At 45.4% G+C, this 72089-nt stretch overlaps 1 protein-coding gene and 2 non-coding genes across 4 annotated transcripts; all 3 read left to right on the top strand.

Moving 5' to 3' along the window:
- The first annotated feature begins 12749 nt into the window (after window positions 1-12749).
- Window positions 12750-45047, top strand: LOC148513944 (small ribosomal subunit protein uS2). Of its 2 annotated transcripts, none has more exons than XM_088481218.1 (8): window positions 12750-12852; window positions 14310-14473; window positions 24989-25107; window positions 26024-26269; window positions 27838-27966; window positions 29505-29664; window positions 29737-29772; window positions 44877-45047. In XM_088481218.1, the coding sequence occupies exons 2-8, from the start codon at window positions 14341-14343 to the stop codon at window positions 44975-44977; spliced, it is 924 nt and encodes a 307-aa protein (XP_088337344.1). In that variant the 5' UTR covers window positions 12750-12852; window positions 14310-14340; the 3' UTR covers window positions 44978-45047. The 2 variants fall into 2 exon arrangements, with proteins under 2 accessions (XP_088337344.1, XP_088337343.1); XM_088481217.1 differs by having other exon boundaries at window positions 44874-45047.
- Window positions 25704-25846, top strand: LOC148513946 (small nucleolar RNA SNORA62/SNORA6 family). The gene has a single exon (XR_015880137.1). It is a non-coding gene; the product is annotated as a small nucleolar RNA SNORA62/SNORA6 family (small nucleolar RNA).
- LOC148513945 (small nucleolar RNA SNORA62/SNORA6 family) lies at window positions 26377-26533 on the top strand. The gene has a single exon (XR_015880136.1). It is a non-coding gene; the product is annotated as a small nucleolar RNA SNORA62/SNORA6 family (small nucleolar RNA).
- Window positions 45048-72089: the final 27042 nt, after the last annotated feature.

Raw genomic sequence — 72089 nt, 5'->3', positions numbered from 1 at the left:
TCAGTCCCGTGCCCCACAGTTTTTGATGGCAGCCCTGATGATCAGTTCGGGTATATAGCCTGTATACTGGTCCCAGTTAGGAGCCATTCTTCTTCTTGGATGACCGCAGGCTTCTGGATTGATGACTGTAACTGGGACCGGTGTGCTGCCATATGTATAGTGACTGTACCTATATTGAATGTAACCTTTGCACGTATTGTCTAGATCATGTGCGTTTAAGTACCTTTTTCTTTTATGCTGAATAATAACTTTTTGTGCTTCGGAACCACAACCAAAGTCTGAAAGTGTTTATTGCTGTGTGCAACTATTCATAACGCTAATTAGCGTCATCTAAGGTTTAGAGGTTATAGGCAGGATTCCTTAGAGGTTATAGGCAGGATTGCATAGAGGTTTTAAATAGGATTCCATAGTTGGGGGCTCAGAGTGAAATCACGCTACCACTTACACGGTAACACACGGTTAGCGAACTCTCATCAAAAGGGTGGAAAGGCGCCATAAGCGGGAAAGAACGCTTTGCCTTCGAAAACCTGCTACCACTTGGTTGCTGAGAAAGCGCTACCGTTACCGTTTAAGATCAAGGAGCACTGATTAGAACCAGGGACGAAGAAGGAAAAGCATGTTTTCCTTCGGTGTTAAAATAGTATGTTAGGGGGTAAGTCGCACATTAGCGTCTGCATGTTTTCTGTATGGCTGCCGCATGTTCAAAAAGGTCATTGTGTTTTGTAGTGTGAATACCTGTTCAAACTTCTGAATTGTACTACTGTGTTTTGGGAAAAGGTTTTATTGTTCTGCGCAGAAGTAGGGTAGTGATTGAAGCGTGCATGTGTGTGGGGGCTACTGTCTGGTAAAGCCCGTAAAAGCTAAGGCTACTGTCTAGTTAAGCCTAGCGGAGGTTACTGTCTGGTCAAACCTCAAAGTGTAAACTCAGTAGGTGCCTGACGAGGCCGAGCAAACTACTGGGCCAGTGTACAAAGCAGGTACATTGTGGTTTCGGGAAACAAGGTCTTCCCGGTCCGAACACCCATTAATCGCAAAGTCCATTGATCGGTTAGGTTCCTTGGGCAGAGCGATCGAACTGCATAGTTTGTGTAAACTGTGATTCTGAAGTGGGTGTCGTGGGAGTGAAACTGTTGGCAAGGTTAGGGGTTATTGGAATTTCTAAATGCTACCAATGGGAGTAGACTCGAAATAGGAAGTGGTGTGGTAAAGCTTGAGGTGATTTACCATGAGGAAAAATAAATAACTCACAAAGCAAGTTGTTTTCTTTCCTCACTTTTTGGCTATACAAACGATCCCTAAGGGCGGGAAACCGGTGTATAAGCTTGCAGAAGCGGTTGAGCAGTTGAAGATTGGTAATACAGCCACAAGTAGGGTAAGTACAATAGGTGTTTATTCTGCTCCTTGTTGTGCAAAGCCGACTGTGAACTTTAGAAGGGCTGGCTGTGCATAGCGGGAGGGAGTGCGTGAACGTAGCTCTTTGAAAATTGTTCACAGGTCGACGTTTTCTGGAAATTGCGTAGCATTGTTCTTAATATGGGCGCTAAGCAATCTCTAGTAATGATCGATGAAGCACTGCTGATGGAAGGGCCGCAGGGGTCGGCAAGGTATGTAATGTTTATAAAGTATGGTGCTTATGCTATGGTGTATTGTAACATATGGGTCAAAATGACCAAGAAATGTAGAAAACCTTTTCCCAAGATAGGTAGCTTTGATATGGAAGTCTTGAACAATGTTAGAGACAGTATTTGCTTGATGAGGTCTCTAAACAAAAGGGTAAAGTTCAGTGATTGTTTGAAGTTATGGCAGCGAGAAGGGAATATGTGGCAAAGCGGAGTGCATGCGACGCAAATCAGCGCTGCGTGCACGGCGCAAGGGAGTGTTGGCACAATGCAAAACAGCGTTGTGCAAGTGACACCAGTGAACAAGCACGCACTGCAAAGTAGCGTTGCCAAAGGTACTGTTAACGCACATGCACCACCGCTGCCCTATGCAGATAGTGGTGTAGGTACAGTCGATCACAAAAATCATAAAAATGTAACAAGCAATCTGTACCCTCTTCTGAGTAACTATAAAGAACATGTTTATGATGCAGATAACGAACCTGTTGTAATGTCCACTCTTCCCCATGTTGTAACTCCCGCTGCTATAGAAACTGCTAATCCCATATGTAGTAGTCAGGGGCTGAACCCTACACAAGGTAATAAAATCACAGGTAGTGGTGCATTAGGCATTCACCCCATCCGGACAATAACTGTTCCCAATGTGAATCCGGACGCACAGGGTGTAGTGGTCACAAGGGATGTAGCAATGCATTGTCCATGAACCAGGGTGGAGTTACATTCCATAATGGTATAATTCCCAGACCCTAGGAAGAATTTAACAAATTGACAAATATTTGTAAAGGATTTGGGTAATGCTCATGAGCCAACTAACAAGGATTGGCGAGTGATATTATGGGCATGTCTTCCACACAATACCGACGTGAAAAAGTTTATCACAGCTTGTGTATTGAATGGAGATGTTCCCATAACTGATGAAGGCATTCAAAATAATATAACTCATATTGTAGACAAATTAGCCATATTTTTCCCTGTAGTAGTTAATTGGAGTAACATTTTTACAATTAAACAGAAGGAGAGTGAGTCTGCAGGAGACTATTTTAAGCGAGCCCTGCAGACTATTACCCAATATACAGGCATAAAAGATATTAAAGATAACACCCATTACAGGGAAATGACAGTCACAGTACTTATGGACGGTCTTAAAGACGTCCTTAAGAGCAGGGTTCAGACCTCACTTCCTGGGTGGAGGGGAATTACTGAGGACGCTCTCAGGGAAGCTGCAATTGAGCATGACAAAAACATCCTTAAGAAGAGAGAAATGCAGAGCGAGAAACTAATGGCCGTTAGTATTCAAGCTCTAGAAGTAATACAACAACCCCCGCAACGCTTCTACCACACACGGCCAAAATACACACATCCCAAACAACCTCCAAACTCATATCATCATACTCAACCTCAATCTTTTGAACCTCAATCTTTTCATACTTCTTCCCCCACACAACAACCTTTCAACACACGTCACATACAGAGGTGTTTTAGATGTAACAGGGAGGGTCACATAAGTAGGTTTTGTAAAGTAGGTCAGGGAATCCCTAGGCACCAACAGGAGGGACACCCACAACAGTCACCTGCTAACAACATGACCATGAATGCTGTCTTAGAAGAAGACAGTCAGCCAGTCAGGTTAATTGGGGATACTAGAGAAGAACCGGTAATGGTAATTGATGTAACTGATACCCAATCTCTGTTCTGCTTTCTTCCCTGTTCCCTAACACCCTGACTGTCAGTACCTCTTTGCTTTCACATAGGGGGAGGTGTACACTACACATGGACACGAGTGCCCCACGGTTTCTTAAACAACCCCAGTATCTTCTCTCAGGCCTTATATGACTGTTTACAATCTTTTTAACTTGCCAATGGATCTGTTCTGATACAATATGTGGATGATTTATTGTTGTGCCCTGATTCATTTATGCCATGTTTAAATGATACTAAACTATTGTGCTTCATCTCTCACACACAGGACACAAGGTTGCTAAGGACAAATTGCAGCCATGCCAAACTAAGGTCAAGTACTTGAGATACTGTCCAAACCCAGGGGCTAAGACACTACCTAGAGCAGTAGCTATTAATAACAGGGTTTAATTGTACAGAGGGTTGTATACAGATACGGTATCCCTAGAGTATAGGGATACTCATTTCACAGGTGATGTCTTTTAAAAAAAAACATGTGTAAATTGGTGGGTATTAATAATATCAAGATCACCCCAGACCGTCTTTTTATCTGTCCCCCTTTGAGATACTGTTTGACAGGCAGCCTCATGTGAAAATATGATAATGAGGTTACTCTGCAGTGTCTCATGAAGATGAGTAAGAACAGAAATTGAAAGTGTTATTATCTAACATGTCTGATGCAAACTGTCATGATGTCAAACCTGGAGAATTTGTTATGATCAGAAATTTCTTGCGTTCAGGTTGTCTGATTGATTGGTGGGAAGGTCCGTACCCGGTGTTGTTGACGAGTACCACATCCTTGAAGGTGGCCGAGAGAGATACCAGGGTCCATTCCACTCACTGCAGGAAGGTCAACCAACCGGTGGAGATACAAGGCGGAGACGAGGCCGATAACGTGGACCTGTCGATCTCAAGCTTGTTGCAGTGAAATATCTGAGCTAAAGAAATTTGTAGATCCCTGTTACAGCAATGGACTGGTCTGCTGTGTTCATTCTTGTATTCTCTTTCCATCATCCAGGTTTGTTCGGGGATTTCTGGGTTCTGTGATGGATAACAGATAAAGGAGATGGGAGCTGATGGCAATATTGATGGAGTGGAATCGAGAGGAGTGCTATGCCAATCAGGGGAGTGTCTGACCAATCTTAGTACAGTAATTGTTAAGAGATCTGTGATATCTGAAACTCGGGGATAGTGTGAAGGTTTATCATCTGAAGATTTCTGTATTTGTGAACTTTGTGGGTCCCTAGTTGATAAAAAATGTATCCAACGGTGCCAGCCTAAATATAACCCGTATTGGGGTGGGTATTCTTTAGAGGATTATCATAACATGGTAGGCAAAGTTTTAAATCAATCTGATTGTTGGGTGTGCTCACACGTGCCTCAGGGACAGCATAATGTAGGGTTGGTGCCATTTCCATTGAATGTTTCAGAAGTTTTAGAATTGCAAAAATAGAAAACGCTGGATGGAAAAATCCTCTCATCCAAGTCGCCTCATTTTAAACTCCATCAATTGCATGTAGATAGATCACTTATATGTTTGAACATAACCAACCCCAATAAACCAGGGAGTTTGGAAGTGATGGGGAATAACCAGACGATGACCTTCTCACTAAGAGCTGATAATGAGCCAATGGATTATGAACTGTTACACACAATTAGATCCAATGGGAGACTCTTTAGGTATCGGTATACACTTAGTGATACTAAAGAAATGGTTGGTAGGGTACCAGAAGGGTATTGTGCCAAGATTATACAACCAGAGACATGTCTTGACCAGATGGGAGAACCTGAAGTAGGGTTATATGCAAGAGAAATGTGTTTAATGACTATGATGTTTTCAACTCCCTGTGTACTCCCAGACGATGTATATTTTATATGTGGTAGAAAAACGTATAAGTGGCTCTCCCCGAGTTCAGAAGGTTTATGTTATTTGGGAAGAATACTTCCAGAAATTATGACCCTTACACATGGTGAAATGCTTGGTATCCATAAAAACAACCCATCTCAATATCTTCATACACATTATGAACATCGTGACAAAAGAAACATGATACCTGGTGATATACATGCAGCTACTCAGTTGATTAGTGAGACAACTGGCTTCCAAGTGTTGGTAGCACTAGATCCCACCAGGATCGCTCGGGGTGCTTTAAATTTTCAATATATCCAAGATCTTGCAAAATTAATAGATAATATATCACCGAGATGTATGATGACACATTTAGATATACAGGTAAAGAGTTACAAGCCTATAAGAAAGAACTTGTGTAACATAGGCTAGTGTTTAATTACTTAACAGCTGTCAAAGGAGGGGACTGTGTGACATTGGCAACCCAGTTTGGTGTAAAGTGTTGCACATACATTACAAATAACACCAGTGATCCCAAGGAGGTGATAGACCGGAAGATGGACAAAATTCTGCAGTTAAAATGGGAATTCCGAAAGAACCATAGTACTTCATTGACTGAAGTTGAGGAACAGGTAGAGGAGTGGTTCACGTGATTGAACCTTGTGAAATGGTTCTCCGGTCTAGGAGAGTGGATCCAGAAATTGTTTTTTACAGTGGGTAAACTTCTGATCCTCATAATCAGTGTCATCTTAGTAATTGTCTTGTGTGTCAGATGTGTTCCTAATGTGTTGAAGTGCAGGAAAAGTACTAGGGCGAACCGAGAAATTGAGATGGTGGTGGTAAGTGATGGAGATATGGATACCAAGGTTAAGGAAGAGCTGTGTTACAACCCTAAATTAGAATGTACCCTATGATAATGTGATCCAGATTTTGTATGGTTGTGCATGAATATATATATCGATAATGTTATTTTAAAACATTCTAGGTAATACTGTCCCAATTCCCCCTAAAAACTTCCTTTATAGGTTAGATGAATTCCCACATCTTGCCAATGATCCCTTAAGGATCCGCAGATGGTGTATAAGGGTTGTTTTAACCTCCTTGAGACACATTATCTAATGGTTCAAATGACTAACCTGTGTCATACCAAAATAACATTAAACGGTATATTCTCATGCATGGCTAAACAGATTCAAAATAGGTTGTGATAGCGTTTGATTGGCTATCAAAGGGTGGACTGTCAAAGCCGGATAATTGGCTGAGACAGAATCTGTTTAAAATCAAGATCTGCAAGACGCCATTTTGCGACTGGTCGCAAAACACCATTTTAGCTACAACTAAAATAATCCTTACATTAAATATTCAATGATGACAAGACAGGTTTTGTTGATTTGTCTAGGACAGAGAGTGGAGGAGGTGGGAGGGATCAGGGTTGAGTGTACAGATTGTGGGAGAAAAGGATGAAATGAATGAGAGGACCTCTGAAATCCTGGCAGGAGGGAAGACTGATGAAATGGCAGTGGTAATGGAGATGACATTGAGAGAGGGAAAAAAGAGCCATATGGAGGTGAGAAATTCGGAATCATAACATGATTTCCTCCATAAGCAATTAAGTTTCCACCCCAACCTCTATTGCTTTAAACATTCCCTCAAAACTCACCTATTCACTGTAGCCTACTAGATCATGATCCTTTATTCAAATAAGAAACATGTATTTACGTACACATCAGTGTGCATTTTTCTACCACCTCAGTAGACCAATATCCAATTTTGTATATAAAAAATAAACAACAACATATAGGGTAGTATTGTTTTGAATGTATGTAGAAAACCCTGTTGAAGCCGGATAATTGGCTGAGACAGAATCTGTTTAAATTCAAGATCTGCAAGACGCCATTTTGCGACTGGTCGCAAAACTCCATTTTAGCTACAACTAAAATAATCCTTACATTAAATATTCAATGATGACAAGACAGGTTTTGTTGATTTGTCTGTGATGAATAATTAGAGAATACACAAAGATATGGTGAGCAATTGCTCTGCATACAGAACAATATGCCTATGAAAATTGAAGTATAATACAGACACTAATATACTCAGAAGGAATGGATTGGGAAACAATTGTTAGGCATCTAAGCTACTGTTAGCCATTGTAGGCCTTGTATCTAATGTGATGTGGTTAAGGAGAAATGAATTGTATTTTGGGTAAGCCATTGTCTTTGAGTCTGATGCTTAAACAGATTAGCCTTGCCTTTGTGATCTCATCAGGCATCTTTTGATCACCTGTGTAAATCCCCATTGCCTGTCATTTTTGTAGTCCAGACAAGTAATATCAAAACCAAGTAAAGCATAGAGAGAAATATATATATATAAATATATATATATATATATATATTAATTCATGATAAATACATGCATGCACATAGACAATCGCATGTGTATTCACAGTGCGTGCAAATATACACACAATTACATTACAAGGTTCCGCAGTATTTTAAGTTAATATTTAGGGTTTTATTTATATCAGCAATGTTGTGAAATGTATGTATGTGATATTAATGGTATAGAACATCGTAGACATTTCATGTTTGGTACTGTACTGATACCCTGTCTATTTCCAGATACCCGGTTATATCGGAAAGGGAATCGGATCATGCGTTCGGGAGTTATGGACCATAGCGAATTATTGGTTGAAATATAAAACTCTGTATGCTGAGCCTGTGGTTATTTTAAATCAATTAAAGACAATACAATCTGAAGAAGTGGGACATACCCTTAGTGAACTGCCCTATGAACTACAGTGTATTACAAAGACCAAGAGCAAGAACCAATGGCTTTATGTTTGTCTGTCTACATTGCTGTTATCATGATCAGTTCGGGTATATAGCCTGTGTACTGGTCCCAGTTAGGAGCCATTCTTCTTCTTGGATGACCGCAGGCTTCTGGATTGATGACTGTAACTGGGACCGGTGCGCTGGCGTATGTATATCGACTGTACCTATATTGAATGTAACCTTTGCACGTATTGTCTAGATCATGTGCGTTTAAGTACCTTTTTCTTTTATGCTGAATAATAACTTTTTGTGCTTCGGAACCACAACCAAAGTCTGAAAGTGTTTATTACAGTGTGCAACTATTCATAATGCTAATTTGCGTCATCTAAGGTTTAGAGGTTATAGGCAGGATTCCATAGAGGTTATAGGCAGGATTGCATAGAGGTATTAAATAGGATTCCATAACCCCTTTATGTGCAAATAGGAATTGGTGCTTATTATAGGTTCCAACAATTCTTTCCTACAAATAGATTCCAAAAGTAGATCTATATATGATTGTGTTAGGATCTGTGTTTGTTGTGGACTCGGGGTGGAAACAGGAGCAGATTTAAACTGAAAGGTGGGTTGTTTAATGTAAATACTAGTAGACAAGCACACGAATAACATCTCTGACCAAAGGAACAATAGTGATGCAATGAATGAGTGTCCAGATCAGTGACAGAACTAAAATAAAGTTTAGTTTACTGAGGTAACTGTGAAGCTGAAGGAAAAGTCCAGAAAGTCAGTGGTAATAGCAGGGTAGGGAATCCGGGAATACTGTGATAATAGCTGAAAGGGAAATCAGGTAATGCTGAGACGATGGCTGAACAAGGTTATCCAGAAATGCTGTAATAGTTGCTGAAAGGGAAAGCAGGTAATGCTGAGATGGCTAAACAGGGTAATCCGGAAATGCTGATAATGGCTGAAGGAAAATCCAAAAATGCTGAGAGTTGACTACGCAGGTTAATCCGGAAATGCTGTAATAGTTGCTGAAAACTCAGATGCAGACTGGAGTAGGTAATTAGGAACAACAGGTTCAGGAAGGAATGGGTAGGTTTGGGAACTTCAGGTTCAGGGAGGAGTGGGTAGGTAGAAGGAGCAGGACTTGATCCACAACAGGAAGCAAGGCAGGGTAGCATGCTGCAGGTTTGCAGGGAGCCAGGGACCAACCAGGATTTAGGGCAAACACCGAAGCACAAGACTAAGATCAGGAGCGCAGGAACTCTCTCAGAGCAGATGCTGAAACACTCGGTTGCACTGGTCCCTACAGGGAGCTCCAAACCCCCTTAAGTACCCAGCAGCAGAGCGTGAGTGGCTGGAGAGATCACCTGACGCATCAGGATAGGCCCACTATGTCACATGACCTGAGGCAAGATGGCCGCTCCCATGTACCTGTGATGCTGAGATGCTGCTAGACTTACCCTTGCCAGGATGGCCCAACGTTGGCAGACCCCCGCACAGACACAATGCCAGTCTCCACGTGTCAGCTCCCTCACTGGAAGGACCGCAACTTCCACGCCGCGAAACCCTGGTCGTGACAGATTGCACTTACTGGACCCCAATGTAAGGAAGGTGTATGTCATAAACGTTTCTTCTCTTCTTGATGATGTTTATTGAACTTTAAGCAAGAAAGTGTGTGTCTGTCTGTTTGTCCTTTATGCATGGCCAGAGTTTTGTACCTAGCTCCACCAAATTTGGCATGTTAGTTTAGTTTGACCAGGATTACAGTTTTCCCTAGTTTTGAACTTTGTCCGGGCCGCATACTGTCATCATCCCATAAAACTGGGACACTCTTAACTACACAGGTTCTGGGGCTGAGGGGCTGGCTTCATACACACACAGTAAAAGGGGGTATCCACTAGACGATTAAGTTGAACGATAACGATCGTTTGATTGTTCAATCGTTTGCAAAAGTGTCTAAAACGACCAGCGATGCGCATGCCCGCTCATCGTTTAGACATCTATCATCTTTCCAACATGCTAGTCACCCTGATATCGTCAGGTTCAGCATGTTTCCAGATGATTGATGACCCTGCACTGAACGACTGCACATGACACGACTGACAAACGACTGAACGATTACAATGTCGTAATCGTGCAGTCGTTTTCAGATCTTGTAGTGGATACCTGCCTTAACACTCTCAACTCTTCCAAAGTGCTGTGTTATATCACTTTTCCAACAGCCGCATATATGAAATACGGAGTTAGTCAGCCCATTGTGTTTGCATGATAAACTTTGACATTAAACAGTGTGCATGATTAGCATTTCACTTACTGTCTCATCTTACAGCAGCCGCCCGGGAGTCTTATGCCGGCCATACACTAGCGTGATTTTTGTGCCGATTGCACGATTTTAGACACCTCGTACAATGCATTGTGTGGAAATTGTGTAGTATTTAGGTAGGAATATGAAGTGATGCGCGCTCCCGCCGCTCTTATATCGTATCTTATGATCAGACGTGCAGCCCATATTATTCGTCATAATAGTATGCAGATCGTGCCGTGTATTTGCGCATGCGATGCATAGTGCATCCGACTGGCGTCATTTAAATCTGTTATGATCGCATGTTTTTAGTGAGGCACACAATCGATCGTATCATGACCAGTCTTATAGGGGCGAGTGATCGTACATGAGATCGTATGTACATCGTGTGTCAAAAAAGCACCAAATCGTGCAGCCGGACTTCCAGGGAGCTGCTGCGGAGTTCAAGGGGAAATTGTATGATGAATCGCATCTTATGCTGGTCGTACTAGTGTATGGCCAGCATTAAACATCAAAAGAGACATCTGTCAGATGTAAAAATTTTATACTAGTTGGGATACCTGGCGTTGCCCAGGTTAAAGACTGGACCCTGAAGTACAACTGCAGCCTTTATTTTTTTTACATTGTCCTCGTCTATAACCTGGATAACTATGCAACATAGGAGTAAATAACAGGGCAGGCAGGCATATTCTCATACTGTTTGGAATGGGGTATATCAGGAGCAGACTGACTTACAAAACAGAAATCAGTATAGTTTCCAAAATCACTTGAGTTTCAGAAATCACTGCAGAACAGAGGGAGTGATTAAGCTGCAGACGGGAGCAGAGAGCATAGTGAAAACGGATCACAAGGAAACAAGGTATAGTCAGAGCAGTACAAGTGTTGAGTAAATTGAAATTGGATAAAGATTAGAGCATTACGTGTTATTGAGTGTGAGTGATAAGAGAAGGACAGGGGTCTTATAGAATGCACTTGAGAAATGCAACCTCAAAGCTGATATTGGTTGCCACGGGCAACTTCTCCCTGGCACACTTATCCACTCTTTTCACTGCTTGCAGCCCCTGGAGCGAAGTCAGGACCCCATTTATTAACGAACATAAATACCAGCTGCATTTTACACACGAAAATGCCACTAGTATCTATCAATACCTCCGGCGAGGTCCAGTGAAGTCGTCCTCATCTGCAATGTCCTCCACTCCGCTGCTGGCAGTCTAACGCTGCCAGCAACGGGCTCCTGTGTAACGTGCATGTGCATGACACGGGGTCCCGGCAATGCTGAAGCCGGAAGAGTAGCGCCGGGTCTCCATTGCCATCAATAAGGACCGCATCGCTATCAATGAAAGAAGAAAGATTGACAAAACCTCTTGAGCGAGCACTGAAGGGGATATGCATCATTAATAAATGGGGCCCTCAGTGAGCAATAGTATGTTCACCTAGTTAACCCTATCTTAAACACATTGACAGGGTATCCCAGGCAACAATAACAGAAGCAATGTCCACCTCTGGAGTGAATCAGTTGACATGCAGAAATTCTATAAAGGGAAACAATAGGCATCTGTGTGGAACAGTCTTGTAAGGAGTGTGCCATATTGCATTCTAATGTAGTGAGGAGCTAGCCACCAGACAAGATGAAAGGGAGTGACAGGTATGAAGAGGTATCTCTCCAGAAAGAAGGCGGATAAGTATAGCTGCAGAACTTCCAACATGACCCGTTGCACTAGGTAGAAAATGCTTTGCTCCTGGACTTCCCACCTAATTTATGACTGTAGACACCTGTGCTGAAACACCTGTCTCATCTAATAACTAGTTCAACACAGGTGGCTGCAATTATAAATTAGGTGGAAAGTCCAGGAGCAATTTGTACCTGGTGGAACGGGTCATGTTGGAGGGTAGGTAGCTGCATCCTAACAACAACGCATGAAACATACAAATTTAAAAAAAAAAAAAAAAAAAAGGGGGGGGGGGCGGTATGAGGTATAATAGCTCAGAGAAATGTTTTCTGATAAAGTTATGTTCATTATATAAATATAGAAAAATAAACAAAACAAGAAGTTTGGGAACGGCAGTGCAAAGACTTTTAGACGGGCTAGTTTTATGTTTACAAGTTGTGGTGACTACACAACGTCACTACATATCAGATGAGGGAATTACTGATCTGACAAATTCTACCATAGGGCATGCCCTATGTCAGAGGAAGACGACATAGATCCCTATGTCAGCTGTCAAGTGTCAGAGCATGCTGGGGCTTGTAGTTTCGGAACTGCAGAGCCACAGGTTGTCCAGGCCTGTATTAGACTATCACACTGAAAACCGATTATCCAACTATTACCACTAAAGGCAAACCGTCCTTTATAAGAACATTCTAAAGACACGGCGACATAACGTTAGAAAACTTACAACCCTCTCACTTGGCTTTTACTCTACAAAGATGGCAACCGCAAGTATTACATATTTGGAGCACCAATATGGCCGAGTAGTAAACCGAGCTCCGATTGGATAATTATTCATTACAGACATTTATACGTGCGTCTGATTGGCCAACCATCTGACTATTTAAGGACCTCACAGGGGCTCACGCGGTCTCTTTTACTTCGGCTCTAACAGGAGTACCTCTATACGGCGTTGTAGCTGGTGAGTGCTGGGTGTTCGTAATCTGGAGAGATGCGCATAAGTATTACTTGGCGCGAATAGCGGATTTACATTGCGAACAGATGAAGCGGCGGATGTTTAGTGAACCTGGGGAGGGCGAGTACGGCACGCAGCGTCTGCTGGGCCACGGGCCTTCATATGTGTGCATAGTCTCTGCTATTGTGCACGTGGGCATAGGCCGAATGTGTGTCACTGTTATGGTTCTATAAATCGTAGAGAGGTAAACTACTATCCAATCGGCTCCTAACTTCTATTTTACAGGTTGATGAAAAATTACAATTAGTAGCTGACTGCTTGGCACTTCCATTTTTCTCTGAAGTGTGATACTTCTCCCCCTTAATCTTGTGTGGTAGTGAAAGGTGACTGGGGGGGGGGGGGGGGCAACATAAAATCGTTCCTCCCTCCCTTACCTGGGCACGCATACCGCGCAGGGACTGTAGTGGCAGCTGCGGATGGTCAGGGCTGTACTTCATAACTGTAGGCGGCACAGCTCCTGCACCGCATGGAGGAGGTGTAATGTGCTGTCATTACACGTCTTCCTCTGTGCAGTGAAATGGACGTGCAGCCTATTGCTATAAAGCACAGCCCATGACTGTCGCACCGTTCAATTGTTTGGAAGGGGATGAGCTGCCCCCTTGACTTACCCTGTCCCGATGCCCAGTGGATATGTGTTTACAGGTTAGCTATAGCTGTAGGAAATGGGTGTTTTTATGTATGGGGCTTATTTACTGTAAGATGAAGTTTCTGTGACCGGATGCTACATTTAAAGTAGGAAAGATTTTAATAGCGAAGCATGCCATGCTTTTAAGATATTGTGATCTTAAATTTAGACCTTTAAGCGTGCGTAGAAATGGCACCAGTTGCAAGCCACCACTTAGTAAATAAACCCCATCTTCATGTTATCTTGCCTTGGCATCTCCAACTCTGGGATAACTTGGTAATTTGCTGCTTTGCTTTCACACTAATGGTGCATATGCACTGTCAGATTATCGAGTTTGTTGAACGATAACTATGAATGATTTCTGACATTTAAAATTATTGAAACCGTCAATCTTACTGCAAACACAGTATGTCAGATAGTTATCTGACTTGTGGGCACGTGCATCGTTTGTCAATGTATGCCCAACATGTCAACTATATGAATGATTTCCCAGTTAGTGCTTTACCCTAACCCTCCCCCTAGTGCCTAATCTGCCCCCCCCCCCACTACTTTCCTTTGGTATCCTGGCGGTCAGGATGCTGGTTTTGGTATTTTGAGAGGTGTAGGCATTCATCTCAACTGCTGGGATATTGACTATAGCTTAAGGGGCCTGCAGAACTTTATTGCTTCTAATTAAGTTCTGGTACATATTAACAATAAGTATCTTTTAAACGCACAGTTCGACGTATTCATTGGTGCATGAGCAATTGTTTTATTAAATTTATATGGTCTCTTGTAGATTACCCCAACGTAGCTTTAAAGGGGTCACAATGTCCGGAGGTATTGATGTCCTGCAAATGAAGGAGGAAGATGTCCTTAAGTTCCTGGCAGCAGGAACCCACTTGGGTGGCACAAACCTTGACTTCCAAATGGAGCAGTATATTTATAAGAGGAAAAGTGATGGCAAGTATTAAGTCAGTGTTGGATGATTTTTGTATAGTACATAATACAATTGGTGGGGTGTCTATCAATGATTACCATTGATGGGTGCATTGGTGTTTACCATCGATGAGACAAAAACAATCAATGCTTTTAACCATCAATGGTTTGCACCCTCTCGATGGCCACTGCTATTGGGGGCAAGCTGGGCTGCGGCCAACTCAAAAATGGAGGCGTTACTTAGTTGCTGCTGAGGTTGGGGCTAAGCTCTGTCCTGTCGAGGGAAAAAAAAACATGGTCTCCCACTCATCCATCGTTGGTGAGCCGTTGGCAAATCTAGTTAACATTGATGTCCGTCCCTACCAGTGCCTGTTGCTAGCTTACAGAATACTGTAGGTGATGACTACTTTTTTGTGTTTTGGCTCTGTGTGAAATAAACATGAGTAGTTTCATTAACACAGCCTGACTTTTTAATTTTATATTTTTTTAAGCTCTGATTACCATTTAGTGTTCCCGCTAGGCTGTTTCAATGCGGCGCCCTGTCCTCCTTCTGGAGGGCAAAAAACTCCATGCCCTCACAGCCTGCGGGCGCTGTTTTCACCCGCGGGTCAGTGTCCCGCGGGTGGGGAAATGTGCGGTGACCCGGTCACTGCCGGAGAATAGACACCGGGCTCATGCGCCCAGCATCTATTCTCCCTGTTGGCAGCGCTTGAGGGGGCTGCACGGCTTGTCCGTAAGTGCCGGGCACGCCCCAAGAGTGACGAAAAGGAGATGCGTCTTATAGACACTCCCCCTTTTCAATGGCCATGCCCTCTTTTCGCAAGCGCACACGGAAGTGCCCTCTCTAGCTCCGGCCCCCTACCTGCCACCGGAGCTAGAGTGAACACTAAACATTCATTAATCTGGTTTTCCTAGTAATTGAAGGTGGTATTCTCTTGTGGTTTTGTTAGTCTAATAAATATTTTGCAGTGCTTCAGTATATTAGTCCAATATTCATGATGTCGACTATGTGGTTTAAGGTAAGTATAGCCTTAAGCCTAACACTGACCCTTAAATTTTTGCCATTTTAACAATGTTGATGGCAAGTAGCTGCTGTACCAGTAACTCTATCTGCCACCTCATATCCATGAGGGCTGAATGTAGGCAGAGCTGCCCAGTGGCAGCGCACAGCTCGTCCACTACCCTGGAGCTTTGAGGGAACTGGTGATGTACTGACTGCTTTTGGGGGGGCTTGGGGGCTGGCTGTCTTTAATAATAAAGATCAAAGAGGAGAAAAAACACAAGGCGCTTCAGTGTTAATCTGTTGCAAGAACAAAGAAAATAAATATTGGGAGCGCTGTGGTATCAGTATGAATGTATTTAATGTCTAAAATATAAAATATCAATGTAAGCACAGATAAAAAATCAAATCCTATAGTTACAATATAATAGTAAATGTCTGACCTAATGGACCTAGGTGAACATGAGTATCTGCTGGCACTGGAATAACTAAATAAGTAAGCAACAATGTGGCCACATAAAAATCATAAAAAAAAAATATTAAATAAAATATATATGAAAAATAGTCCGTACAGAACTGATGAGGATCGAGAATATAGCTCCTTTAGTACAACAGCAAGTCTCGTAATAAAGAGCACAGGTAAAATCCAATTGGAGTAATGATCCAGCATTGCAGGGATAGATAGTTTGTAGTACTTCTAACTTAATTAGAATACATTTAGTATGACAGATTAATGCATAGTAAATATCCTGCAAGCGGGTAACAACTTGTAGGTAACACAATTAATTATCCACATTGCTGGATGTGTACCTGTGATCTCCAAGTGTGTCCGTGTCTCAGGAGTCTCTCGTGAGAAAAATGCAAAACAGTCCTGCCGTGATTATGCTAAACAATCACTGAAAGTGGAAAGGCCTCTTGCGTATACCTCCGATGGGATCCGTGATGTCTGACAAATGCTGATGGTTGAGCACATGAGTGGCAGGATCACTGCTCCGCTCTTTAGTAAAACAGCAAAAGTCACGTAATAAAGGAGCTATATTCTCGATCCTCATCGGTTCTGTATGGACTATTTTTCATATATTAATTTTTATTTAATTTTTTATGGTTATTTTTATGTGGCCACATTGTTGCTTACTTTAGTTATTCCAGTGCTATCAGCTACTCATGTTCACATAGGTCCATTAGGTCAGACATTTAATATTGTCAGTGTTTGCAAATACGTGCTATAGCGTGCATTTTACCTGGCACTGGGGACTCACTTATTTAAAGTACCCGGGGACGCGCTGTGCTGTGGCCAATCCCTGACTGCAGGGGGACGCGCTGTGCTGCAGCCAGCTGAGACAGACATAACGCTGTCTGTTAGAGCAGCTAATGAGTCACTCTCATTGGCTGCTGCTGTGGAAAGCCGTGCTGGAATCAAGTGTCTGATCCCAGCATCGGCACAGGTCCGTGCCCGGCGCTGGGACACTGTTGGAACCCAGCTCCGGGTAAGCCACCGCGGCAGGTACCTGGTAAAGGGACCGCATTGTCCCTTCCACCAGTGTTGGCGGGAGAAGCTTGGCTCCGGGTGCGAGCTGAGCGGAGCTCATTGCCTGCAAGCCAAGTAGCGGCGGCAGTGGTTTGGCACTGGCCGTGTGCTTTTGGCTTGTGGTCCAGCAGCTAATAGGAGGCAGACGCGATGAGCTAATCGCGACTCGTCGCTTCATAGCCCTGCCCACTCGCGGCGTCTTGAATAGACGCTGCTCAGTGGGAACGTTCAGTCTGTCGGCAGAGGGGAGGAGTGAAGACCTCCCGAAGAAAAGTGAAGAGCGGTGCGGCAACAGTTCCGGCGGCCACGCAAAAAGAGGCCAGAAGATGGCGTGATCAAGAAGGAAGAGGCGGTGACGCTGGCCAGTACGGGCCAGCGGCAGAAGACTGAAGCTGAGGACCGGAGAGGACTGCGGGGGTGGAAAGTAAAAGCGATCAAAGCTTCCCCCCCCCCACCGTGCGGGTAGGCGGCCTTGGGCCACCGTTATTTACCCCTCCCTAGACCACCAGGGTTGTCAGGTACTAGGCCCGTGGCATAAGTTCAGGCAATAAAAAAATAGGCCTGTGGGTATATAGGCGGGCACAAGACCTGGGCTACATAGGGGGCATTAGGCCCAATTGAAGGTATCTGTGCGTGCCCAGGTCACTCCTATTTGGGGGCAGCTACCTCCACTGCATAGGGTGTCTGAGAAGCATATGGGGGACTACTACTGGGGGCACTGCATATGGGGGACTACTACCTGGGCACACTGCATATGGGGCACTAAAGGGCATTTATCCTTTGATAAATATGCCTATTACCTAAAGCGTTATTCATAGGCTAACCATACTTTCGCTTTAAAACGGGACACATGAATTAATTGCACAGGTCCTGTGGCTGGCTGACTTCATGCCTGGATTTCACCTGGTTTTAATGAGCCACAGAACCTGTGTAATCCATGAGTGTCCCAGTTTAAAGTGATGATATGGTAAACCTACTTATTCACTATGGGTTTTGTGAACAGACAAGTCATATTTCCTGAAAGGTCGTGGAGGCATTAAAACATGCATTTAAGGGGCTTGTGGGGATATCTGATGCTGTTGGGGGTATCAGATGGGCATTTTAGGGGCATATGGGGAGCTCTAAAGCATAAATTATGATGGGACCCAGAAATGGTCAGGTAGGACCCCATATTTTTTTTTTTTTTTTTTTTTTTTTCTTTTTAAGGGTCTGTGTGTTCCAGAGAGGCAGGATAATAAGTGTGGTGATGTGGGATCTTTGTAAAGGAAAGAGGGAGAGGTCTGGGTATGAGGATAGAGGGGGGCATGGTAAACAGTGATATTAAATGCAAAGGAGAATGTCAGGTTAGAACGGCACTATTGTACTGTGGGAGATTTTTATGTTGTAGAGTGTTTTTAGCTGAACCGTGTCAAGACTCCTAATAACACAGGGCTCCATTCAATTGAACGCAAATTAAAGAGCGCCGGGAATTAGCTCCCGGAGCAATTTAATTCTGTGCGCTGTTAGGTTGGAGAATGCCCATTCGTGCTTTAAACATGGTGTTAAGTTGCAAGAATGGGCATTTTCCAACTAAACTGCCCAGCGTGATGGGCAGAAAACAGCATTGCGCCTGTACTTCTGTCAGATTTCTGCTTGCACCCCTGGAGGGATGCGAGAAGAAATCCTTAACAGGGCGCTGAATTGAATAGCTCTGGGAGCTGCTTCCTAATTCTCATTCAGTTGAATAGAACCCATATAATCTGGTCTGGTACAGCCCATGAAGATCATGCTCCATCAGACAAGATGGACACAGTAGTGATCTGTCGTGTACATGTGTTGCCTGTAGTGTTCACTCTAGGTCCAGCGGCAGGCAGAGCGCTGGACCTAGAGAGAGCATTTCTGCACGTGTGCATCTGAAAAGGGTGAGGTCAATGAAAAGGGTGTTTTTATGATGCATCACCTTTTCGTCACTCTTGGGGATGTGCCTGGCACTTACGGACATGCTGGGCAGCCCCCCAAGCACTGTGGCCACTGTGTATGATTGCCTGGTGCATGCGCTGGCATTCATTAACCGGCGGTGACCGCTGCTCTGCCGTTTTCCCCACCTGCGGGTGGAGGACAGACCCCGCAGGCTGTTTCAGCAGGGCGCTGTGCTTCCTGCCCTTCAGAAATGGGGCAGGATGCCATGCTAAAACAAAAAAAGCAAACACTGGGAGACTGTACTTACATTGTACTTGTGTCCATATCACTGTGGCTCCTTATATAAATAGCAGCACCGTTAAAAATCTATCCTATTTTTTTTTTTTTTTTTTTTTTTTTTTTTTTAATTGTATCAACTTTCCTATGCTTGGTTTATTTTTTTTGTACATGCACCAGAGGTCTGACATGGTAGTACATTTTAAGGTTTTGTGGCCATGTTATGAAAATAATTATGTATTTTTTCTACTTCAGGGTCCATAGGGGGTCCACAGGGTTGACCTTGGGGTATAGCTTGGATCTGGATCCATGGGCACATACAGTTAAAGCTTTAGCTCCCAGGATGCACTTGGGTCCATCCTCCTCTATACCCCGTCCCCGAGCCACAGGCACCTCAGTTTAGTTTGGTGCCCGGCCAAAGTCTGTCACCTGTTGCAGGGGGGCTGCAGGAGCAGCCCCTAAAAGCTTTCTTTTGAAGAATTTATTATTTTCTTACTTTTGACACTTTTTTTTTTTTTAACTAAGCGGCAGCATCAGACTGTCTGTCAGACGTCCGCGCTGCCGCATGTTCTTCCCGCTGGCGCCGCGACGCCAGTACAGATCTGGGGATCGCGGCGGGACCCCTGAGTCTGTACTAGCCGGGCTCTGGGGACTCCCTTAACTACTGCCGGACATGCGGGATTCAGGTAAGACGCGAGTCGCCATTTTTTTTTGGCGGCCCGCGAATACTTTAAAAATGCAGTCAGATGCCTCCTGGTCTCTGGGGACAAACCGGAGGCTCTAGCGGTGGCGGCGGGCTCCCCCTCCATTGAGACATACCCCGTGTGAACCCTGGGGTTAATAGCTAGCTGGGGGAGACAGCTTTCCCTGTGTTATGGCTCCTCCCCTCAGCTCAGCGCGCCTTTCTGCTCGGTGTCTGGTGTCGCTGAGCTGCTCCTATCTTCGGCCACTCCTCCGAGGTCTCCAGCGGCCATTTTCTCCAGTGGCACAACGCAGATCTCTCAGGCTGTACATGTGGACCGGTCCCCCTGTGTAGAGGTAGAGCACTCTGGGACCCCTGTGTTAGTTTCCTGCAGATGCTGTTCTGCAGGATTTAATAGGGAGGATCTATCTTAGGATGGTCTGTGTGGTCGGTGCTGGCTGGTACCTGGCCCTACTAAAAAACCCCATGTCACAGGACCCTCCATGGGCGATGTCACAAGTGCTGGTGTCGATTGCTGACCGTTTATCAGTCCCTCCTAGGGCGTTGCCCCAGCACACCATTCCGCAAATACTGCAGTCTCCTCCCGGGTCCCAGACTGTAGATCCCTATACGGGGATGCCTGTGTATGTACAGCCCCCCCCTGGTGACTCAAGTCTGTTGTGCCTTTTCAGAGTTTCCCTCAGACTAATCCTCCCTGGGTGGAGGTACACTCAGCTCGGTACAGAGCCTGGCGGCCACATCTTCGGCTTTTCAGTCGATGTTACAAAGTGATATGCCGCAGAAGGCGTCCAAGCGTCATGTCGTTGGTACATTGACGGCGCAAGGATTCCCATGTCACCCGCTTAATTAAAAGTGCTACGCTGCCTTTACCGTCTATTTCTTCATTGAAAGATCCCACAGACAGGAAAGTGGAGACTGCATTGAAATCCATTTACTCTCTCAGGGGCAGTGGCTCGCCCATCCATGGCCAACTCATGGGTGCTAAGGCCATCGACAGCTGGGCCCAACGCTTTGGAAGATACTTTTCCCAAAGATGCTCTGGAGATGCAGAGCGCTGGTAGGACAGATGAGAGATGCTGCTTCCTATATTGGGGAGGCATCGTTAGATACCAGTCTGCTGACCTCTAGGGTTTCTGCTACAGCGGTGTCTGCTCGCAGGTCCTTGTGGCTGAGGCCTTGGAGGGCTGATGACTCTAAAAAGGGCCTGGAGGCTTTGCCTTTTAATGGAGAATTGCTATTTGGTCCTGACTTGGACAAGATAGTAGATACTCTGGCTAAATCCAAGTCAGCCTTCCTCCCTTCGGCTTCTACGCCGGCTAAAGTTAGGAGCTCTGCCTTTCGGGTTCAAGGTAAGGCTAAGGGTCAGTCCTTTCTGAGGCAAGGTCGCTCCTAAGGCTAAAAAGCGAGCGTGGAGTGCCAGGTGCCCTTCCAAGCAGGAAGATAAACCTGATGGGACGGGCCTCCCTTTGGGGGAGGGGGACGGGGTACTACTCTACTCTGTTCCTGGAACAGAAACCCAACGGTTCTCATTGCCCTATCCTCAATTTGAAGTCTCTGAACAAATCTTAGTTCCCAAGTTCAGGATGGAAACTCTGCGTTCCATCATTCTGGCGATGGAAGCCGGGGATTACATGGTCCCCCTGGATAACCAGGACGCCTAACTCCATGTGCCTATAGCACCTGTATACCAGCGGTATCTCAGGTTTGCTATACTGCAACGTCACTACCAGTTTCGGGCGTTGCCCTTTGGCCGGTCTATGGCTCCGAGGGTATTCACCAAGGTGATGGCAATCATGGCCGCCCACCTTCAGAACCAGGGTATACGACTGTTGCCGTATCTGGACGGTTTTCTTCTGCTAGCAGGCTCCCTGGAGGTACTTCTTCTCCATCTGACCATTGCTTGTCTACAAGCACACGGGTGGTTAATAAATTGGAAGAAGTCCTCTCTGATCCCATCAAAGGATGGTCCATTTGGGAGCTCTCCTGGATTCTTGTCAACAGCGGATCTTCTTGGCTCCAGAAAAGGTTACCTCCCTACAACTGCGTATACACAGTTGCCTGGACAGTTGCAGAGTGTCGGTACACTCGGCCATGAGAGTTCTAGGGTCCATGGTGTCGGCATTCGACATGGTGGAATTTGCTCAATTTCATTCGAGGCCCCTGCAGGGGCAGATTCTTTCCGAATGGAACAGATTACCTCACCGGATCCGGACTCAGTGGCTGGTGTCTCCCGTGGTGCGCCTGTCCCTGAATTGGACAGATCATCTTATCGAGGGTCGCCCCTTTTGGATCCCGGACTGGGTTCTGTTCACGACAGATGCCAGTCTCCTGGGTTGGGGAGCAGTGACCGGCTCGTTGTCTCTTCAGGGCTGGTGGTCTGCGGAAGAAGCAGCTCTTCCCATAAACGTGTTGGAGCTGTGGGTAGTGTACCGGGCTCTACTGTAGTCAGGCACTGCTCTTCACGGAAGAGCAGTTCAGGTGCAATCAGACAGCCCCACCACGGTGGCGTACATAAATTGCCAGGGAGGAACTCTGTCAGGCTGCGATGTTAGAGGTGTCTCAGATCTTGGCTTGGGCGGAGTGCCACCTTCCAGCAGTCTCCATCCCGGGAGTCCTCAATTGGTTGGCAGACTTCCTCAGCTGTCACAACGTGCATCCCGGGGAATGGTCGCTTCACTCAGGTGTTTCAACTTCTCGTGGACAAATGGGGACTGCCGGTGTTGGACCTGATGGCCTCCCGTCACAATTACAAGTTACCCGTGTACGGCTCAAGGACAAGGGACGCAGGTGTATGTCTGGTGGACGCGCTGTCGGTGAAATGGACATTTCACCTAGCATATCTGTTCCCTCCGATCTCCCTGCTACCTCGGGTACTCAGAAAAATCAAACCGGATGGGGGCACGTTTCTGCTGGTGGCTCCAGCGTGGCCCAGACGTCCTTGGTACTCCGATCTCAGGAGCTTGTCTATCGACGCTCCGTACCTTCTACCTCAGCGCCAGGACTTGCTGTCTCGGGCCCTGGCTTTACCAGATCTGGGTCGGCTGTCTTTGACGGCGGGGCTCTTGAGACAGCAGTCTTAAGGTCCCGCGGCTTTTCAAGCTCTGTCATCTGTACCATGCTGAGGGCGCGTAAGCCTGCCTCTGCACGGATTTACCAGAGTGTGGCACACTTTCAGTGGTGTGAGTCCAGAAACTTTGATCCTAAGGTGTTCAGTGTTTCTAGGATTTTGGCATATTTGCAGTCAGGTCTTGATCTGGGCTTACGTCTTGCTTCCCTGAAGGTTCATGTATCGGCTCTGTCTGTGTGGTTTCAACGCAGAATCGCTACTGTCTGACGTTCACACCTTTTTCCAAGGTGTTCTTAGAATCCAGCCTCCCTTTGTGGCTCCGTGGGACTTGGCAGTGGTTCTTCGGGTCCTGCAGGGACCTCCCTTTGAGCCTCTTAACACTTAAGACTGTTTCTCCTGGCATTGCTTCGGCCAGGAGGGTGTCTGAGTTGGGGGCACTTTCCTGTAGTCCCCCCTTAATTTTTCAACAGGACAGAGCTGTACTTCGCACTCGTCCTGAGCTTTTGCCTAAAGTAGTCTCTAAGTTCCACATCAATCAGTAACTTGTGGTACCAGCTTTTCAATCTCCTGATCTTACAGCTGGTGAGGCTTCGTTGGACGTTGTACGTGCTCTGAGAGTTTGTGGATCGGACTGCTTCTGTAAGAAAGTCCAATTCTTTGGTTTTCATAAGAGGGGTTGGCCTGCCAACAAACAACCGTTAGCCCGTTGGCTTTGTTCTGTTATTAGGGAGGCTTATATACAGGAACGTTTACCTGTTCCAGCCTCTGTTAAGGCTCATTCCACTCAGTCTGTGGGTCCTTCTTGGGCTGCTAGACGTGGTGCCTCCGCTGTTCAGCTGGGCAAGGCAGCCACTTGGTCTTCCATTCAGATGTTTTTGAGGTTTTATGCGTTTGACACCTTTGCGTCTCAGGATGTATCCTTCGGGCGCAGGATTCTCCTTTCTGCACAGGAGCGTCCCCGCCCTTAGTTGAACTGCTTTGGGACATCCCCAAGGTCAACCCTGTGGACCCCCTATGGACCCTGAAGTAGAAAACAAGAGATCTGGTAAGAACTTACCTTTGTTATCTGTTTCTACGAAGTCCATAGGGTCCACAGGGCACCTGCCCTGACACACCTGGCTTCATATGGGCTGTGTGGCTGGTCACCGGTTTTCCGTCTCCCATTTCTGTGAGTATGGTTTCTTGTGTTCCAGTCTTCCTGCGCTGTTTAGTCTCCTCCTTCGGCCTGGGCTGCTTACCAACTGAGGTGCCTGTGGCTCGGGGGCGGGGTATAGAGGAGGATGGACCCAAGTGCATCCTGGGAGCTAAAGCTTTAACTGTATGGTGCCCATGGATCCAGATCCAAGCTATACCCCAAGGTCAACCCTGTGGACCCTATGGGCTTCGTAGAAACAGATAACAAAGGTAAGTTCTTACCATAGCTCTTGTTGTTTTATTATATTCACTGGAGGGACAGAACTTCAGTGATTACCGTTGTCCTCATGGTCTGACAATATTGTTTCCATCCTAGATGCCATTCACAATGGGTAGCACATGCCAGTGTACTTTCTTTCCTTAGTAGTGCTCGGGTACAAAACTGCTCAGTGTACATTTAGTTTGCTATGTATTGTACCTTTTAATTAATCTACAACATGTGTACATATAGGGCATATGGGCAGTTCGGAAGCATAAACTGTAATGGGATCCAGAAACTGGAGTAGGAACCTTTAAAGTGAGGGGTCCCTGGGGCCCACTTTTTTTTTTTTTTTTTTTTGCTCTGCATGATCACTGAAGTTTTGTCAGGAACACTGGACAACAGAATGTCTCAAGGTACTCTACTTGATATTAGTGCAAGTAGGTAAAGTAACATGTCTATCCCTAGTTCACGCTGTCATTGTAGATTTGAAATTGTTTAAAAGATTGGAGATTGATGTTTTTTTAAATGACTTCATGAAAGCTACATTATGGTTTTTGTGTTGTGTTTTTTACTATATTCTGGAGACATGATGTATTGATAAAATAGATATAAACATTTATAATTGACTGAATTCAAATGTTAGGACACTAATAGAAACATTTGTTTCTAGGCATTTATATTGTAAACCTGAAGCGCACATGGGAGAAACTACTGCTAGCTGCACGTGCCATTGTAGCCATTGAAAACCCAGCTGATGTGTGTGTGATTTCCTCAAGAAATACTGGCCAGGTAAAACTATTTAACTACAGATTGACTGCAGCATGATTTCAGTAGTTGTGCTTATTTATGCTTTAAGAAATATGAATATTTAAAATACATTTTATGCGCTGAATGTAACAATTTTATTGAAAAACCTACTATAGGGACACTTCCATCCTTCAGTGGCAGGCACTGAATGTGTGTGTTTTCTTACACTGCCTGTTGGTGGGGCCTCTGTCCTTTCATGCACTTGTTACTTGCTAGCCTTTTTTACACCCACTTCTCAGTTAAGATACAAGTTTTGTGGACCCTGGTTTATCCTACCCCTCAGTTCTAATCTAGCATTTTTGTTAATAGACTGCTCCTCCCTATCCAGTTTTATGGTACTTATGCCAGCTGACATTGTATACTCCACCTCCAAACAGTCATACCTTTGGCAGCATGACAATTAAGACTGACCTGTTAACTTTCATCCTGATGTGTGGGGGGGTTTTCAGTTGCTGCATGCTGTGAAGGTAGCATGTGTGATAACAAAAAGCCATTTATCTGATATATGCTATACTCTTGACATGCTATGCTAGTGTCCTGATGCGTTAGTGATGTTTGCTTACATTTGGTATTTCCTATTTGCACACTGTTAAAGCTTGAAGTTGAGGACGTTTGTCTAATGAACTTGCAAGTGTCGGAAGTGTGCTAAAGTAGCCAGCAGAACTGTCGCTAACAATCAGTCTTGTTCAGTAACTGGTGTTTGCTAATTTCTGTTAACAATCTGCTTTTTTTTATTTACTAATTATTATTTTTTTTTTTTTCCATATGTCATAAGCAATAAGACTAGGACAAAATCTACCTTTGTCTTGGCTTGTAAGATGAACTCTGCATTGTATGATGCAGTATAGAATTTTTGTTTTAAATACTGTATAATGTAACTTTTATTTCTTCTTTCCAGCGAGCTGTTCTTAAGTTTGCTTCTGCATGTGGAGCCACCCCAATTGCTGGTCGCTTCACTCCTGGTACTTTCACCAACCAAATTCAAGCCGCTTTCCGTGAGCCACGTCTATTGGTTGTGAGTGACCCACGAGCTGATCATCAGCCTCTTACTGAGGCATCTTATGTCAACATTCCCACCATTGCACTTTGCAATACAGATTCTCCCCTGCGTTATGTGGATATTGCGATCCCCTGTAACAACAAGGTAAAATTTATATGGTTGCAGCCTTGCAGGTGCATATTTGGAAGTTTTAAAGCAATCACTGGCAAGCAATAGATCTCATAATGTAGCATGTCAAAGGTTTATTGGACAGTGCACACTGTTAGAGCTTGGAGATGAGGTCAGTCACTGGCCAATGAACTCCAGGTGTAGAAAGTGTGCTACATTAAACACGGCAGTTTTTTCGCTAACACCACAAGGAGCTTTGTCTCCAGTGACTGGAGTTTGATAGTACTACTTGCCATATTAAGTGTTATATTTTTAGACTGTATCCAGGGAGTTTTTGCCGGTAACTTAAATTGGGTCATACTACAAGTTTGTGAAAATGTTTCTCACTTTTATGTAAAATTTTAATTGCTTTCCCAATTGGTATAAGCCCTGATTTATAAATTTCATCTGATATTTTTTTCCCTCAGCAAAATTATTTTAAAGGAGACATTAATGGTTATGAATAAAGTATATTTTAAATAACTGTTCAGAACAGGGCACCCATCTAAGTAAATGCAGAAACACAAAGGACACTTTGAACTCTCTGGAGAATGCACCAGCATTATTGGAGTATGTACCCTGTAAAATACATTGCCAGTGTAATTAAACCCTAAATGCAGTTAGAGCTGCCTTGGAGTGAACTTTTTTTTATTTTGAGTTCTTGTTTGTAAAATCTCCTTCCAAATATCCATGCTGCTTTAAGGTGCATACACACAACAATTTTTTGAACGATTATCGTTAATGATATTGTTTATCATTCAATCGTTGAAAAAAATCGGTCACTTTCTAAGTTAAAACTATGAACTATTATCGTTCGTGCGCGTTCACGTTTGTAGTTCAGTCAGAGTGACCAACTCAACGATTAATAGTTTGTAGTTCAAAAAAATCCTTCATTACACTTCAAAAAAAAAAATCTGACAGAAAATCGTTGTTAACAAACTCGTGTGTGTGCAGCTTTAGTCATTATTGTAGAGAGCTGACAGGCTCTCTAACCTTTAATGTGTACAGATCCTATGGCTCCACAATCTGAACTTGGTATTAATCTTATCAGGCATCTGAATAGCCTGTACCTGATCAGTGACTAGATGGTGGGGGGCCTGGCAAAAGTGGAAGTACTGGGACTGCTAAAAGTTATGCTGGGTATACACTGTCAGACTGACATGTATTTTATCTGACTGCTTGACATCTTCCAGATATAATGGGCATACACTGAGATGTATTTTGCCCCAATATATGAGCTCCTCCCCTGGAGAGGACATTCGCTGTTTTTTGCCCTGTGAAATGTTGTTTGGCTGGGTATCCAGCATGCCCAACCGATCTATATCTGGGTCAGTCGGCCAAACACACAGTACAATTATCGGGATCTGCTCATATCTGGAGGATCGACCCGATAATTGTATAGCGTATGCCCAGCTTGAGAGAACATTAGAAACAAATTAGATTTAAATTTAGTATTTCATAGTAACAGCGATTTATTTAAAATGAGAACTTTGTTTTTATTCTACAATTGCAATATGTATGTTGTGGTAATTTTTACTTTTCCTGCCCCCCCCCCCCCTACCCAGGGTGCCCATTCTGTTGGCCTTATGTGGTGGATGCTGGCTCGTGAAGTCCTGCGCATGAGAGGCACAATTTCTCGTGAGCATCCGTGGGAGGTCATGCCTGATCTTTATTTCTACCGTGACCCAGAGGAGGTTGGTATTCATATATCAAAATGTAACCAAGGCGCAGGTCTTTCCCCCCTTGGTTTTGTATCTCTACTTGAGATCCCTGTTTGTTTTACAAGACTTGCAGCAATTGATACATTCTAAATTTTCTAAACAGTTTGAAAGCGCCTTAAGGGGCCTATCCATTACCAGACTTGGTGAACAATCCGACCAAAACCAGGAGGTTTTGGTCGCATTGTTCAAAGTCGGGTAATGTATAGTCGGCAAGTACCAGCGATGCGCGTACACGCTGGGTCCTTGCGGTCCCCGAATTTCTACTGAACATGCCCGTCAACCTGACTACGTTCGTCATACTCAAAGATAGGTCGGGCTCCTGTACTGGATGACGTTTAGTGAATGCCGTTCAGTGTGGGCACCGCACCTCGGTGACCTGAAGTTTTGAACGCTAAATGTTCAGTATTTCAGGTCCCCTAGTGCATAGGCTCCTTTAGTGATTGTTGGTTTTTGGTATGTGTGATAGATCTATCTAGCCATCTAATTGAAAATGTTAATGTTTAGAGCTTCTTAAGGTGGCCATACACTGAACGATTTTTAACACTTTTGGCAGTTTCTACAGTTTGAAAATAGTTGTATTTTGAGTCTTCTGCGACCCTGATGCGCGTCCCTGCCGTCTAGTTGGATCGCAGATCAGATGGTTTTGCAGAGATCTCAACTAATCGTGTACGATATGATACACTTTTATGCATCTTAATGATCAATCGTACACCATTTGACCACATCTTATGAAGAATTTCAAGGGAAATCATACAACTGATCTTACCAACTTTGAATCTCAGTGTATGGGGGGCCTTTATTTTAAAGATAAGTGCTTTGTAAAGGTCTTGCTTTGATTAGTGATGTTTTGGGATTATTGTATCATAATGCTTGGTACCTTGTAATGCAAGTTGCAGACTTACTGATGAGCTGTAGTATCTATTATGCAAATGCTGTTACAATGAAGCAAAAGTTGTAACTGAAGCAGCTGGGCAGGGGGGAGAATTTTCATTAAACTTTGCGGGGCTTGTATTGTATGGATTTCAGATGTGTGGATAACAACACTCTACTTTGTACAGTATTTGTGTAACTAAAATTTGTAAATATAGTTCTTCAGAAAGTGCTCTACTACAATAATTGCCATGTGTGCCACCTAACAGAGGCTGTCGCTTCCCAGTGGAAATGGTGTCCAGAGCAATCTGAATTCCACTTGATTTGAACACTTTAGGTTGCCCCAACTGACTCTACATGGTCAAACAGGAAAGACATGCCTGTAAATTGCTGACTTTGTCCAAAGGCCTGTTTTTAGCAGGGAGAAGATGGTAGGATCAAGGACACTGCTCTTCTGCTAGAATTGTCACTTTTTGCATGGCTGAGTTATTGAAATTGAAGTCTCCCCACAATTTAGCTACACCAATGTTGTCAGTATTTCTCGTATAGGAAGATGAATAAAGTTGCCATGTAGAATTTAGACTGATATTAAATGGAAGCTTCAGTGCCATGTCAAAATAATTTCCATTTGCTTTCTTCAGATTGAGAAAGAAGAACAGGCTGCTGCAGAGAAGGCTACCACAAAGGAGGAATACCAGGGTGAATGGACTGCACCAGTTCCTGACTTCCCTCAACCTGAAGTTGCTGACTGGTCAGAGGGGGTGCAGGTCCCATCTGTACCCATTCAGCAGTTTGCTGCAGGTATGTAATCAATGTTCTGTTATTTCTTTGCAAACAGTCTGTGGACTTATTTAACAGTCATTCTCTTTTCAGAGCGCCCAGATCTCCCAGCAGCTGCCAAAGTTCCAGGTAATTTATCAGTTTTGAACTCTTCTGACAGTTATTGTAATTTTTATTTTATACTAAAAGTTGGGTAAAATAGTTTATCCTGCTACTGTTCCTTACAGAAGGGCGATGGTGTTAATAGCTCCTAAATGCAGCAGGCAAAATTTTGATACATTTTTAAGTCACAAGGGCCAGCATGTCATGCAGTAGTACATAAACAATTAGATTTAAAGGTCTTTTTTTTTTTTTTCTTCCAGACTAGTGGTTATGAAGGAATACATATACTTTCTAAACCCACTAAGGGACCCATGTATCATGATTTTTACATAAAATTATGCAGAAACTGTAGTTCCCCCTTCCCTTGGTCAGCTCTGAAAGCTGAAACTTTGCACATGCAGAGAAGTCGTTCACTTCTGTGAAAGATTCTATTATGTGGTTGGCAAGCCTGTGTTGGTGCCAAAGTATAAAAATAACACTAGTCAGTTTGGAAATGTACATAAATACTTTATTAAGAGTCTGTGCTCCAGGATTAAATGAAGGTTTAAAGTAAACAAAAGACTGTAGGAGATGTACGTTTAGAAAATCATAGTACAAATATACAAAGTGTAGGAGAAGGGTAATGTTCTGGGCTTGGAGTAAATGTGGTTGGTTGTGGTGGAAGGTGTTAAACTAGGCAGAAAAGTAAAAATTTCGGGTTGATCGCTCCTAAAACTGGTGTTCCAAAGTGGTAGGTGGGTGTCCCTAACCTCCACTGATTGGTCGTAGCAGTGGGGTGGGGATGGTTGAGGAGAAGGAAGGAAGGACATGGAGGGGGGTTGTACATATGGGCTTAATTCTACCTAAATGGGCTATGTGAATAGGCGTATCTGGGTATTCTGATATGCCCATGTGAAATGTGGTGTTTCTTCAGGATAACAGCATGCATTAAAGAATGTTACTGGCGGAAGGCCAAACTGTCTGTCCACTGGGGGTGGGTTGGTTGGCCGATGGTTGTGTTTAGAGCTTCTTGGCCAGTTAGTTATCCTTTATTCCAGATGGGGTCAGGTTGTGACATAACTTGTTCCTCCTTTTACAAGGCAGATACCCTGTAATGATGCCTATTTGTTGAAGGTGTGTTAACCTGTAATCGACTTTACCTCATTGAGGTCCTTGTCAAAGGAGGAACAAGATAGGTCACCGCCTGACCCCAACTGGCCACGCTTGGCAAGAAGTTTGAAACTCATAACCACCAGCCACCCAACCCACCTCCAGTGGTCGGATAGTTTGGCCTTCCACCAGTACCATGCATGCTGTTATGTATTTGTCTAAATCCATTCCTATACAGGTGTAATCCTAAAACGGAAGATGTTTCATATGGGCATATCTGAATACCCAAGATTCCTATTCACATAGCCCATTTAGGAAGAAATAAGTCAATATGTACAACCCCCTCTCAATGTCCTTCCTTTCTCCCCCCCCCCCCCCCCCCATCATTCTAGTATGAAATGTTTGGCACTGCTGGAACCAGGTATACAGATTACAAGTGTTTCTAGCTTGTAACACCAGCTATGTATGCTGTGGTGTTACTGCAACCGCTGTGCCTGCAAGTGACCCTTGGTATGTAGCTGGGATATTGGGGTATAGGTGATGACGTCAGGCATGGGCACCAGAGTTAAAGTTTTGAAGCCTCCCAGGATGCACTGGTCCCCCTCCTATACCCCACCCCCGAGCCAAGGCACATCAGTTTCGTTGGTGCCCGGCTCTGAGTCGCAGCATATGTTACAGAGGGGGGCTGTTATGGCCCCTGAAGTTTTTCTTCATGCAGCTGTGGCTGCACATCTGGGTGTACAGCATGGACAGTCAGTACTGACGTCCATGCTGTCACTCCTACACCCCGCCGTACCAGAGCGCCGGCACTGATCTGGGGATGCTGGTAGGCATCTGGGGGTCACAGCTAGCGGTATCCCCGGATGCCTGGACTGTGGCCAGATCCAAGGGGGGTAGGTAAGTGGCGGGGTCCCGCAGAGGGTCCCCGCCGGACAACAGTCCAAAGTCCCCAGGCAGGGGGCTCCCTGGCGACTGGCTGCTGCGTGGAGCCAGGTACTAACCTGTGCTTCACTATGCCCCTGGGACAGCGGGCCGCGGCTGTGCGGCTTACATCCGGGGTCCCAGGGGTTAATTGCAAGTTGGGAAGTACGCCTTCCCTGTTCACAGGCGGCGCCTCCCCCGCTGCACACTGCCTGTCCACAGCAGTCTGGTCCGTCTGTCAGCGCTACTCCCCCAGGCCCGCCTCCTCTCTGCGCCTCGGCGGCCATCTTCAACACTTCGAAAGTGGTACTGGAAGCTGAAGTCCGGTGGCATCGCGGCCCAGGTCCCCCTGCATACCTCTCCTCCTCTGTCTGGTAGCAAATAGCGCTGCATACACTGACCTGACTGTAGTTGAGCTCAGCCCTAATAGTGCAGGGATTTATTCTGCATTGTATGTGACTACTTGCTAGCGCTGCTGCCTGTACTTTCACTTTCTGACTGTCAGCCATTTTACTATCCCTGTCTTCCTCTGCTAAAGCCCTTGCGGTGCAGTGTTACAGGATGCTTATTGCCTCACTATAGCAGTATTTGCCTGTGAGGTGTCACATACATTCCGTTCATGTCCGAGTGAATGTGACTTTCTACTTCAGGGTCCATAGGGGGTCTACAGAGTTGACCTTGGGGTATAGCTGGATCTGGAACCACGGGCACCACGCAGTTAAAGCTTTTGCTGCTCCCAGGATGCACTTGGGTCCATCCTCCTCTATACCCCACCCCCGAGCCACAGGCATCTGTTTTAGTTGGTGCCCGGCCGGAGTCTGGTCACCCTGACACGGTGGAGCTGTATAAGCAGCCCCAAAGCTTATTTTTATTTTTTAATAAGATTTCTTTTCTTTTTTTTTCTTTAGTGCGGCAGCATCAGACTGTCCGTTTGGACGTCCACGCTGCCGCTCCAACAACCCCGCTAGCGCTGCGACGCCAGTACCGATCTGGGGATCGCAGCGGGACCCCAGAGTCAGTACTAGCGTGGCTCCGGGACCTCCCACGGACTGCTGCTGAGTTGCCCGCGTGGTAATGCAGTCTTTAGCCACCAGTCTCTGGGGACAGCCTGGCGGAGCTAGTAGCGGCAGCGGGCTCCCCCTTCAATGGAATACCCTGTGTGATCGCTGGTCTACCAGGGTATAATAGCTGGAAGGGAACCAGCATCCCTGGGGTTAATTACTAGCCAGGGGAGGCAGCCTTCCCTGGTTTAGCGGCTCCTCCCCGCAGCCCAGCGCGCCTTCTCTCATGCGTGCTGGCATTGCTGGGCTATTCCTGCTTCGGCCACTCCTCAGAGCTCTCCATTTTCTTGTGGCAAACGCAGATCTCCTAGGTGGTGCATGGACCAGTCCCCCTGCGTACCTCTCTCCTGCAAAAGGACTGTTTGCAGCGATATAGCCCTCCCAGACACTGAATCTGGGAGGTTGATTGTAGCTAAAGGTGCAGTGAGTATTACTTCCTGCATGGTATGTGACTTTTGTTAGTGCTGCTGTCTGCTAATTTTTCTAGCCGACTGTCATCTTATCACTATCCCTTACCTTCTCCTACGTCCCACAGGTGTGGGGGAGGGGCGTTCTTTCTGTGTACCTCACTTATATAAATCTAAGTATTTGTGAGGTCAGTCACATACAGTGGTGTGCTACTCAGTAACATATTGTGGGCTGTTTGTGTTGCATACTTGGGAGTGCGCAGGTATTATACGCCTCACCTCTTTTCAGTGATGCATATTTATTGCAAAGTTATTGTGTCATGTCTGAGAATGAGTGCTCCTATGTTTTCCTGCCGATTCTGTTTGGCAGGGGTTGATGGGATGGATTTGTCACAGGACTGTCTGTGCGGGTGTTGCCAGCTGGTACCTGGTCCCTCTAAACCCCCGGTGGCGCAGGATTCTCATTAGGTGATGTTTTCACAGGTTCTGGCGTCAATCGTGGACAGTTTTGCAGTTCAGACTGCGTTCCCTTCTCGGGCATTGTCCCAGCCCACCATTCCCCGGGTGTTCCGCATTTGTTGCAGTCTCCCCTCGGGTCTCGGACTGGATCCTTATTCGGGGTTGCCTGTGTACGTACAGTCTCCCGCAGTGACGCAGCAGTCAATGGTACCCTTTCAGGGGTATCCTCAGGCGGTTCCTCCACCCTGGGTGGATGTACTCTCCAGCTCTGTTCAGAGTCTGGCAGCCTCGTCGTCGGCTTTTCAGTCGATGTTGCACAGTGACTTGCCCCCAAAGTCATCCAAGCGACCCGTTCCGGCTTCACTGGCGGCGCAGTTCAGACGTGTCTTAGGATGACTGGGAGGTACATGAGGACTCTGACTCGGATGCCATGGCCCAGGAGGTGGAGACTAAGTCCTCCATTAATGTGCCGGCATTGGTTAGGGTGGTGCGGGCCATCCTTCACAGAGGAGGATGTGCCGGCTCCTAGGTCGAAGTATCCTAATTTTAAATAGGCCAAAGTTGCTTCGACTGTTTTTCCCCTGTTCGACCAGTTGACGGATCATATGGCGGGAGCATGGCAGTTGCCCAGCAAGAGATTCCAACCACAAACTGTTGGCATCCAACTATCCTTTTCCTGAGGCTCATTGCAGGAAATGGGAAACCCCGCCTGTGGTGGATTCCCATGTCACCCGCTTAATTAAAAGCGCTACTTTGCCATTACCGTCTAGCTCCTTCCTGAAGGATCCCACAGACAGGAAAGTAGACTTGTTTAAAGTCTATCTAATCTCTCTGGGGCAGTGGCCCGTCCATCCATGGCCATCTCTTGGGTGGCTAAGGCCATTGAGAGCTGGGCCAACGCTTTGGAAGATACCTTTCCGAATATCCAGAGAGCATTGATAGGACAGATAAGATGCGGCTTCCTATATTGGGGAAGCATAGTTAGATGCAAGCCTGCTGACCCCTAGATGCTGTGTTGGCGCATCGATCCTTGTGGCTGCAGTCCTGGAGGGCTGATGCGGATTCTAAAAAGGGCCTGGAGGCCTTACCTTTTAATAAAGTTTCTGTTTTGGTCCAGATTTGGACAAAATAGTTGATACTATGGCTAAATCAAAGTCTGCCTTCCTCCCTTCGGCTTCAGCGCCGGCTAAGGTGAGGAGCTCTGGCCTTACCCTGAACCCAAAAGGACCAAAAAGGCAAAGGTCAGTTCTTGCCGAGGCAGTCGGCGACTAAGACAGCCTCGAAGCCCAAGATGCAGGCCTTGCAGTGCCAGATGTCCTTCCAAACAGGACGATAAACCTGCCTGCCTGATGGGACGGGCCTCCCTCTGGGGGACCCCAGAGTGGGAGGCTGGCTTCTTCAATTTGCCCAGTGCTTTCACAATACCACCACGGATGCCTGGGTTCGAGAAGTGGTCTCCCAAGGGGTACGCCCTGTCTTTTCGGCACAGACCACCCCACCAGTTTTTCTGCACGAGTCCTCAGGACAAGACCAAGGCATTACAGATTCAGGAGGCTATACAGTCCTTGCTGAAAGCAGGGGTCATTGTTCCCGTTCCTCAATTACGAGTTCCCAAGTTCAGGATGGAAACGTTACGTTCCATCATTCTGGCGATGGAACCTGGGGATTACATGGTGTCCCTGGATATCCAGGACGCGTACCTACATGTTCCGATAGCGCCTTCGCACCAGCGGTTTCTGAGGTTCGCTGTCCTTCAGCAGCATTATCAGTTATGGGCGCTACCTTTTGGCCTCTCCACAGCGCCAAGGGTATTCACGAAGATTATGGCTGTCATGGCTGCACATCTTTGGAACCAGAAGGTACGGCTACTGCCGTATCTGGACGACCTCCTGTTGCTGGCGAGCTCCCCGGAGGTACTGCTTCAACATCTCCACCTGACGATCGCTTGCCTGCAAGCACACGGGTGGTTGATAAATTGGAAAAAGTCCTCCCTGATTCCATCATAGCAGATGGTTCATTTGGGAGCCCTGCTGGATTCGCGTCAGCAAAGGATCTTCCTGATTCCGGAGAAGATCGCCTCCCTACAGCTGTGGATACACATTTGCCTGAGCAGTTGCCGCCTGTCGGTCCATTCGGCTATGAGAGTTCTGGGGTCCATGGTGTCGACATTCGACATGGTGGCATTTGCCCAGTTCCATTCCCAGCCCCTGCAGGGGCTTATTCTATCGGAATGGAACGGGTTACCTCACCGGATCCGCTCTCAGGTGCTGGTGTCGTCTCCGGAGGTTCGGCAATCTTTGGCTTGGTGGCTTCAGACAGCTCATCTGGCCGAGGGGCGCCCCTTTTGGTTCCCGGACTGGGTCCTGCTCACGACGGATGCCAGTCTCCGGGGTTGGGGGGCAGTGACCGGCTCATTGTCTCTCCAGGGTCGTTGGTCTGCGGAAGAAGCACTTCTCCCCATCAACATCATGGAACTGCGGGCAGTATACAGGGCCCTGCAGTCGTCCGGTCCCGCTCTTCACGGAAGGGCAGTACAGGTGCAGCCAGACAACGCCACCACGGTGGCATATATCAGCCACCAAGGAGGAACTCGCAGTCGGGCAGCGAAGTCTGAGGTGTCTCGCATCCTGACTTGGGCGGAGTGTCACATTCCAGCGATCTCGGCGGTCTTCTCAATTGGGAAGCGGACTTCCTCAGCCGTCACGACGTGCATCCCGGGGAATGGTCGCTTCACCCAGAGGTGTTTCAGCTACTCGTGGACAGGTGGGGACTGCCGGAGCTGGACTTGATGGCCTCCCGTCACAATCACAAGTTGTCCGTTTACGGGTCAAGGACAGGAGACGCAGGCGCAAGTCTGGTGGACGTGCTGTCGGTGAAATGGACGTTTCACCTGGCGTATCTGTTTCCTCCGATATCCCTACTTCCTCGGGTCCTGCAGAAATTCAAGCAGGACGGCGGCACGCTCATGCTGGTGGCTCCGGCGTGGCCCAGACTTTCTTGGTACTCCGATCTCAGGAGCCTCTCAATCGACGCTCCGTACCTTCTTCCTCAGCATTGGGACCTGTTGTCTCAAGGGCCCTGCCTTTACCCGGATCTGGGTCGGCTGTCTTTGACGGCGTGGCTCTTAAGACAGCCGTCTTGAGGTCTCGGGGCTTCTCCAGTTCAGTTATTGGTACCATGCTCAGGGCACGCAAGCCTGCTTCAGCACGGATTTATCACCGGGTGTGGCACACTTTCAGTGGTGAGTCCAGACATTATGATCCTCAGGTGTTCCGAGTTTCTAGGATCTTGGATTTTCTTCAATCAAGATTGGACCTCGGCTTACGCCTTGCCTCTCTGAAGGTTCATGTGTCCGCCTTGTCCGTGTGGTTTCAACGGCGGATTGCAATACTGCCGGATGTTCACACCTTTTTCCAAGGTGTTCTCAGGATCCAGCCTCCCTTTGTGGTTCCTTGGGACTTGGCGGTGGTTCTACGGGTCCTGCAGGGTCCTCCGTTTGAGCCTCTTGAGTCGGTGGAGCTAAAGTGGCTGACATTTAAGACTGTTTTTCTCCTGGCAATTGCTTCGGCCAGGAGGGTGTCTGAATTGGGGGTGCTTTCCTGTCGCCCTCCTTTTCTGATTTTTCACCAGGACAGAGCGGTCCTGAGTTTTTGCCCAAAGTGGTCTCGAAGTTCCACAGTAATCAGCTTTTCAGTCCCCTGTACTTTCAGCTGGTGAGACTTCCTTAGATGTGGTCCGGGCGCTTAGAATCTGTGGACCGGACGGCTTCGGTTAGGAAGTCTGATTCCTTGTTTATCCTCTTTGGTTTTCACAAGAGGGGTTGGCCTGCCATTAAACAAACGTTAGCCCGTTGGCTTCGTTCCATTATTTGTGAGGCTTATGCACAGGAGGGTTTACCTGTGCCAGTCTGTTAAGGTTCATTCCACTCGTTCTGTGGCTCCCTCTTGGGCTGCTAGACGTGGCGCCTCTGCTGTTCAGCTGTGTAAGGCGGCCACTTGGTCTTCAATTCAAATGTTTTTGAGGTTCTATGCGTTTGACACCTTCGCCTCTCAGGATGCATCCTTTGGGCGCCGGGTGCTCCTTTCAGCACAGGAGTGTCCCCGCCCTTAGTTGAACCGCTTTGGGACATCCCCAAGGTCAACTCTGTGGACCCCCTATGGACCCTGAAGTAGAAAACGAGATATGATAAGAACTTACCTTTGTTATCTGTTTCTACGAAGTCCATAGGGTCCACAGGGCACCTGCCCTGACGCACCTGGCTTCAAATGGGCTGTGTGGCTGGTCACCGGTTTTCCGTCTCCCATTTCTGTGAGTATGGTTTCTTGTGTTCCAGTCTTCCGTCTCTGTTTAGTCTCCTCCTCCGGCCTGGGCTGCTTACCAACTGAGGTGCCTGAGGCTCGGGGGCGGGGTATAGAGGACGGACCCAAGTGCATCCTGGGAGCAGCTAAAGCTTTAACTGCGTGGTGCCCGTCCAGCTATACCCCCAAGGTCAACCCTGTGGACACTATGGACTTTGTAGAAACAGATAACAAAGGTAAGTTCTTACCATATCTCTTGTTTTTTCTACTTCAGGGTCCATAGGGTATCCACAGGATACCTTGAGGGTATAGGTGATGACGTCAGGCATCGGGCACCATAGAGTTAGTTTTCAGCCTCCCAGGATGCACTAGGGTCCCCCTCCTATACCCCGCCCCCGAACCAAGGCATCTCAGTTTCGTGTGGTGCCCGGCCGGAGTCTGTTGCACCTGCTAGAGGGGGGCTAAGAAGAGCCCCTGAAGTTTTTCTACATGCAGCTGTGGCTGCACATTGGAAGTACAGCATGGACTGTCAGTACTGATGTCCATGCTGTCTTCCCTTCACCCCAGCCGGTACCAGAACGCCGGTACCGATCCGGGGATGCTGGTAAGCATCTGGGGTCACAGCTAACGGTGACCCCAGATGTTCTGGGCCATGGCCGGATTTAAGGGGGATTACAGGTAAGCAGCAGGGGTCCTGCGGTGGGACCCTGCTGAACATGGCCCTAAGTTCCCAGGCAGGGGGCTCCCTTGAAACTGGCTGCAGCGTGGAGCCAGGTATTAACCTGCGCTTCCACTACCCCACTGGGACCGCGGCAGAGCGGTAGCGCTGCGGCGTCCCAGGGGTTAAATGCATGCCAGGGCAGCGCACCTTCCCTGTCTCTCAGCCGGTGCCTCCCCCACTGCACATGCCGACTGGCCCTGTGGCAGTGCTCCTCCCCCAGGCCAGCCTCCTCTATGCTCCTCGGTGGCCATCTTCAGAACGCATGGTGAACGCTGCTGGAAGCCTATGATCTGATGAATCGTGGTCTGGGTCCCCCCGCATACCTCTCCTCCGCTGTGGTCAGGTCTGTGTATACAGCGCTCTGTCTTACCAGACTCTGTGTAGTTGAGTATCAGCGCTGATAGTACAGGAATTCGTTTTTCTGTGCATTGTATGTGACTGTGCTAGCGCTGCTGCCTGTGCTTTTACTTTCTTACTGTCAGCCTTATCACTGTCCCTGTTCTTTCTGCTAAAGCCTGTGCGGTGCTGCAGGGTGGTCTCTCGCTATATTAAAAGTATTGGTGAGACGGGTCACATACTTTCCACCATCATGTCTGAGAGACTTTCCTCTCCAGCTTCAGTGTACTACGTGTAAAGTACCTATAGCGGAGGGGGAGGGTATGCCGGCAGTGTTTATTGGCGCGGCCAATTACGGTCACAGCACCGGTACAGTAGCCGCCCTGGGCTTGTTTCGCTCAAGCGCTTACAACCTTGGTGGGCCAGTTAGCTCCGCAGCCCGTGTTCCCACACATGGATTGTCCCATGCAGGGTTTCCTGAGGCAATTGATGGTACCACGCAGTCTCCCTATTTCCCCTCTCCCGGTCTCTCAGGAGCCGGCGTGGGTTTAATTCCCTGACTAGTTCTGTACAGCACTTGTCGGATGTGTTACAAGGGGAGTCTGTGTTGCGGCCACATAAGCGGCCGGTGTCGTCTGTCTGCTCCTTATGAGGATGACTAAGTGACGTCTGATGATGGGGAGATTCTGGATCTTTCCGAACAGGAACCTCTCCGTACTAAGGAGGCGGACGCTAGGTCCAAGGTGTATATTCCTGGACTTATTCGGGCAGTCCGCACAGCTTTGGTGATTAAGGACGAAGTTCCTCCGGTGTCTAAATCTAAATGCCTTATTTAAGGATGTTAAGGGTGTTGCCACAGTGTTTCCTCTTTCGGGTCAGTTGGTGGACCATTTAGAGGAGGCGTGGAAACAGCCTGGCAAACGATACCAGCCGCAGAGGCGTTTGTCGGTGGCTTATCCATTCGCGGGTAATTATTTTGCCAAGTGGGAATCCCCTCCACAGGTGGATTCTCATGTGACACGCCTAGTCCGTAGTGCCACATTACCCATGCCATCCATGTCCTCCCTTAAGGATGCTACGGACCGCAAGGTGGAGATCTGCCTAAAGTCCGTTTATTCCCTTGCCGGGGGGGGGGGGGGGGGGGGGCAGCTAGGCCAGCTATGGCCATTAGCTGGGTTGCCAGAGCTATGGTGCGCTGGGCTGATACGTTGGAGGCGTCCTTCGATTCCGACTGTTCGGCTGAACAGAGAGTTGATCGGCAACCTCCGGGATTCGGCCACTTATATCAACGAAGCGGCCTTGGATATTAGTACCCTGGCTGTAGCTGCTCGTCGCACCTTGTGGTTGCGATCTTGGAAGGCGGACGCTGATTCCAAAAAGGGCTTGGAAGTGTTGCCTTTTAATGGAGAAGTTCTTTTTGGTCCGGACCTGGACAAAATTGTAGCCACGCTGGCGGCAGCCAAATCGGCATGTCTCCCGTCTACTGCAGTTCCTTCCGGTTCAGGTACGTTGTCCTTTCGGCCTTATAGGGCCCAGGGAAGGCCTAAAGCACAGTCCTTTCCCCAACAGGCTGGCCCCAAAAAATCGGCCAAGCCCCGGAAGCAGGCCTGGAGTACCAGACGTCCAGCCCCTAAGCCAGATGACAAGCCTGCGGCCTGACAATCCGGGCCTCTCCTTGGGGGATCCCAAAGTGGGAGGCCGCCTGCTGCAGTTCACCCGGTGATGGTCGGTCACCACGACAGACACTTGGGTTCTCGAGGTGGTCTCCCACGGGTATGCCCTCTCCTTCCGGCACAGACCCCTGTCTCGATTCTTCACCACGGGTCTGCCATCAGACCGGAACAAAGCCACGGAGCTGCGGAAGGTCTTGCACACTATGCTCCAGGCTGGAGTTATAGTGCCTGTTCCATTCTCCCAGAAGGGCCAGGGTTTCTATTCCAATCTCTCTTTGGTGCAGAAACCCAATGGGTCGTTTCATCCGATACTCAACCTCAAAGCTCTCAACAAGTCTTTGCGGGTACGAAGTTTCGGATGGAGACCCTACGGTCCATCATTCTGGCGCTGGTACCTGGGGACTACATGGTGTCATTGGACATACAGGACGCTTACCTGCATGTCCTTATTCTTTTACGCCATCAGCAGTTCCTCAGGTTTGCAATCCGCAGCGACCACTTTCAGTTCCGGGCGTTACCTTTTGGCCTGGCAAAAGCGCCACGTGTTTTTACCAAGGTGATGGCGGTCATGGCGGCTTCCCTGCAGCTGCAGGGAGTCCGCATGTTGCCGTACTTGGATGACCTTCTTAGTGGCAGGATCTCCGGAGCTCCTTCTACGCCACTTGGACCTGACCATTGCGGTACTGCAACGGCACGGCTGGTTAATAAACTGGCAGAAGTCTACCCTGATCCCGTCTCAGCGGATTCTGCACCTCGGAGCCTTATTGGACTCCGGACAGCAAAGGATCTTTGTGACGGGGGGAAAAGATCTCTGCCTTGCAGTTGAGGGTGCGCAGTTGTCTACGGAGCCGCCGGGTGTCTCTGCACTCGGCGATGAGGTTACTGGGCTCCATGGTGTCTGTATTCGACATGGTGGAATATGCCCAGTTTCACTCCAGACCTCTGCAGCACCTGATCCTGTCCAAATGGAATGGACTGCCTCAGTCTCTAAAATCCCAGACGACGGTGCTCACTCCGGAGGTTCGCCTGTCCCTAGCCTGGTGGTTGCAGACGACCCAGCTCAACAAGGGTCGTCCGTTCTGGGTGGCGAATTGGGTCCTGTTAACGGACGCCAGTCTTCGGGGCTAGGGAGCAGTCTCGGGTCCACACTTGTTCCAGGGCAGGTGGACTCAACAGAGCTTCTTATAAACATCTTGGAACTCCGAGCGGTTTTCAATGCTCTCCAGCAGGCATATCTGCTTCTCCAAGGTCACCCAGTGCAGGTCCAGTTGGACAACGCTACCACCGTGGCCTACATAAATCGGCAAGGAGGAACCCGAAGTCGGGCAGCTCTCGTAGAGGTGTCCCGAATCCTGGTATGGGCGGAGCGCAATCTTCCAGCCATATCAGCAGTCTTCATCCCGGGAGTGCTAAACTGGGAGGCGGACTTTCTCAGTCGCAAGGATGTTCATCCGGGGGGAATGGTCCCTGCACCCGGACGTTTTTCAACTACTGGTGGACAGGTGGGGTCTTCCAGAGATCGACCTCATGGCGTTCCGGCACAACAACAAGTTGCCGGTGTACGGGTCTCGCACAAGAGACGACGAGGCGTCTCTGGATGCTCTGTCCGTCCAGTGGATGTTCCGGTTCGCTTATCCGTTTCCTCCGTTTGCCCTTCTTCCGCGGGTAATCCGGAAATTCAAACAGGGAGGAGGGACGCTCCTGTTGATGGCTCCCGCATGGCCCAGACGGCACTGGTTCTCAGACCTTCAGGGTCTGTCCGTGGACAGTCCTCTGCGGTTGCCGCTACGACCGGACCTTCTGTCACAGGGTCCTTGTCTTCACCCGGACCTGACTCTGCTGTCTTTGACGGCGTGGCTGTTGAGACGGCCATGTTGAGGTCCAGGTGGTTTTCCAGCTGTGTAGTACGAACCATGCTAAGAGATCGGGAAGTCTTCCGCGAGAATACACCATCGCGTGTGGCATACGTTCTTCCAGTGGTGTCGACCGAGAGGTTATGCACCACGGGAGTTTCGTCTGTCTAGAGTGCTAGCCTTCCTACAAGCGGGACTAGACCATGGGCTTCGCCTTGCTTCTTTGAAGGTGCAGGTTTCTGCCCTGTCTGGTTTCATCGTAGGATTGCTACAATCCCTGATGTGCACACCTTTATGCAAGGCGTTCTGCGATTTCAGCCGCCATTTGTTCCACCTGTGGCGCCTTGGGACTTGGCTGTGGTCCTGAGGGCTCTCCAAGGACCGCCGTTTGAACCACTGGGCTCAGTGGATCTTAAATGGCTAACAGCTAAGACTGTTTTCCTTCTGGCCATAGCTTCGGCCAGACGTGTTTCTGATTTAGGGGCTCTCTTGTAGACCCCCTTTCTTGATTTTTCATGGGAACAGTGCAGTGCTATGCACTCGTCCTGAATTTCTTCCCAAAGTTGTTTCCCAGTTTCATGTTAACGAGGAAATGGTTGTACCGGCTTTTAACTCACCTGGCCTTTCAGTGGGTGAGGCCACTTTGGATGTTGTGCGGGCCTTAAGGACTTATGTTGACCGCACTTCGTTTAGGAAGTCGGACGCCTTGTTTGTCCTCTATGGCTTCCGTAAAAAGGATTGGCCTGCTTCAAAGCAACCTTTGGCAGCCTGGATCCGTTTGGTGATTTCAGAAGCTTATCTTCATGAAGGCCTGCCGGTTCCTCCTTCTGTGAAGGCTCATTCCACTAGGTCTGTGGGTCCTTCGTGGGCAGCTCGACGTGGTGCCTCTGCAGTCCAGATCTGCAAGGCGGCCACGTGGTTCTCTGTCCATACCTTTGTGAGGTATTACGCGTTTGACACCTTTGCCTCTCAGGATGCTTCCGGGCGGCGGATTCTCCTTTCAGCACAGGAGCGTCCCCACCCTTAAAGGATACTGCTTTGGGACATCCCCAAGGTATCCTGTGGATACCCTATGGACCCCGAAGTAGAAAATGAGATATGGTAACTTACCCCTGTTATCTCTATTTCTGCGAAGTCCATAGGGTTCCACAGGACTCCCGCCCTGTCGCACCTGTGTTTTCCGTCTCCCACTGGTGAGAATGTGATTCTTGTGTGTCCAGATGTTTTTTTTCTCTCTTCCTTCTCCTCTGGCCTATGGCTTGGTACGTAACTGAGATGCCTTGGCTCGGGGGCGGGGTATAGGAGGGGGACCCTAGTGCATCCTGGGAGGCTGAAAGCTTAACTCTATGGTGCCCGATGCCTGACGTCATCACCTATACTCCAAGGTATCCTGTGGAACCCTATGGACTTCGTAGAAATAGATAACAAGGGTAAGTTCTTACCATATCTCATATTTTTCCATTTTATCTGTTTGTAGTTTTGATAAATCTACCCCTGATTTTTTGTTTTGCTTTGTCTGCTTTTAATTGGCAGATACATTTGTATTGAATGCTCATGGATTTTAGTTTACCGAAACAATAAAATGTTCATTCTTTTTGATTAGTTGACCAGGAAAAGTTTAGACCAGTGCTGGTATGAACCCCAGCTTAACATTATTTGTTTTGGTACTTGCAACCACTCTGCACAACCTTCATTTGATGACTTGTGTGGTCACATCTTCCTGTTTATTGTCCAATCTGATATGCAGCACATCAAACTGTCATCATTCGGCAGTATCTTACATTGATGACAGCTATCTTGCAACTGACCAATACAAAGTGTGTAGCCCATCTTTACTAGGTCTATTTATTTCTTATTTCCACCAGTAGTCTTGAAAGTCTGTTAATACAAAATTTGATAACAAACACTACACAGCCATGAAGCCAGGTCAGTTAGAATATAACATTCCATTTAAGTATTTTCAGTAAAATTTTCACCACATTTATGCACAACCATCTAGACCTAAATATTAAATGCAGATTGTTGGCTCCTAGATTATTAGCTCCTAGGAGCATGGTCCTCCTCCCCACTGTCTCACAGCCTTCTTCTCTAGCACTTCTATGACAGCCTTCACCTTTAGAGCTGTACTGTGTATGGAGAATTGTGTTGCTAATTGTTACTTGTGTTCTGTTTATTTTGGTTACTGTATTTTAATGTTCTGTGTACCCTTTACTGTATCTACAGTTCTGTTGACCACTTGTGGCGGCCTATAAATAAAATATTAGTAAAAATAATCATCATCTAAGTTTCTGTTGTGTTTTTGTCCCTTAGTAGCAGAAGACTGGAGCTCCCAGCCAGCTAGCACTGATGATTGGTCTGCTGCTCCAACTGCTCAGGCCTCTGAATGGGTGGGAACAACTACTGAATGGTCTTAGAACAATTTTGGGGCCACTTCCGTTCAAAGGCTATATTGGACATAAGAATAAACTTCTCTTGAATTTTTGACTTTGTGGTTTTGTCTTTTATTTTCACTCCTTAATGTTTCAAGCAGAAGACAAATTGGGTGCAGATATTTAAAATTACACAAAATGTAAATTGTACTGAGGATTTGAAGCTGTATACAGTGGTGCTTGAAAGTATGAACCTTTCAGAATTTTCTATATTTCTGCAGATTTTTGGTCCAAGACTACCTCAGATTTTCACACAAGTCCTAAAAGTACATAAAGAGAAACAAATCAAACAAATGTGATATTGGATATGCTCATTTTTTTTTTCCTCACCTGTTGGTGACCAAAAGTATGTGAACCTTTGCTTTCAGGATCTGGTATGACCCCTTTGTGCAGCAATAACAGCTTCTAAATGTTTCCTGTAATTGTTGATTAGTCCTGAACAGCTTGAAGGAATTTTACCCCATTCCTCCTTGTGTTTTGGATCATTGTCTTGCTGCATGACCCACATTCTCTTGAGATGCAGCTCATGGACAGATGTCCTGACATTTTCCTTTAGAATATTCTGGTATTCAGAATTCATTGTCCCATCAATGATAGCAAGTCGTCCTGGGCCAGATGCAGCAAAGTTGTCCCAAACCATGATACCACATGTTTCACAGATGGTATTCATACCATCTTTTGAAGAAGAGAACACTTGAGTTTTTATTTTTGGTACTTTTACAAAACCTTTCAATAAAAAAAAAATTAACATACAGATATTACAAATACATAATGTTGTATAAACAGAACATAGCAGGTGTGAATTGTGCAGTTTTACAAATAACATATTGCAAAAGATCAATAACATTTTCACACCTCAATAGAGAAAACAGCAAAAAATATGGACAAAGAGTATATATTAAACTGCACTCAAAGACCAGCTTTGAATTAATCCCACATAGGGTTGTTCAAAAAGTAATGCCTAAATTCTCACAACTCAAATTTTATTATAGATACAGAGTTGATGATTTGCAGTAAAATACTTTGAGGGCAGATGGTGAATTTTTTGAGTAGTCATTCTGTTACTAAGACTTCAAGCATCTTCTCCACCTCCCAACCCAAGCTGTGATTCCACTTTGACCCAGGAACGTATGGCGTTTTTAACAAACGCCAACCACTGGAATTTTTCCAAACTCTTCAAAATGTTGACCCCGGAGACAGTATTTGAGAGGACCAAACAGATGAAAGTCAGAAGGGGCCAAATCAGGACTGTATGCCAAAATGGGGTGGGCAATAATGCCACGTCCACCAATGTCTGCAGATGTTGCCATCGAAGTATGAGGTCTGGCATTGTCATGATGTAAGATGACATTTGACAGTGGAATTGTTTACCTTTTTTGCAGAGGGCTTCTTTCAGCTTGAGTGTAATAATGTATCGATCACTTGATTGGTTTGGTTCCAAGTAATCGATGAGAATAACACCTCTGCAATGCCAGAAGAATGTGGCCATGACTTTGTTTACGGATCGCTGTGATTTAAACTTTTTTTGGCCTGGGTGAACTTGGGTGTTTCCATTGCTTTGATTGGGCCTTTGTTTCTGGGTCATAAAGGAATACCCAGGTCTCATCTCCTGTAATGACATCTTCCAAAAACGTCTCAGAGTTGGATTCAAAGTTGGTCAAAAGGTCATTGCACACTTCCCCCCTCTGGGCATTATGATCCCTAGTTAATTGCTTTGGAACCCATTTAGCACACTTTATGATATCCCAAATCATTGATTAGTGTTTCTATAGTGCTATGGCTACATTCAAGTTCATCACTGATATCTCTGATCACATGACGTTCTTTCTGAATCATGGCATTGACTTAGTGTCGGTTCTCTGCAGTTGATGGTTTGCCACAACTAGGTTTGTTGCAAACGGACGATGCTCCCGATTGGAAAAAGTGTATGGTGAGCATACAATTGACTATAGCAATGTTAGACGGTGGATGAAGGTTTTCAGTCTTCTGTGGATTTCTGTAGCATTGCAGCCTTCTTTTTCCAGAAATTCAATGACTGCTCTTTGTTTCATCTTGGATTCCATGGTATTTGTTGGACTACCTAAACAAAAATACATGTATAGCTAGCAGACATATTAAACTACAAAGTTTCAAATGTTGCATATTTCACAGTTATGAGCATTTAGGCATTACTACTTGGACAACCGTCGTCTATAACAAAATTAATCTCTATCATATAAGGAGTCTATGTCTAAATCATTACCAATTGTTTGCAATATTCAAATTGGGGGTAGACAAGACATACAAATAGGAAAACACAATAGATAGGGTGGGAGGGGCATGTGGAACATTAAGATTGAAAGAAATTGTCATAACCCTACAACATCTTCCTAGCATATGTAATCAAGGATATGACTATGTAGCTGTCTGTTAAGTCGCCATATCATCAGACTCCGTAGTAATGTTTGGATTGATAGCTTGGTTTCAGCAAAAGCATTCTACTGGTTATATTTAGGTTAGGTGTCTCAATAAGTGCCAAGTCATATTTTCAAATACCTGTAATATTTGTGATTGAGGTTGTAGGTGTTCAAAGTATGGGCCCCATCTCTTATAAAATATCACAGCTCCCTTCTCAACATCTGGAAATTAAGCCTTGTCAAAATATAGAAATTTTTTTTTAAGCAGTAAATGCTGGATTGTTGAAAGAAATGGTGGGGTTTTACTGGTCCGTTGAGGTAAACTCTTTTGGCCGTAGTTAAAATGATGGAAAGTAATGGGGCAATAGTCCTGCGATTTGGACCCAGGTCCCAGTGAGTGTAGTGGAGACAGTTTTGCCAAGGGATCTGGGCTCAAATGTAAAGAGAAAAATGTCATTAACAAAAACCATTCTTACTCCAGAATTGATGAGTCTTCCTACACTCCCAAAAATTATGATAGACAGAAGCTGAGATATCACAACACTTAAGGCAATGACCTGTTTCACTAGCGACCATGTAGCTCCTCTGGTTGTTAGATATAGGCTCTGTTCAGAACTTTATAATGTACTTCTTGTACATTGCTGTATGCAAGTACTTGATTATAGAATCGAAATGTAAGAGGAGCACATCAGGTATGGGAAATGATGGTATATATTTGGACCAACTAGTGTGCAAAGATTTCCAGACGTCAGGAACCCCATTCTTTATAAATGCATCATTTAACATTCTAGTATGATAAGGATGGGATTTTATCAATGGTAAAAGCTAGATCAAGGGGTCAGACTTATCTGGTGATAGGTAAGCTATAAATATAGTGTTGTAGAAGATACATGTACAAACACTTATTTGAAATATTAAAGGCATCTCTAATGGCTGTGAAGGGTAGTATGTCTCCCCCAGGGTTAAATATATAATTTATTAATAGGATTACTTTCTGTTTCGAGTCAGTGAAGCCTTTTATTATCCATAGCAGGGGGCAATAGCGGGTTACCACAAATAGATGAGTAAAACGCCATTTGCGCGTCAACTTGCAGTTCATAGCAATCCAGGCTGGATAAGTATCATTAAATAGAGTATTTAATAATATTTGTTGAGTGATTAATTTTCTGGGGGTATGAAGGAGAGAGAAAAAAAAAGAGATTTGCCCCCCAGCACCCTGCAGCAAAAACAATACTTAAATCCTACATGATAATAAAGATTCAGAGGTATTAGTTACATACATTTGCAAATATATGAATAAGCGCTAGGCCAATCGTCAAGGCTCCTCTATACTGGCGTCCCTAGCATTAAGGGGTTCACGTCCGAGAAGCAAGGCACCCCAAAAAAATTCCAACCAAGGGCCATCCCCAGGGCATCACACGAAAAAGGTGATAGTGAAGTATAAAGAAAAGATGTGTAAGTATAAATCAATAAGTTAATGAAATGAGAGAGAATTAAAATGACATAAATAATATACAAATAGAAAAGTGATAAAAGTATTCTATGTGAATTAAGTGGTGATGCCATGAGAAAGGCCCAGTCAGAACCCCCCCGGGGCCCCACTCCCAAACACTCACCCCAAAATAATTATTGCTACATAATAGGAGGATGTGCTGATGCTTATAGTGCCATGTGGAGGTTTTTTGGGGTACCTCCAAGGTAAGTTAGCTCTCAGCTTTTACATGTACTGTTATCATGCAGTACATCAATTGTAATGATATGACCCAGAGTGGGTGCTACTATTATGTAGCAATAATTATTTTGGGGTGAGTGTTTGGGAGTGGGGCCCCCGGGGGGGTTCTGACTGGGCCTTTCTCATGGCATCACCACTTAATTCACATAGAATACTTTTATCACTTTTCTATTTGTTTGTATATTATTTGTCATTTTAATTCTTTCTCATTTCATTAACACTTATTGATTTATACTTACACATCTTTTCTTTATACTTCACTATCACCTTTTTCGTGTGATGCCCTGGGGATGGCCCTTGGTTGGAATTTTTTTGGGGTGCCTTCTCGGACGTGAACCCCTTAATGCTAGGGACGCCAGTATAGAGGAGCCTTGACGATTGGCCTGGCGCTTATTCAAATATTTGCAAATGTATGTAACTAATACCTCTGAATCGCTATTATGTAGGATTTAAGTATTGTTTTTGCTGCAGTGTGCTGGGGGGCAAATCTCTTTTTTTTTCTGTGTTCAGAGTAAACCCCGCCCTCTACAAGCACCTGTGTTATGCAATTAAGCTGATCTGAGCAACTACCATTTCTTTTGCAGGTATGAAGGAGAGCACTCTGGGAGTATGGTTTAAATAATTATTTTTCCACACGGAGGGACGTGTAAATAGAGCGATTTAACAACCAGTCTGAGATAAATCTAAAGGAGACGGATGCGAGAAAAAGCTTTGCGATCGGGAACATTGAAACCACCCTCTCTGCGAGGCAAGCGAAGCTTAGCCAAAGCAATCCTCGATTTTACCTAGGTTCCAAATAAATGTATTAAATATTTTTTTAAGTGAATGGAGATCTGTTTGGTAAGGGAGATTGGTAACATTTGCATGGGGTATGCAATCTTAGGGAATATAGTACTCTTCAATACGGCAACACGACCCAGCAAAGACAGAGGTAAGGATAGCCAATGTGTCAATTTTGAAAGAGAACGGAGAAAAAAATTGAGTATAGCTTCCCAGGATCAAAGGGGATATATATCCCTAAATATTTTAAGCTAGGACGTGCCAAACAAAGCTGTGGAAAGATGGAGATTGAAAGAAAATCAGGGACACCAGAGAGAGGTAAGTATTCAGACTTTGCTACAATCACCTTATAACCTGCGACGGATCCAAATAGATCCATAAGATTCATCCCCTCCGGAGCTGAGGAAGCCCGGTCAGACAAATAGAAGCATATCATTGGCAAATAATACCACCTTAAGCTCAATTGTACCAACCCGGATTCCCCGGAACATTTCAGAACTATGCAACGCTATGGCAAGCGGTTCCAAGGCAAGGGCAAACGGGAGACGTGATAAGGGCACCTGGCAGGGGTGTCCATTATGTATAGAAAAGGGGTCAGAAGTATAACCATTACAAACCATCTGCGAGGATGAGTCAGCATACCGTGAAGTTAAAAGCGCAATAAAGTCAGATTGAAACACAAATTTATGCAATGTACAAAATAAGTGATCCCAGGACACCAGGTCGAAGGCCTTTTCGGCATCAAAAGATAAAATGTTATGTAAATCTGCAGTCTTTAATGACTGTACCCAGTGAGACACTGCCAGCACCCTGCGTATATTGGCCATTGAATGCCATCTCCAGATAAACCCAGTCTGGGAAGTAATATTTTCATTCATTCTGCCAGTATTTTTAATATAATTTTATAGTCAATATTGAGGAGCGAGAGAGAGGTCTATATGAACTAGAGCACTCCAAGTCTTAGCCATTCTAAAGGTTCTTCCTAAACCAGGCAGAGTTAAAGTGGAGAGGCAGGGATTTAGTATTCAAAATGTGGTTATAACAGATGTTAATGTGTCTATATTTTGGGGAGAGAAATTTATCATATTCGCCACTATACCCATCAGGGGCTTTACTGGATTTTATACCTTTTTATAATGTTTTGTACCTCTGTTACAGAGATCAGGGCAGTCAGAGAAGCAGCCTAGTCGCAAGGTAGTTTGGGAGGAGTAATGTTGGACCAAAAAGAGTCACTGTTTGTTTTGCCAGGGGAAATGCAGAAAATAAAGTAGCATAAACAGATGAGACGGCCAGTTCTGTTGCCATGTTTATAAAACTGAAACCCTTTATGAAAAGTTTACCTATCTGTCAGAATGTAAAAATCCATTTTGACGCAATTCTAAGTACGCTTTTTTATGGGCATTTTCCATCCAATGCTGTGGGGAAAATAAAATTGCTGCATGAAATTGGGCGCAGACAAACTTCTCTAAATCTAAAATGTATACAATAATAGACAAAACTTCAGAATTAATGTCTAAATCGGTGACTGAAATACAGTTTGCGTACCTGTTTCCTCCAGTCTATCTTCCTCGAGTACTTCGGAAGTTCAAACAAGGAGGCACTGTCCTGCTGGTGGCTCCAGCGTGGCCCAGACGTCACTGGTACTCAGATCTTCAGAGTATCTCCGTTACTGTTGCCTCAATGTCTGGACCTGTTGTCTCAGGGTTCTTGCCTTTACCCGGACCTGGGTGATCTGTCTTTAACGGCGTGGCTGTTGAAACATCCCTCCTAAGGTCCAAGAGTTTTTCTGGCTCTGGTTAACACCATGCTCAGAGTGCGTAAACCAGCCTCTGCTAGGATTTACCACAGGGTTTGGCACACTTTCAATGGTGTCGTCCCAAAGGTTCCGACCCCCAGTATTATGGATATCCAGAGTTTTGGCTTTCCTGCAGACGAGTTTGGATCTTGGTCTCTGCCTTGCCTCACTGAAGGTGCATGTCTCTGCTTTGTCAGTGTGGTTCTGGTGAAGGATTGCTCCTCTTCCTGATATCCGCACTTTCCTACAGGGTGTCCTTCACTTTCAGCTTCCCTTTGTCCCTCCTGTGGTGCCTTGGGATTTGACTGTTGTCCTTCGGACCCTCCATTTGAACCCATGGACTTAGTGGATCTCAAATGGCTTACATCTAAGACTGTGTTTGTTTTTCTTTTGGCTATTGCATCCGCCAGAAGAGTGTCAAACTTGGGGGCTCTGTCTTGCCATTCCCCATTTCTTGTCTTTCACAAGGACAGGGCGTTGCTTCAGACTCGCCCTGGGTTCCTTCCTAAGGTGTTTTTTAGTTTCTTTTTCATCCACTAGGGTACACTGGAGGTGCTTACGCTGGGGTATAGAGGTGTGGATAACTGGAGCTGGCACTTTAAATAATTTAGAGGTGTGAAGCTCCTCCCCCTCTATGCCCCATCAGTCCTCAGTTTAGAAAATGTGCTACTAGGAGCTGGTCACTACATGCTGTGATCCAGCAATACACTTGATTTTATTTTATTATTTTATGAGCATCTTTTATACCAATTTAGGTACCCTTCGCCATCTATCTAAAAGGTGGGGTCTGGGTACCCGGAGTCCTGATATTTTAGAAAACATCAGGAAGGTTTCACAGGGCTTATTCTAAAAGCACCTGACACCTCCTTACCGTCACAGCAAGTCTTCACACAGAAGAAAATACTTTGCTGCACTGCTGAGAGAGACTCCAGGGGACACGCAGTGAGTATCAAGCTGCGCATCCCTTGACTCCCGTCCCGCTGTCAGTGCTACACTGCACTGTGTTAGGTAAGCTGTGTGTACACAGTGCTACACGCGGCTCCCTGCTTCGCCCCTCTCCCCGCTGATGCACGCCACATAGCAGCCATACTTGGAGCCTTAGAGGCAAAGGGGGCGGAGCCATGTCAGCACGGGCTCTCATCTATATGCAGCGAGCGGCTGTAGAAAGCAGTGTGGCTGCCGGTTTTTAACTATTGAATGCCTGCATCTCTCCCTTATACAGGAAGTGTGCAGCATACCTACAGAAGGCTGGTTTATCTTGTTCCCATCCCTATACTGCAGGCTGCAGAGTGCAGCTACAAGTTAACAGAAGCACAGAAGGCTCTGGTACAGAGTCTGTGCGTAATTTACTGGGGTGTAAGTGCAGGGAATCTGATCTGTTGGAAGGGAGTGGGGTGTATCACCTCTGTGTCCCAAACCAGCCTTCTGTTTCATTACTTGTGTTTATACTCTGTCCCACTGTGTGTGGTGACTGTGTATCCATGTCAAACAGAATAAAGGCATCTCAAAAGATGTTTGTCTGTTCTAAGTGTAACAGCAAACTAACCAAATCACACCTGCTCCTCCATGGGCCGCTGACATGGTAGGAGTAATGACTGATTTGACGTCAGTTAGCTGAGGCATGTAAGTCTCCCTGGGTTGCTGTGTTAACCAAGTTTTTAGACACCCTGGTACAGGTTATGGGTATAGCGGTGTCCGCACCCTCCACTTCCTACCAAAGACCGACACAAAAGCATCCTTTATCGAATAATAGGGGGTTAAAACCCCCTCCCTTTTCGCCTGTTCTCCAGTCAGAAGAGTCAGACAAAGAATTCCTCGCTACAGAGGTTACCGAAGAAGGTGAATTGGAGGAAGCGTTACAGGACGATACCCCTCAAGAGTAGGGGTGGAATCACTAATTTTGGCGGTCAGAAAAATCCTTAATTTACCAGAGGATATAATTCCTGAATCCCAGAAGTGTGAATTATTTCATGAACCACCAAAGAGCTCGGCGGTTTTTCCGTTCTCACAGCAACTTTAACAGCAGCTCTGTGGCCTGGAAACAACCGGATAAACGGTTCCAAATTCTGCGCCGGTTTCCGTCTAGCTACCCTTTTCAATCATCCATGATGGAGAAGTGGTAAACACCCCCTCGAGTTGATGTGTCCATCTTCCATCTCTCTAAGAAAACAGCACGCCCAGTACCGGGAGCCACAGTACTAAAAGAACCTTTGGATCGTAAGTTGGAGACAACGCTAAGATCTATACCGCAGCCGGTGCTCAACTTAGACCCACCCACGTTACTGCTTGGGTTAACAAGGTGGTGGTTTGCTGGGCTGACCAGCTGATTACAGGTTTGGACTCTGGTACACATCCGTGAGTCTGATATCTGTTGACGCTTCTCCCAGGTAAACTGCAGTCAGATTAGTGCTTGCATGTCTGCTTCTGCTATTTCGAGCCACAGAACCCTCTGGTTGCGGATGCAGAATCCAAGCGTGCGATGGAGGGTTCACCATTCAATGGCAACATACTGTTTGGGCCGGAATTAGACAAATGGATATCCCAGGCCACGGGGGGTAAGTCTTCCTTCCTCCTGTCAACTGCACCGGCTCCCTTACACTCCCTTCATTCCTTTCGTGCACCACATTCCTTCAATGGTAAAGCCAGAGGTGCTCCCTTGCAAGCAAGAGGTGGCAGAGGTAGAGGTCGCTCACATACAGTTACACGTAGACAGGAGCCTAAACCAGCTGAGAAAAAGGTGGCATGACGGTCTAACGTCCCACCTGCAGTGGGAGCCCGCTTGTAAAAATTTCAAGTTTGGAACCAGACCTCTCCAGAACCGTGGATCTGCAGACTAATTTCCCTGAGGTACCGAATAGTCTTTGAGGTCCCCTTTCCACCTCAGTTCTTCACTACAAGTCTGCCAATACCTGCAGACAAGGCCAGGGTTCTACAGGAGGCTATCCAGTCTCTAGTAGTATCATCTGTGCTAGTTCCGGTTCCAGAACATCAATGAGGTATGGGGTTTTACTTAAACCTGTTTGTAGTACCCAAACCGGATGGCTCGGTCAAGCCCATCTTGAACCTCAAGTCCTTGAACCTGTATCTGAAGATGGACTTCAGAGACTATTTTGAAACAATACGTCATTGCGAGCTTGGAACCAGGAGAGTTCCTATTATCCCTGGATATCAAGGATTCCTATCTCCATGTTCCCATCTGGGAACCACACCAGGCCTTTCTGCGTTTTGACATATTGAAAGATCATTATCAGTTTTGGGCATTGCTGTTCGGGTTATCCTCGGCTCCAGGCATGTTCACCAAACTCATGTCAGTCATGATTGCTCTCCTTCAGTCATCGGGAGTGAACATAGGGCCTGAATCAGACCCGGACGCTATTTGCGGCCGCTCGCTCTCAAATGGGGCCATCTATGCAAAACGTGCGCTCGCTCTTTGTGGTGTAAGGCCGCCTCTATGTCTTAGCGGGCGAGGGCTTATTGCGCTCGCAAGTGTTTAAAGACACCCCTTGCCACTCGCAACAAACGTCATCTCCGGGAAATGTATGATTAATCGGGACCATCGAGAGCCATCGAAGCTGCTCGTAGCACTTAAGGTAGACCTAGCCTCCCGCAAGCAGTGAGAGCAGTTCAGGGAAAAATCATCCAAGACACGTGTTCAATGACGCTACTTTGCTAAATATGCACACCCATTAAACTCCGTTCTGACGGTCGGGCACGCCTGCGTTCGCACATCCACTCCACCGTTCACAAGCACCTTCCCCTGTTACCACCCCCAAACGGCACTGTCACTCAAAATAGTGGCCCAACTGTGGGCTACGGGCGAGCACTTTCCCATTGCCCTACTGGTTCACGCACGTGCATGCGAATTATACGCATGTGCAGATTGAGAAAAATCGCTCAATGCGAGCGAGCATAGCGAACTGGTCTGAATCAGGCCCATAATCCCTTATTTGGACGACCTGTTACTCATGGCTCCATCGGTATCTCTTCTATCAAATCATGCCTTACTGACATATCACACTAATCCAACACGGTTGGATAATCGACTTCAAGAAATCAAATCTCAGAAACTCCTGTTTCTGGGCATGATCTTAGATAGACAAAGCCCGGGATATTCCCAGAAACTCCTGTTTCTGGGCATGATCTTAGATAGACAAAGCCCGGGATATTCGGTTGTTAGTTCAGCTGCTCCTCAGACCAAAGAAAGGTGTCCCTGCTTCTTTGTCTGCGTCTCTTGGGGAAGATGGTAGCTGCTTTCGAGGCACTACAGTTTGGGCAGTTCCACTCCAGGGTGTTTCAGCTGGACCTACTAGCACAGGGGTCAGGGTCTCATCTGCTTCTACATCAACAGATCCGTCTGAGCCCGGTCACCAGAGTGGCCCTTCTCTGGTGGACACAATCCAAAAAATTTTTAGCGGGCCAAAGATTCGGAGTGTGGGACTGGATCTTCGTAACAACGGATGCCAGCCTTCGAGGATGGGAAGCAGTAGTCCTCGATTATCACTTTCAGGGTCGATGGTCGCCTTTAGAACAGAAGTGGTCCATAAATGTGTTGGAACTCAGGCCCAGATTCAGACCTGCTCGCGAGCACTGAGCACTCGCAAGCGGGTCGATGTTGGCCCAGTGCGCATGACGGAGCCGGCTCCGTCGTGTGAATGCGCGTCGCTCCGGGTCTCGTACCAGGGGGCGTGCTGTCGATGGTGAATGACAGCACGTCCCCTTTGGTTGCCCAGATGGAGGCGTTCCTATGGGAACGCCTACCGTCTGTGGCCGTCTGTGGCTGGCCCCACTGGCATCACAAGTGATGTCAGTGGGAGTGCGCTCGGCTCTTCATAGAGCCGAAAGCACTCCAGGGCTTGCGGCAACGAGACCCTACCACAAGGGTCTCGTCGAAAGCCCGATGGTCTTGACCATCGTGACCATCTTCCTGGCCGCTCTAAAAATCCAGAAGGACGGCCCTGATTCTGAGTGAGCGCTCTGTCAGAGCGTCCGGCTCTGAACCAGGGCCTCAGAGTGATTTACAATGCTCTGATAGAAGCAAGAGTTACTAAGGACTCGTCCAGTAACGCGACGGCCGTCATGTACATCAACTACCAAGGAGGGACTCGGAGTTGCATGACCATGCAAGAAGTAACAGATCTTCCGGTGGGCCGAGAACCAGTCAGTAATCCTGTCGGTGGTATTCATCCCGGGTGTGGGCAACTGGGAAGCAGATTACCTAAGCCACCAGGATATCCATCCCGGGGAATGGAAGCTTCATCCAGACGTGTTCAACGCGCTGATATGTCGATCGAGAAGTCCTCAGGTGGACCTCATGGTGTCATGATTGAATCTACAGAAACTATGGAACAGAGTGTGGTCCCGCACGAGAGACTGTGGAATACAATACATATTGAAACATATATTAAGTGATCTTAAATGGTTTTTATTTAAATTTTAATATTTTCATTCCAAGTGATTTAAGGTACAGAAAAAACAGCATAAATTTTTAAAACAGGTGAGACCATCAGTCTCCGAGACATCAGAAGGAGAAACATCAGATAGTACACATACCAGTGGCTCATACCAAAGGAAACAACAACATTTTTTAGGACTAGGCCCCAAAACTTCTCTCAACAACCCCGGACCTTCAGAAAGATCAGAAGGTGAAGTGGGAGAAGAAAATCTGAGAAAAAGAGAGAGGGGATTGGGGAAAGAATACACAGAGGAGGAACAGGATGTTCAGGAGGTGAGAGGGTATGACACTCTACAAATTATTAATTTGACAGATAAAGAACTAAGTGAATTCCATCATCAAATTCTTACAAAAGGCTTATCCTTCTCGCCAACTAGGAAAATGGATAGATTTATCCTAGAAAAGGACCTTAATCTCTATATCAGAAAGATATTATTGAAAAAAATTTTCAAGAATAGAGAAAAATTGTTAGAGATGGATCCAGAATTTAGACATGATCCTCAACATCTTGGTGAAGGAGACATGGGGACTTTAAAGATTTTGGAAGAATTGTTGGAGGAAGGGGAGATTAGAAAGAGTGGTATCATAAGGGACACGTCTCTTAAGAAACAATCAACTTTCTCCCCAAATTTCAATATCTGTCCACAGGCGAAAACATATTTAGAACTGGTTTCAAGAGATTTTGATAAAATATATACAGAAAAGCATTCCTATAAGAATTATAATTTAACTAAAGATTAATATAGAGCGCTGAAGGATATAGAGAGCTGGGAGGATATTGAGATCAAACCCTCAGACAAAGGGGGAAATATAGTCATTGGAATAAAGAAGATTACACTAATGAAATATTAAGACAACTCCAGAACACAGAATGTTATAAGAGAATAATATTCAATCCTACTGCCAACTTCTTAGGAGAGTATAAAAGAATCATTGAACATCATTTTGCAAATGGAACGATCACAAAAAGAGAAAAAGAGTACCTATGGATTGATCACCCAAAAATACCAACTTTTTATGCCTTACCCAAGGTACATAAAAATATGGAAAAGCCACCGGGTAGACCCATTGTCTCAGGTATAGGAGGGTTAACCGAAAAAGCCAGCACATTTGTAGATAAGAACTTACGAAAATTTGTGGAAGAGCTGCCCTCCTATACAAGAGATACCTTAGACATTTTAGGAAAATTACAAAATTTGACAGTAACATCAAACACATGGTATTGTACATGTGATGTCGAATCATTGTACACAAGTATAAATCATGAAGTAGGTATACAAGCAGTTGAATTCTTCCTGAATATGGGGGAAAAAAATGAGTTCAATAGCTTCATAGTTAAACTTTTGAGATTCATACTTACAAAAAACTACTTCACCTTTAATGAAAGGTTCTACCTACAGACCCCCGGGGTACAGCGATGGGGAGTATATGTGCTCCCACATACGCAAATTTGTACCTCGGGTGATGGGAGAAGAGGTATGTTTTTTGTTCAGAACTTGATCTATATACTGCACATGTAACAGCTTGGTTCAGATATATAGATGATATTTTCATCATTTGGGAAGGAGAAAAAGACATGCTATTGGAGTTCATAAAGATATTGAATAATAATACCTTCAATCTCAATTTAACCATGGAAGCAAGCCAGAAGATGGTTACATTTCTAGATCTTAAAATAGAAGTATCTGATGAAGGAAAGATCATTACAGATATGTTCCGTAAAACGACTGCTACAAATAGCATTCTTCATGCAGAATGCTCTCACTTTCCAGCAACGATTAAAGGAATACCGAGGGGAGAGTTCTTAAGAACAAGAAGAAATTGCTCTGAAAAAGATAACTTTGAAGAACAAGCAGTAGAACTAACCAAGAGGTTAAGAAATAGAGGCTATAGTGGTAGAATGATTAAGAGAGGATACCACATAGCTAGAAACAAAGAGAATCCCTGATTATATCTAAAGCAAAAAGAAAGGGGGGAAGAGCAAAAAGTAAGATTTATATCTTCATTCTGTAATGAATGGAAAGTAATTCGTCAAACATTACAAAAACATTGGAATATACTTTAGATCCGGATTTAGTGGAGATTCTTGGAGATGGAGATGATATCAGTTGGCGTAAGTCTCCCAATCTGAGGTACCGCTTGGTCCACAGTCATTTCAGACGAGCTGGAAAACAAAAAGATAAAATTATGGGATGCTATACATGCACTAAATGTAAAGCATGTAACTATATTGAACACAAAAAAGAAACCATGGACAGATATGGCAATACTATTGTAATTAAGGATTACATAAATTGCAGTACCATTGGAGTAATTTATTGTTTATATTGTACATGTAACCTTAAATACATAGGGATGACGAGCCGACAATTGAAGCAGAGGATCCTGGAGCATGTTGGGAATGTCAAAAATGCTAGAATTGATCAATCCAAATCTAAGCCACTAACAAGTGTGGCTAGACACAAAGGTGACCCAAGTCACCTGAAAGCCTTTGGTATAGAGAAAATCAAACTGGGAATAAGGGGAGGAGATATACATAGAGAATTACTAATGAGGGAGGCAAGAATGATATTCCTGATGAATAGCATCGAACCTTATGGACTTAATGAAAGTAATCAATATACTACCTTCCTATAATAAAATATGGTTCATTCAAATATTTTGAATACACATCCCTTATACCTAGAACCTAGTATTGAGGATAGGGAAAGAGGAAAATTCCAGGTCCCTGGAAACCTTTAGATTAGGGAATGTGTATCTAATAAACATATGGATTAGAGTGGGATCCATCATATCGGTGTGATGAATATTAATGATGAAAGTTTACCATCTATAGAATGGATAATTATTCATGTTATATATATATATATATATTATCAACAGAATTTATTTAGTTATCTATTTGTTTGATAAGCTCTCAGAATTATCTTTAGGATATTAGGATCATTAATTTGATATTCAAACACTTTTATAAGTAGCAATTAATAAAATAGTAAAGTGGCTTTTGTTTTTCTATATATGTATGTATAGATTTTATAAATCTGTAGGTATATCTGACATCCAGAGTTTTTATTGGAATATACATTTTCCACACATAATATATTTATTTATACAGTAATGGTTGATTAGGGAGTCATCATTATATTTATTTTATTTTACATATGTTTATAAGTTTACATGGTTTGGTTTATTATCTTTACATGAATTGTGCACATAATTTATTAGTATACACATTTAATCACTCAAATTTATAGTTATTATATTATATATTCACATTAATTACACACATTTATGAATAGGGGATTTTTCACTATCACTATTTAATAATTTAATTCACTATATATTTATTGTGTGGTCAATAGTTGAGTATTGTAGATAGGTATAGTGTGGATGTCATTTCAGAATATGTATTTTATTAAATTAAAAATCTTTGTATAGGTAATCATTAGATTATGAGAAGTGGAAAGAGAAAATTTGTATATGTTAAATGATAGTGGATAGTCAATGATATAAACCAGATTAATTAATATATTATATATATGGATTATTAAATAATAATAAGATATGTGGTATAACAACAAAGATAGAATCCGTGAAATATCAGTAATAATGAAATTATTTTAAAAAGACTTTATTAGACCATAAACCATATGAGGGAATATTTGATATGTATTGTGTTTATGAGTCTTTGAATTAAAGACATGACGTCAGGAATCTAAAGGCTTTGATTGAAAGAACTTTCCGTTCAATTAGCAATACTAACAGCCGCTCTATGAAGGAACGCTGGCAAAACACTGGAGTCTGAAAGGATGGGGAGCTAATGAGACGGTTTAAATGGACCAATGAGGATAAAGGTTATGGGTATATAGGATCACAGGAAATAGTGCTTGATTGATTTGCCTTGATAAAGCAGTCTTATGCAAAACGAGCGTTGGCGTTTCTATGTATACCGCTGCCTCATGCATGACAGCATGTAAAGTGTGAATGCTAACTAGAGCTCCACTAATAACTATTAGAATATATATACCTGTGATTTTCCCTATTGATACGGTCGATATACATGATGCTATTGAGAGATACATCTGTTTGTCAGAAATCACTGAATGCACGGATGCAACACGTGCTATGATAATTAGAGTTGTGGTATTATTATACCAGCGTTGTAGCTTATGATACAATAAGTGAGATGATATGTACCCTGCAGCGTCTGTAAAGATTGAGGAAAATATACACCTATGATAGGTCGAATTTATATTATTTATTTTTCCTTCAACATGTGGTGACGCTATGAACTAGTTGAATGATATCATAGTATAACAATCTTTTTACGTCCTAATGGATGGTTTAAACTGAGATAACTAAGATAATATGTGGTAACTTTATTCATTGGCAACAGTGTACAATAAGAGGAAAAGAACACAGATGAATAAGTTGCTACTTGTGAATCACTTATTAATCTCTTTTTATGAATGCAACTCGTTATGTCATAAGAATATAAGTTAATAGCACCAATAACACTGTGTATCTATAAGAAAGAATAGAAGAAAGGATCTTGATGGTCCAAGTTTTATATTACCTAGATTAAGGTTATATTTATATTACTATCAGTACCTATCAACAGTATACTTATACTGACATCTTAGTAGGGAAATATATCAGTGGTATAAGAATAACAATAATGGTAAGGCAGCGGTATTTGGAAAATCTTTTATTTCACTTTATATATTTTTTGATATCACTCACATACTTTATTGTTTTTGTTTATTTCTTTAATTATGAGTTATTGATTTTAAACATATTTCGCTATATGGTACCTACATTATTATATATATTTTAATATTATGACCAATAAAGATTTAAAATTTTAATACATACATAATACTCCAACAATAGGTGGCATACAATTATGTATTAGAGTGCACCTAATATAGAAACTCTATCTTTTCTTCCTTTTGTTTCTTTGTCACGATTGAATCGTCAGCTCCCAGTATACGAGTCAATAACTCGAGATCCGCAGGCAGAGGCAGTAGACGCTCTGACAGTTCTGTGGATCTACGACTTCATTTACCTTTTTCCTCTGATTCCACTTCTTCCTCGCCTGCTAAAAAGGATAAAACACTATCATTCTCGTGGCTCCGAACTGGCCTAGGAGAAGTTGGTTCTCGGACCTTTGGTCCCTATTGTCAGACGATCTGTGGCCGGATCTTCTACAGTCCTTTCATAGACCCCCAACCTAGTGCAACTGCGTTTAATGGGGTGGCTCTTGAAACCGATATCCTAAGACGCAGAGGCATCCCAGACTTGGTTATTCCCATCATGCTACACGCCAGGAAACCAGTTTTGGCTGCGCATTATCATCACATCTGGCATTCTTATGTCACTTGGTGTTCCAGTCGGGGTCTTCCGTCTAGGACTTTTCGGTTGTCCCGGTTTCTGCTTTTTCTTCAGACGGGTCTGGATACTGGCCTTCGTATTGGAACTTTGAAGGTGCAGGTTTCTGCCCTTTCCATTTTCTGTCAATGGAAATTGGCCCTCATTCCTGAGGTGCAGACGTTTCTTCAGGGGGTCTTGCATGGGCAGCCTCCTTTTGCACCTCCGATAGCTCCCTGGGACTTGAACTTAGTGCTTCTGTTTCTTCAGTCGTCCATGTTTGAACCTTTGAAAGAGGTTAATATTAAGTACTTATCTTGGAAGACGTTCCTCCTTGCTCTAGCTTCGGCTCGTAGAGTTTCGGAATTGAGTGCTCTGACCTATAAGCCACCTTACCTTGTGTTTCATGCTGATAGGGCGGAACTCCGGACGTTAGCAGCCTTCCTTTCCAATGTAGTGTCGGCTTTCCATATTAATCAGCCTATTGTGGCACTGTCTTTGGTGGAGGACTTTGGTGGTTCTACCTTGGATTTGGTTAGAGCTCTCCGCATCTATGTTGACAGGACAGCATCCCTCCGTAAGTCTGAGTCGCTTTTTGTCCTCTATGATGCGGTTCGTAGCCGTTGGCCAGCGTCTAAGCAGACTTTGGCACGTTGGATCCGGCTGACTATTTATCAGGCTTATGTTAGTGCCGACTGTCGGCCTCCTTCGTCCATTTCGGTTCATTCCACACATTCTGTGGGTGCATTATGGGCGGCCGGTAGGGGAACCTCCACATCACAATTGTGCCTTGCGGCCACTTGGTCTTCGGTTCACACGTTTTTCAAGTTTTACAAACTTGATACGTTTGCTGCTTCGGCATCTCGTTTTGGCCGCCTTGTTCTGCAGGTGCTGCAGAGCGCTTCCGCCTGTGGGGAAAACTTTGGGACGTCCCCAGTGTAAGCACCTCCAGTGTCCCCTAGTGGATGAAAGAGAAAATGGGATTTTGGTACCTACCGGTAAATTCTTTTCTCTGATTTCACAGGGGACACTGGACGTCTACCTCTGCGCTCTTAGTCTGCCTGTTCAGCTTGTTCCGTATGGTGTATGAGTCGGTTATTGTGTGTTCTCTCCTTTTTACTCCGTTTGTTCTCCATCTCCTCTCGGTCTTCATTTTCTAAACTGAGGGCTGATGAGGCATAGAGGGGGAGGAGCTTCACACTTCTAAACTATTTAAAGTGCCAGCTCCAGTTATCCATGCCTCAGCGTAAGCACCTCCAGTGTCCCCTGTGGAATCAGAGAAAAGGATTTACCGGTAGGTACCAAAATCCCATTTTCCACAATAATGAGGAAATCATTGTACAGGCCTTTAATTCTCCAGACCTCTCGGCGGGTGAGGCCTCTTTGGACATGGTACATGCCCCCCAGGATTTATGTGGACCGTATCAGTTCCCTTCGGAAGTTGGACTCCTACTTGTTTGTCCTCTTCAGCTTTCACAAGAAGGGATGGCTAGCCAATAAACAAGCTCCAGTGCCGCCCTCTGTTACTGGTCATTCTGCTTGGTCTGTGGGTCCTTCATGGGCAGCTCGCCGTGATGCCTCACCTGTTCAGCTTTGTAAGGCGGCTACCTGGTCTTCTTCCAGACCTTTCTGAGGTATTAAGCATTTGATACCTTTGCCTCTCAGGATGCTTCCTTTGGGCGGTGGATTCTCCTCTCTGCACAGGAGTGTTCCCACCCTTAGAAGGACTGCTTTGGGACATCCCCATGGTCTCCCTGTGGAGCCTATGGGCCCTGAAGTAGCAAATAATAGAGATGGTAAGAACTTACCTTTTTGTTATCGCTTTATACAAAGTCCATAGGGTCCACCGGGACACCCAACCTGATACACCTGTACATCGGATGTGCTTTGCTCTGGTCACTGGTTTTCCGTCTCCTTCTGTGTGAGAATGTGATTCTTGTGTGTTCCAGACTTTGTTCTCTTTTCTCCTCCGGCTTGCTACGAAACTGAGGTGCCTCTGGCCCGGGAGTGGGGTATAGGAGGGAGACCCAGTGCATCCTGGGCAAAAGATTTAACTTTGTGGTGCCCAGATGACTCCATCATCACCTATACCCCCAAGGTCTCCCTCTGGACAAAGTAGAAAGAGAGATAACAAAGGTAAGTTATTACCATATCTCATTATTTGTGAAGGAAAAGATGTACAGAGAAAGTAGTGACCATATTCTCATGGCGATGCAAAAACAAACATCATAAATTTATAATGTTCTGAATTTTGGTAACAAGAAAGGACAAACAGCTGGGGGAGAGGAGGGAAATACAACTGGGCTTCATTGTCTCCCATGAGAGCTGGTGCCTTAAGCAGGTATGAAGCACTGTGGCAAAGTGTCATGGATACCATACCTTATGGAATATCCTTGAGGTTCCTCTCATGCTGCTCAGTAATGTAATTTCATAAACATAACTATCATTCATAGGGGAGGTTTGAGATTTACAAGCACTGGCTAGAAGACAGGTGCCTGTGCTCAATACATGATGGGCAAGCTTATTAGCATGTTTGGGAAGGTCTGGCAGGAGAGAGAGGAGGTGGCAGCTAAAACTACTTGCAGTGGAATATGATGGTGAAACTCAGTACAGAGAACATGCACATCAGACCAAAATCCCCTACAACCCCCTGAATAAAGGAGCTTGTCATTTGGCAGTTTAACAGAGGGGGATGAAGGATAAATTCTGCAGTTTGGCAAGTGCTAGGTCACAACTAAATTAAAGTTTTTAAACACCTCTTTAATATGAACACACATGGAAGATGCAGCAACTCCCAGCTGGGAAGCCGATGGACGGAATCCCGACCGTCAGCTTTCCGACTGTTGGCTTCCCGAGTGTAATCCTGGCAAGGGCTAATTGACTGGCATCGAAATCCTGACACCTGTCATTTTACTTACGCCGGGAGCCCGACACCCGGCTACCGATCCAAGGTAAGCCGGGCGCGAACAGCCGCGGGGGGGTGTGATGGTTAGGTTTAGGGTTCCCGGGGAAACTTAGGGTTAGGCACCCCCCGGAAATTTAGGGTTAGGCTAGGGGAAGGGAGGGTTAGGGTTAGGCACCCCCGGGGGGAGGTTAGGTTCAGGCTCCCCCTGGGGGACCTAGGTTTAGGTGGCAGGAAAGGGGAGGTTAGGGTTAGGCACTCCTAAGGGAGGGTTAGGGGGGAGAATAGTTTAGTCAATACTTACCTCTCGACGATCAGGATTTTCACTGTTGCAGGGATCCCGCTGTCGGGACTTGAACCTCCCAGCTGTCGAAGTCGAATGATTGCATGCGACCGCAATTCAACTGTTATCGGACGATTTGGTCGTCCACTGCCCGATTTATGTTGGTGCAATCCACGATGTAACATTGCGTGCGCACGCACCCAGTGTGTGCACGTATCCACACATTCGCACAACACTAAATAGTGAATAATATACAACACTCTCACACTGACAAACACAATATTCATGCAGCGTTTAGTTAGTAACAAGACACAGCTTCTGTATACATGTCTGAGAAAAGTAATTAAAAAAACAATACACCAGGATACTGTGAGTGTTTTACATATAAATTGGGAAGCCCTGTATATAGACAAGTATGGCTGTTGAAATATAACACAGACATTGATATGCACAATTGAATTTGTCTGAGTTAACAATGGTCAGAGGTTTTGCTTACCAGACGCAGTGGCAACGACAATCAGCTGGGGGTCCCCACCCTGCTTGAAAGTGAACCTAGCTGTTTGTAACACCTTGCATTATAGTTTTAAAAATATGTTAGTAAGGGATAAAATATATATATATATATTAAATCCATCATAAATACACTTACATGCATAAAACACACACACACACACACACACACATAGAGTCACATGCATAAACACCACACATTACACACAGTTCCGCTGTTTCACTCTACAAATAAATGCACCACACATATTAGCAACTTTATGCAATATTCTCTTACACATACACAAATTACATGAAAGGTTCCCTAGTATTAAAGTGTAATATTCAAGGTTTATTCAGTGATTATTAATGTTGTTAGAGAAAAATATATTTTGAATTCCCGCACAGAATTTATAATATTGGTCTTAAAGCCCCCTACTAATATATTTTGATTAGAATTGCATTTATATTGCAGTGCATATTCTGCTTGTTTATCTTGGTATGGGTGAATGGTACTACCCTGCTCACTAAACAAGTATGAAGTCACATCAAAAAGAAAAACAGAGTGAGACTATTCAGGTGCACACACAGACACTAGGATTAATAATAACTAAACTAATAAAACATAACTTTTATTTATTATATATATAAAAACCTTTATGTATGTTTACTGTTTCTTTAAAATAAAACAAGAAAAGAAGTGTTCACAGTAGGAAAACGTGCTTAAAATAAGTAAGTTCGTTTCACTGAGTCACAGTGGGATAATAATTTTTGGCTCTTATATTTTGTTCATGTAATAGTTAATTATTACATACAATTGTATATGTTTAATTTCATATATTCACCTATCAATTAAAGGTGTATTAATTGTATTTGATTAAACAATCGTATGTTATAGCAACCCCATAGGTGTCTTTCAAAATATAAATTAGTCTGATTTAGGTATGAAGAGCAACTGCAACAATGTAAGCTAATTATTGCTTCACTGTTGCTAAGGTCCACAGTTTGTAACAGACTATTAGTATATTCTAGCAGCGTATTCAAGTGTTTATTTGGCAATTTTTCATTCCACAGCACTTGTTAGTGTGACCCACATATTTAATCTCACATAGCTTCCTTTAATATTTCCACACAGACATAGTTCATATATCGGGCACTGCTACTGTGAGAAAGGGCTGGAATTCCTGTATTCATATATTCATTATTAATATGGACACACTGGTAAACGGTATCAGCCTCAAAGACGTTTAGCGGTGGCTTATCCATTTGCAGACAATTATTTTTCTAAGTGGGAATCCCCTCAGGTGGATTCTCATGAGACACGCCTAGTCCGAAGTGCCACATTGCCCATGTCCTCCTTGAAGGATGCTACGGACCGTAAGGTGGAGATCGGCATAAAGTCCATTCCCTCGCGGGTGGGGGGGCATCCAGACCGGCTATGGCCGTATGTTGGGTAGCCAGAGCTATGGAGCGCTGGGCTGATAGTTTGGAGGCGTCTTTGGATTCCGACTGTTCGGCTGAACAGGCCGAGTTGGTAGGCAACCTTCGGGATTCGGCCACTTACATCAATGAAGCGGCCTTGGATATTAGTACCCTCATATCTCGGATTTCTTCGGCAGCTGTTGCTGCTCTTCGCACCTTATGGTTGCGATCCTGGAAGGCGGACGCTGATTCCAAAAAGGGAATGGAAGCTTTGCCCTTTAACGGAGAAGTCATCTTTGGTCCAGATCTGGACAAAATTGAGGCCACGCTGGTGGCAGCCAAGTCTGCATGTCTCCCGTCTGCTGCGGTCCCTTCCAGTTCGGGTACGTTGTCCTTTCGGCCTTATAGGGCCCAGTGTAGGCCTAAAGCACTGTCCTTTCCCCGACAGACTGGCCCCAAGAAATCGGCCATGCCCAGGAAACAGGCCTGGAGTACCAGACGTCCTGCCCCTAAGGCTGATGACAAGCCTGCGGCCTGACGGTCCGGGCCTCCCTTTGGGGGATCCCAAAGTGGGAGGCCGCCTGCTGCAGTTCGCCCAGTATTGGTCGGCAACTACGACAGACACTTGGGTTCACGAGATGGTTTCTCACGGGTATGCCCTCTCCTTTCGGCACATGCACCCATCCCGATTCTTCACCACGGGTCTTCCCTTAGACCAGAACAAAGCCATGGAACTGCGGAAGGTTTTGCACACTATGCTCCAGGCTGGAATTATAGTGCCTGTTCCATTCTCCCAGAGGGGCCAGGGTTTCTATTCCAATCTATTTTTGGTGCAGAAACCCAATGGGTCGTACCATCCGATTCTCAACCTCAAGGCCCTCAACAAGTCCTTGCGGGTGCCGCGGTTTTGGATGGAGACCCTACGGTCCATCAATCTGGCGCTGGAACCTGGGGATTACATGGTGTCGTTGGACATACAGGACGCTTACCTGCATGTCCCTATTCTTTTGCGTCACCAACAGTTCCTCAGGTTTGCAATCCGCAACGCTCACTTTCAGTTCCGGGCGTTACCTTTTGGCCTGGCGACAGCACCACGTGTGTTCACCAAGGTTATGGAGGTCATGGCGGCGTTCCTGCGGCTGCAGGGAGTCCGCATGTTGCCGTACCTAGACGACCTTTTGTTGGTAGCAGGGTCTCCAGAGCTCCTTCTACGCCACTTGGATCTGATGATTGCAGTACTGCAATGGCACGGCTGGTTGATAAACTGGCAAAAGTCCACACTGATCCCGTCTCAGCGGATTCTGCACCTCGGAGCCTTATTGGACTCCAGTCAGTAGCGGATCTCTGTGACGGGAGAAAAGATCTCTGCCTTGCAGTTGAGGGTGCGCAGTTGTCTGCAGAGTCGCCGTCTGTCTCTACACTCGGCGATGAGGTTACTTGGCTCCATGGTGTCAGTATTCGACATGGTGGAATATGCCCAGTTTCACTCCAGACCTCTGCAGCAATTGATCCTGTCCAAATGGAATGGACTGCCTCAGAGTCTAAAGTCCCAGACGATGGTGCTCACTCCGGAGGTTCGCCTGTCCCTTGCCTGGTGGTTGCAGACGACCCATCTCAACAAGGGTCGTCCATTTTGGGTGGCGAACTGAGTCCTATTGACAATGGACACCAGCCTTCGGGGCTGGGGAGCAGTCACAGGTCCACACTTGTTCCAGGGCAGATGGACTCAGGCGGACAAGGAGCTTCCGATAAACATCTTGGAACTCTGCGCCATTTTCAATGCTCTCCAGCAGGCACAGCGGGTTCTCCAAGGTCACCCCGTGCAGTCCACTCGAACAACACCACCACTGTGGCCTACATAAATCGGCAAGGAGGAACCCAAAGTCGGGCGGCACTCATAGAGGTTTCCCGCATCCTGGTCTGGGCGGAGCTCAATCTCACGGCCATATCAGCAGTTTTCATCCCGGGAGTTCTGAACTGGGAGGCGGACTTTCTCAGTCGCCAGGACGTTCATTCGGGGGAGTGGTCTCTGCACCAGGACGTCTTTCAACTTCTGGTGTACTATCACTGATGGAGATTTCGTCTCCACTTGTGCTTGCCGTGGTGGAGCATCTAACATGTGTACAACATGGGAAATGGCAGACATAACAATAGGCTCATCATCCACATCATAAACATTTTCCTTATGGTTACTTAAGAGAGGGTACACATTACTTGTTAAATTTTTATGGGTTTTTCCAACAACTGTACCTGCACCCCCGTCAGCATAGGGCGGTGGTGGTGTGCGTGAACCACTGGCAATACCTTCCACAATGCTACCTTGCTGCACGTGATCGCCATCTTGCGGCTCGCACACACTGCAATTTAGCGTTGCGGGTGTATTTTCCGGTAACGTGCTCGCGACGCTAGTTTGCGTCACTTGCACACCTTTAAGCCACACATCTCCCTCATGCTGCCATAATTTTAAACATTCATTATATTTTACCTTTTTCACTCGAGAACGCACCAGACTGATGTGATCTTGGATATTGTTCAATACATCTTTATCAAAGCTACCAATTCTGGGAAACGATCTGACACTCTTCATCATCATCTTAATCCATACATCACAGCACCTAATTGCACAAGCACCATACTTAGTATGCATAATACGGCGTGCCGATCCAAGCGGCATTTCCATTAGCAGCACATCATTGTCTAACATCTCTACTGTTTGCGTGGCTCCCATCCTGGGACAACCCCTACATTTTTCAATAAAGATTTAAACCGGTGAAAGACACTCAAGACACTTTCACTTACCTGTGGACGTCTTTGAAAAAGGGCGTATCCACAAACCCTATGGAAGACCTCTAGACGCTTCCACTAACCTATGGAAGAAAAGCTGCTTCCACACAGAAATCCCTTTTTGACTACCTTTGAACTGCTAGGGGGTAATACTTACCCTTTGTTTTCCAGTTGATTTCATCCACCCTCTCATCAGTTCACAATCACAATTTAGCCAAAACTATGCGGTTCAATTAAAGTGCTCAAATAAGCCTGATTACTGAATACTATAATCACACTGAGAGCCGAACCCTAACAAAAATAACAACCCATACACCTGCCTTGTGTATAGTAAACTGTAAGCTGCTACCGAGTCACTAGGCCGCTCCTTACACCTATCACTTAAGGGTCCTATGATAGCCTTAACATTTAGGAACCGTGTTACACCCTAAACAAATACTCACTGTTACACACTTCTTTCCTGTGCAGAAAATACACGTTAACCCAGCTATTGGCAACACTTGAAAATGCAATTCAACGGCTTTGTTTAAAACACATGGTAGCAAAACCGGAAATACGTATACGCTATTGTGCGACTTCGCTTACACAATAATGCGACTACTACACAACACATATTATGACTCTTACACTATAATGCGACTTAGCCGCATACACAATAAAGCGACTTCCCCTTTTTTAAACACACAAAACAAAATACAAAGAAAAACCTATCGATGAAGGAAAACAAACTTTTTCCTCCCTCGTCCCTGGATTCTAATCAGCACTCCTTTTACACAATAACCGGCAGTGCGCTCTCAGCAACAAAATGGTAACAGGCAATGGCTAAATGAGTCTCCTGTTATGGCGCCTCCACCCTTTTGTTGAGAGACAACTGACCGAGTATTACCGTGTATCAGATAGCGTGATTCACTCAGCAGAGCCCCCAACTGTTATATCCTGATTAAACCTTGGTACAATCCTGCCTATACCTTCGAAATTCTGCGTATACCTTCTAGAATTGTCGCTATTTAGCGTATTGAGTCGCACAGTAAAATAATATGAGATATGGTAAGAACTTACCTTTGTTATCTCTATTTCTACGAAGTCCATAGGGTTCCACAGGATACCTTGAGGGTATAGGTGATGACGTCAGGCATCGGGCATCATAGAGTTAAAGTTTTCAGCCTCCCAGGATGCACTAGGGTCCCCCCTCCTATACCCCGCCCCCGAGCCAAGGCATCTCAGTTACGTACCAAGCCATAGGCTGGAGGAGGAGAAGGAAAAGAGAGAAAAAAGATCTGGACACACACAGGAATCACATTCTCATCAGAGGGAGACGGAAAAAACGGTGACCAGAGTAAAGCCCATCTGCAGCACAGGTGCGACAGGGCGGGAGTCCTGTGGAACCCTATGGACTTCGTAGAAATAGAGATAACGAAGGTAAGTTCTTACCATATCTCATATTTTCTACATCAGGGTCCATAGGGTATCCACAGGATACCTTGGGGATGTCCCAAAGCAGTATCCTTCAAGGGTGGGGACGCTCCTGTGCTGAAAGGAGAATCCGCCACCCGAAGGAAGCATCCTGAGAGGCAAAGGTGTCAAACGCATAATACCTCACAAAAGGTATGGACAGAGGACCACGTGGCAGCCTTGCAGATCTGGACTGCAGAGGCACCACGTCGAGCTGCCCACAAAGGACCCACTGACCTA

This window comes from Taudactylus pleione, unplaced genomic scaffold (assembly GCF_031769625.1).
Source record: "Taudactylus pleione unplaced genomic scaffold, aTauple2 ptg000266l, whole genome shotgun sequence".
Lineage (NCBI taxonomy): Eukaryota > Metazoa > Chordata > Amphibia > Anura > Myobatrachidae > Taudactylus > Taudactylus pleione.
The sequence above is the reverse complement of the archived record's forward strand: the minus strand, read 5'-3'. Positions and strand labels throughout refer to the sequence as shown.

Coding starts and splice junctions, on each gene's coding strand:
- LOC148513944 (XM_088481217.1), top strand. CDS start 14,341: ATGTCCGGAGGTATTGATGTCCTGCAAATGAAGGAGGAAGATGTCCTT. Junction 14,474..24,988: donor TTATAAGAGGAAAAGTGATG/GCAAGTATTAAG, acceptor ATTTGTTTCTAG/GCATTTATATTGTAAACCTG. Junction 29,665..29,736: donor CATTCAGCAGTTTGCTGCAG/GTATGTAATCAA, acceptor TTCTCTTTTCAG/AGCGCCCAGATCTCCCAGCA.